The sequence below is a fragment of the Glycine max genome, chromosome 19 (genome assembly GCF_000004515.6).
Source record: "Glycine max cultivar Williams 82 chromosome 19, Glycine_max_v4.0, whole genome shotgun sequence".
NCBI classification, from domain to species: domain Eukaryota; kingdom Viridiplantae; phylum Streptophyta; class Magnoliopsida; order Fabales; family Fabaceae; genus Glycine; species Glycine max.
The window spans coordinates 29,062,837-29,134,925 of record NC_038255.2 but is presented as its reverse complement, the minus strand read 5'-3'; the positions used below and the strand labels follow the sequence as shown (position 1 = coordinate 29,134,925).

General features: G+C 38.5%; 1 protein-coding gene and 1 non-coding gene across 2 annotated transcripts; one reads left to right on the top strand and one right to left on the bottom strand.

Moving 5' to 3' along the window:
- Positions 1–20,154: 20,154 nt before the first annotated feature.
- LOC113000417 (uncharacterized) lies at positions 20,155–32,372 on the top strand. Its single transcript, XM_041012885.1, has 12 exons — positions 20,155–20,439; positions 21,639–22,199; positions 23,354–24,598; positions 24,752–24,808; positions 25,130–26,389; positions 29,893–30,339; positions 30,427–30,464; positions 30,655–30,881; positions 30,969–31,174; positions 31,319–31,438; positions 31,541–31,714; positions 32,238–32,372. The coding sequence occupies exons 1-12, from the start codon at positions 20,155–20,157 to the stop codon at positions 32,370–32,372; spliced, it is 4,755 nt and encodes a 1,584-aa protein (XP_040868819.1).
- A 15,889-nt stretch (positions 32,373–48,261) lies between these two features.
- TRNAT-UGU (transfer RNA threonine (anticodon UGU)) lies at positions 48,262–48,333 on the bottom strand. The gene has a single exon. It is a non-coding gene; the product is annotated as a tRNA-Thr (tRNA).
- Positions 48,334–72,089: the final 23,756 nt, after the last annotated feature.

Genomic DNA, 72,089 nt, shown 5'->3' with positions numbered 1-72,089 from the left:
TACTCTCTGGTAATCGATTACCAGAGGATGTAATCGATTACCAGTGGCCAAAACTGATTTACAACAGTATTAAAATTTGAATTCAAAATTTGCACTGTGTAATCGATTACACATATATGGTAATCGATTACCAGCAATTTCTGAACGTTTTAATTCAAATTTTAAAGCTTGTAATCGATTACACATATACTGTAATCGATTACCAGAGCACATTTTCAGAAAATATTCTCAACAGTCACATCTTTTTATGTGGTTCTTGAATGGCTATCAAAGGCCTATATATATGTGACTTGAGACACGAATTTGCTAAGAGTTTTTTCAGAACAAAAAGGTCTTATCCTCTTAAAAAGCAAAATCATTTTATCCTCTTACAAATTCCTTGGCCAAAACACTTGTGATTCAATAAGGAATTATTTGAGTGCTCAAATTGTTCAATCTATCTCTTTCAAGAGAGATTTCTTCTTTTCTTCTTCTTCTTCATTCTGAAAAGGGATTAAGAGACCGAGGGTCTCTTGTTGTGAAAGAATTCTAAACACAAAGGAAGGATTGTCCTTGTGTGTTTAGAACTTGTAAAAGGAATTTACAAGATAGTGGAACTCTCAAGCGGGTTGCTTAGGGACTGGACGTAGGCACAAGGGTGTGGCCGAACCAGTATAAATCTAAGTTTGCACTTTCTCTTCCCTTAAACTCCTTTATTTATTATTGCATTATATTCATATTCAAATTGTTCTTTTGAATCATCATTTAAGAAATTCATTATTAAGGGAATTTATAACTTGAATAGAAAGTTAAATAGAATTTTTAATTGGGGAAATAAGTTGTAATATCTTAATTCAAGCCCCCCCCCCCCCCTTCTTAAGATATCTGAGGCCACTTGTCCAACACAAGGAAAGCCTAGTCATTGCTATGTTGGTAGATATGTATGATACATTCAACCTGAGATGTGAGAAGAGTAGTGCGAGAATTGTCTATTGTACGCCTACTTTATGTGTGGTTGGTGTCCCATGTCCTTAATCATGGAAGTAGATTTGTATGTCCTCTATAAGGTCATCACATGTGTTTGGGAAAAGACAAAGTAAATTGGGAAAAGCTCCTGGCAGGTGTGATGAGGTCATCTATTAGTTGGTTCCCACGGTGGAAAGAAGGGGTGATAGGAGTATTGTGCTCATGTGAAGGATTTCTAAATGTCCCTTTGATAGGGATGAGGGGTTGCATTAATTATAACCTTGTGTTGGCCATAAGACAGTTAGGGTATCCTATGAAAGGTGTGCCAACAAAGGAAACCATCATGCCTTTTATCGCACAGGGATTCATTGAAGCTCACACAAAGATACTTTAGAAGATCCGTAAGGCCTGAAATAAAGTGGAGAGGAAAAATAAGGAGCTTAAAGGAAGAGGCATCGATGTAATAGGTGGTTATCACAAATGGCTGAAATATAGAGTGCAATGGATTGCTTGGCTCAAAAAGCTAGAGGATCTGAATGGAAAAGAGGCAGAGGTGTCCGAGGAAAGTGAAGAGGTGCGAGTCTTGAAGGCTGAGTTGGAAAAGACAAAAGTGGCGAAGGAGAAGCTGAAGGTGGTAGTCACTAGAGTCAAAAAAGAATGTGATAGGATGAAGGATATCAACATGTCCACGGCTAAAGCGCTAGAGCAGGAAATGAAGAAAGCCAAAAAGGAAGAGTTGAGTAGAAAAAGGTTCCAAGGGGCTTTGTTACGCAGTAGTAATGAGCTCAAGCTTAGAAAGGCTGAGAGTGAAAAATCAATGATGAAGAATGTAATGTTAAAGGATGAGCTAAGGAATTGTCGGGAGTCAAAGGAAAGCTTGAAAGAGTAGCTGAGCAAGACAAAAAAGAATATATTGATAATCATTGATCAGTGTCGCAACCTACCCTTCGGCGGGAGGGCGACACGGGGCTCACGGGTGCGTCTTCCAAGAAAGGAAAATGCGCGGAGTCACCACCAACGTTTATTCGAGGAAAACGTCAAAAGAACCGGAAAGGTGTGGTCTACGAACTTTAAGTGTGAAAGGTTCGGGAATTGTTTTTACGCACAGGGAAGGTATTAGCACCCCACGCGTCCGTCACAATGGACAACAGCCTTCAACCAAGTGTGCAATATCATGTCTTCGATTTTTTTTATTTTCCCTTTTTTACGTTTTTATGTCTTTTTATGCCTTTTGTATTTTTTTTTATCTTTTTGTGGTCGACAAGGGTGTTTCCCTCGCTCCTACGTATCCTCAATTGCGATGAGGAAATCAAACCAACATAGTTCTTTGAGAACTAAACTTTGGTTAAGTTGTTTTTATCTTTTTTCGCAAGATATATTTTAACCGAACAAAAGGTCATTTAAGGCGTTGGACCATTAACGATCTCTTGGGGTGGTCGACAAAAGTGGGGCTTTTGCTCCTACGTATCCTCAATTGCGATGAGGATATCAGACCTACGTAGTTCTTGCAAAAGTGGTAAAGTTATGTGTTGATTTTATGCTTTTGAACGGTCCATGTTAACCGATAAAAGTAAAGAGGACCGTTTAAGGCGTTGGACCTTAAAACGGTTTTGAGTGACTTTTACGGATGAAGCTTGATTTGTGAGTTGATTTTAGCCTTAGTTTCACATTGGTTATTAGTCAATTCATTCAAGGAAACTTCCAAAAGAAAAATGTCCGATTGATTTTTTTGATTATTTTATTCAAAGATATTTTGATTATTTTATTATTATTTTGCTTTTTATGGTTTAACCGAGGTTATAACATGAACGATCGGTTAGATTTTGTTTTAACAGTGATTAAACGAGATTTCAACATAAATGATCGGTTGAAATTCATTTTATCATTTATTAGGTGAGAAAACAGCTTGAATAAATGGTTAAAAACTCATTAAAGCGGAAGAAAAGAAAACTAAAAGTAAGCGAAATTAAAGTGAAAGTACACAAAACAAGTAGGGACCACTAAGGGTGCATAGAATGAATTGAAAGATTTGATTTCGGGAACTTACCGGTTGAAGACTGAAGAACGAATGAAGAACGGTGAAAAACAATGGAGAACGATGAAGAATTTCCACAGAATCGCTTACGGAAGCGTTACAGAAGCGTGACGGAAGCACTTCGACTCGATTTTTTTTCACGAAAACGTGTTTTTTGTCCAAAATAGCCAAAATGCATAGCTTAGGGGTCATGAACATTTTGAAATAGCCCCCCCTCCTTTATTTATAGGGAAAAAGGTAGGTGTTTGTTGCCCAAAGGCTTCTTGAGGAAGATTTCTAAGCGCACCCAAATTACTAAGTTCACCCCCCTATTCATACTTTATGGAAAAGTTATGGAAGCCTTACGAAAGTGTTTTGGATTTGATTTTCATCTTTTTTTCTCTTACCTTTCACCAATGTTAAGTGAAATATGCTTACCCAAGGATTACGGAAATTTTACAGAAGCCACGGAAGCCCTGGAAACCATTTTTCAACAATGTGGAGGAGCTTGCCGCCCAATTGCTTCCTCCTTAAGCAACCCAACTTCCGAAATGCTCTGGAAGGGCCTAGATTTGAATTGCTATTTAGACCCTTAGCTTGATAAGTTCACCCCCCCTATTTCTGTATTTTTTGGTCGTTTTCTTTCCGAAATTTCACTAAACTTTACAGATTCCACCATGATGATTGTTAAGCCTTCTAAAGTGATCAACAATGGTCTTCAGATGAAATTATAGAGTAACAGTTTATTTACACACACCCCACTTTGCTAAATACACTCTCATTTTCATGTTTTTGACCGGTTTCTTCTCGAAACATCTCGGAACTTTACGGATTCCACAACGATGGGTGTTAAACATTTTGAGGTGGTCAAACAAAGGTCGCATGCCGACAAACAATGGTCCCCCGACAAAATTAGAGTATGACAGTTGCCCATCTTTACTTATCTTTTATTGGATATAAAAGGGAAGTAAAGATAAAACACTAATTTCGTTCGAGCTGAATCTTTACTCGACCGGACACTAGCGCAAATCCAAGCAATAAAACCTGTGAAGGCTTGAAGATATTGAAATTCCTTCTTTTTTAAAAAAAAAACGTACAAACAAAGGACGTCGAGTCCAATGAAGCACAGGGGAAAATGATATTAAAGTTTTTGAGGTGAAGACATTGTCGTCTTCAAAATGTGTACGGATTACCATATAGGGCGTCTCTGAATGCTACCTAACTTCTCACAGGTCGGGGTAGCAGAACTGTGTGTGTACAGATAACCACTTGGGGTATCTTCGCCTTCCACCTGACTTCTCGTGTCAAGATTAACAAAATCATTTTGTACGGATAACCACTTGGGTATCTCCACATGTCATCGGACTCGCCGTCTCTAGATGACAAAGGTGCAGAAGAAGATGTTAGTCTCTGGGTGTCAACGGGCTCGCTTACCTCTGGTTGACAAAAGGTGCGGATGACCATAAGGTATCTCTGCCTGCCACCTGACTTCTCGGGTCAGGATTAACAGAAATGGTTTTGTACGGATAACCACTTGGGTATCTCCGCCTGCCACCTAACTTCTCGGGTCAGGATTAACAGAAATCATTTTGTACGGATAACCACTTGGGTATCTCCGCATGTCATCGGACTCGCCGTTTCTGGATGACAAAGGTGCAGAAGACGACGTTAGTCTCTGCGTGTCAACAGGCTCGCTTGCCCCTAGTTGACAAAGGGTGCATATGACGACGTTAGTCTCTGCACGCTATCGGACTCCGAGTCTGACGGATAGAAAAAGAGTGTTTATACAGATAACCACTTGGGTATCTCCGCCTGCCACCTGACTTCTCGGGTTAGGATTAACAGAAATCGTTTTGTACGGATAACCACTTGGGTATCTCCGCCTGCCACCTGACTTCTCGGGTCAGGATTAACAGAAATCGTTTTGTACAGATAACCACTTGGGTATCTCCGCCTGCCACCTGACTTCTCGAGTCACTGGATAGCAAAGGGTGTTTGCGGGTTACCTTCGGGTGTCTCCGCATGCTATCGGACTCTCGGGTCGCTGGATAGCAAAAGGTGTTTGCGGGTTACCGTTGGGTGTCTCCGAATGCCACCGGACTCTCGGGTCGCTGGATAGCAAAGGGTGTTTGCGGCTTACCGTCGGGTGTCTTCGCATGCTACCGAACTCTCAGGTCGCTGGATAGCAAAGGGTGTTTGTGGCTTACCGTCGGGTGTCTCTGCATGCCACCAGACTCTTGGGTCATGGTAACCAAAGGTGGGGTGGTCGACAAAAGTAGGGCTTTTGCTCCTACGTATCCTCAATTTGTGATGAGGAACTCAGACCTATCTAGCTCTTGCGAAAGCGGTGTGAGACTAAAATAGTCTCTACCAAAAGATGCTGACATCTCCAGAAAGGGTGCAGATGACCACATTGGTCTTTGTGTGTCGGTTACCGTCGGGTGTCTCTGCATGCCACCAGACTCTTGGGTCACGGTAACAAAAAGTGGGGTGGTCGACAAAAGCAGGGCTTTTGCTCCTACGTATCCTCAATTTGTGATGAGGAACTCAGACCTACATAGTTCTTGACTTTGTGAGACTAAAATAGTCTCGGTGTTTTTTCACTAAAATGCGAACATGCTTTAGTAAAGAAACAAAACCTCCAACTGATCAGGGCAACATATGATTTTTTTTATGAAAAACAATGTGTCTATTGGGGAAGGAGAGTATGCTGATGAAATTTTCTCATAACCATAAATGAGATTTTGGATGTTAGCGTTTTGTTTCTAAACGACCATTTAGAGGAAACATTGGGTCCAACAAAATAGAAGAAAATCACTCAAAGTGTATCAATCTCACACAAGTAAGTGTTTTATCCTAATTCCGAACCATAGATATGTCATGACTTAATTTTGCAAATCATTTCCTATCAAATCAAAGATTACGTGCGTGATCATGGATCAATAGGACTTTTTCGGGAATGGTGTTTTGGTGAGGAATTTGGCTCTGAGTGTTTGGTCCTTTTCCTTTTCTGTTTTTGTTTAGTGCGGGGCGAGAAAGTCACGCATAAGATTTTGGTTGGAAATCAAACAGAGGGGACCACTTCAAGTCGTGGTTTTCTTTCTTTTCTTGTTTACTTGTGACAATTTTGTATTGTTCAGATATTGTCTGGTCCAAAGACCTTTTTGTATATTTTGTTTTCTTTCGATCTTTGATCGGGAATTTTTCTTTCTTTTTTTTGCTTTCTTCCAATCTTGATTGGGAATTTTCTTCCTTTGCTTTCTTCCGATCTTTGATCGGGAACTTTCTTTTTTTTTTGTTTTCTTCCGAGGGCAAGGATGGACATTCTCACCCTGGGTCAAGGTTTATGGTAAGTTGGGATTTTGGCTCAAGGCTTGTAGAACGGCTGGACATGATATATGTCAGGGTGTGGGTTTGGCCAGCGGTTCAGGGATAAAGGGGATGTCCCACATTATTTCAATGACACAAATGCAACAATGATGATTTGGAAATTTTATGCAAGACTAGTCATGCACGCACCCATGTGGACACTCAAGCATCAAGTTTTTATGGTCACATGACACTAGGGCTCAGGATTCATTTTCCCTATTAAGTCAACCCAATGTTTCCAAAACATGTTCTTTTATCAATTCATGCATTCATCCGAGTCCATTTTGGGCGTTCGGGAAAATTTTCACAGCATTCACCCTTCAGGTGTATACACATTTTTTCAAAAAAAACCCTTTCTTTTGATCGGTGAATCTTTTTTCAAAGAAAAGCTGAAAGTTATTTCCTTTTAAAAACGTGCTGGCTTTTCAGCCGAAAGATATTTTTTTGTTCTTGTTTGTTTTTGTTTTTGTTTTTGGGTATTTTGTTCTTGTTTGGCTTTTCAAAAGCGTGTTGGCTTTTCAACCGAAAGATATATTTTTTGTTCTTGTTTGTTTTTGTTTTTTTTAGGTATTTTGTTCTTGTTTGGCTTTTCAAAAGCGTGCTGGCTTTTCAGCCGAAATCAGTTGAGCGATGTGCATACTTACCTATGTCACGATGGCGTGACCTTGCTTGGGGGACAGGCACCCGGTAGGACTGACAAAGGCCCGTAATCAGAGCTGAAAACCCCAGGACCCTGTTCGACTTCTCCGGGTCCACTGGGTGTCTTGTGGGCATGATCCCTGCAAATAGTGGATGACATCAGAAATTAGTTAAGCCATGAGCATACTTACCTATGTCATGATGGCACAGACCAACTGATACTTTCACAGGGGGAGATCGACATTGTGGTCACTGGGCAGAAGGTTCCTAAGTAGCAACGTCATCCATATCTGTGTAAGAGTGGTCATGTTAGGGCGCATGATCCGCACTCGTCTCTTTGCAGTGGCGTGGGTGAAATCTTGCCCCGGTATGCATAGTAGTTGCGCGATAGCCTCCTCCTCTGGTTGTGCTCGCACAGTTGACCCTCCTCCAGGATCAGGGGGGTGGCCCATGAACTGATAAAAGGAAACTACTGGCCCCTTAACCGGGAGCGCAAGTCTCGGTTAAGCATTAGGGGTAGAGGACCTTAAATTCTCTTAAGGTGCAGATGTGGAGCCCACTGAAAGTGAGGACGCGTAACCCTCTAAAAACGAGGGTGTACAGCCCATTGAAGGCGAGGACGTGTAGCCCTCTGAAGGCGAGGGCGTGTAGTCCTCTGAAGGCGAGGGCGTGTAGCCCTCTAAAAACGAGAACGTGTAGTCCTCTGAAGGCGAGGGCGTGTAGTCCTCTAAAGACGAGGATGTGCAGTCCTCTGAACGCGAGGACGTGTTGTCCTTTGAAGGCAAGGACATGTAGTTCTGTGAAGGTGATGACATGTAGTCCTCTGAAGGCGAGGACGTGTAGTCCTCTGAAGGTAAGGGCGTGCAGCCCTCTGAAGGCGAGGATGTGCAGTTCTCTAAAGGCGAGGACATGCATCCCTCTGAAAGCAAGGACTTGCAGCCCTCTCAAGGCGAGGGCGTGATGCCCTCTGAAGGCGAGGATGTGCAGCCCTCTGAAGGCGAGGACATGTAGTCCACTGAAGGCGAGGACGTGTAGCCCTCTAAAGACAAGGACGTGCAGTCCTTTCAAGGTGAGGACGTGTAGTCCTCTGAAGGCAAGGACATGTAGCCCTCTGAAGGTGAGGACGTGTAGTCCTCTGAAGGCAAGGACGTGTAGTCCTCTGAAGGCGAGGGCGTGTAGTCCTCTAAAGGCGAGGGCGTGTAGCCCTCTAAAGGCGAGGACGTGTAGTCCTCTGAAGGCGAGGACGTGTAGCCCTCTGAAGGCGAGGACGTGTAGTCCTCTGAAGGCGAGGACGTGTAGTCCTCTGAAGGCGAGGGCGTGTAGCCCTCTAAAGACGAGGACGTAGTCCTCTGAAGGAAAGGACTTGCAATCCTCTGAAGGTGAGGACCTGTAGTCCTCTGAAGGCAAGGGCGTGCAACCCTCTAAATTTAAGGACGTGTAGTCCTCTGAAGTTGAGGACGTGTAGTGCTCTGAAGGCGAGGGCATGTAGCCCTCTGAAGGCGAGGACGTGTAGTCCTTTAAAGGTGAGGGCGTGTAGCCCTCTGAAGGGGAGGACGTGTAGTCCTCTGAAAGTGAGACTGTGTAGTCCTCTGAAGGCGAGGGCGTGTAGCCCTCTGAAGGCGAGGGCGTGTAGTCCTCTGAAGGCGAGGGCGTGTTGTTCTCTGAAGGCGAGGGCGTGTAGTCCTCTGAAGGCGAGGGCGTGTAGCCCTCTGAAGGTGAGGACGTGTAGTCCTCTAACAGCGAGGACGTGTAGTCCTCTGACGGCGAGGACGTGTAGCCCTCTGAAGGTAAGGGAGAGCAGCCCTCTGAAGGTGAGGACGTGTTGTCCTCAAGGATCCACCCTTATGAGAAAGCAAGAGATTGAGTCATTGAGAGGGCCTGTCATTCCGAATTCAAAAGATTGGACATTGGATGTAGGAACTCTATGCAGTTAACATGATTTTTAGGGATGCAGATGTATGCAACCTTTTTCTTGAAATGCGGTAAATGTGGACTTCGTATGCAGCAATGCAATGTAATGGAAAGTTGTACAATGTTCATGACATTCTTTCCCTATTTTTTGATTTTGATTTTTTTGGAAAACACAGATTGACTGTCCTTTTGAAAGAGGTGGTAATTCATGCAACCTCATCCTATCTTTTGCAAATCTCTCTAGGAACTCCCTCAAAGTGTATGCTCTGTTTGATTTAAACAATTGACCATTTTGGAGTGACGGCAATGGAGTCGTTTGACGTTTAATCAATCCATTGAAAACCCAGGGTTTGTCCCCCTCTTTTCATTTAAAAACATTGACAGATGAGAACTTTTGATCTTCCCCTAGGTTCGCTTGAGGCTCATGTATGATGCCCCTCATTGCCCCAGTGTAAGGCTTTGAGGTACCAATTATTGTCTTTCGTCATGACCTTGTAGTAGGGAACCTATTGGGTGAGAACTTCTAATCTGCCCCTAGGTTCGCTTGAGGTTTATGCATGGTGCCTTTCATTGCCCCAGTGTAGGGCTCTAAGGTATCCATCATTGTTTTGTTTTCACAACCTTGTAGCAAGGAAGAATGAAAGAAGCGGTTGATTCTCGCAAAAAGAATTTTTCAAGGACGAGAAATAGTTGAAGGATTTTTTCAGATGATGGGTTAAGTCAAATGACTACTATTCTTGATAACTCACTTCTCTCCAAAACTTTCCGGAATGATAAAATGAGGTCACATGAACGTCTATATTTTACTTGAAAACACAGTCAATCAAATGTTTTTTTCCTTTTCTTTTTGAACTTTTCTGTTTTACTCATTGTTTACGGCACCCTCACCAAATGTGTAGCACGAGTAATTTCTTATTGAACGGTCTTGGAAGTCCAAACTCTGGAGCGCAGGTCGCTTGAGCAAACAAACCAATGGCTTGCACCCACATTCTAGTGGAAGCAAAGATGTAATTACGAGAGGATGAGGGACAAAGATGTCAAATTTATCCGTTTTATTTAGCATTGTAACTGTGGTTTACAATAATGGCATAAAATTGAAAATCCTGACGAGTCATTAGAGACATCTAACAACAGCTTTCAAAATTGCCCCATGTGTGGTGTCGCTTGTCAATGTTAGGATTCACAAGCGATTCTCCTCAAATTTCAGCTAGACCGCATCAATTAGACTTTGCACCTTACGCTTTGAGGTCATACAGTGCTCAATGGAATGTCCCGGAACTCCTCCATGATATGCACATGTTGCGTTCGAGTCGTATCCTCAGAAAATGGAGGTTGAGGAAACCTAGCGGGGGTTATGGCTACCATTGCATTATCAAGTAGATAAGGGAGCAAGTTAGCATAGGACACCAGAATTGGGGTGAATTCTATAGGCTTTTTGCTGCAAAATTCCTTTTTGGTTGGTGTTTTAGTTTGTGCTAAAGGTGGTGTTCGTCATAGGAAGTGCGGTAGACAGGTTTTGTGGTTGATTTAGGGATGGCCTTTGTGGATAACTGGGTGGTGGGTAATGAGAAGAGTTGATATTGGTTGAGTAATGACATTGTTTGGCTGGTGGGAAGTTTGGCCATGTAGGAATAACAGCCTCAACATGGGTTTCTTCCTCATTCTCATCCTCTTCATTTTCCCTAGTTTTCTCATTCATCAAAGCAGGATGATCAAATTTTCCTCTTTTCAGACTCGCTTCGACCCATTTACCGGCGAAGACCAAATCCGCAAAGCTTGAAGGTGTGTACCCCACCAGTTTTTCATAGTAAAACACTGGTAATGTGTCTGCTATTATTGTGATCATCTCTTTCTCCGTCATTGGAGGTGCCACTTGAGCTGCCAGGTCTCTCCACCTTTGGGCGTATTCTTTGAAAGATTCGTGCCCCTTTTTGCACATGTTCTGTAGTTGCATCCTATCCGGAGCCATATCAAAATTGTACTGATACTGCCTAACGAAGGCAACCATTAGGTCCTTCCAAGAATGGACCCCCGAGAAGGTTCCAAGTTAGCGTACCAGGTAACAGCTACCCTAGTAGGACTTTTTTGGAAGAAATGTATCAGTAGTTCCTCATCATTTGCGTATGCCCCCATCTTCCAACAATACATCTTTAGATGGTTCTTGGGGCAAGTAGTCCCCTTGTACTTGTTAAAGTCCGACACCTTGAACTTGGAAGGGGTGATGATATTGGGTACTAGGAACAACACTTCTAGGTTAGCAAAGGCATAATCTTTGCCTACTTCAATGGCCCTGAGCCTTTCCTCTAGATGATCTAACTTTCCCATTTCTACCATAGCATGAGGGTTTTTACCTGCTGTGGAATGCAAGGGGTGTGGTTGTGGGTGATACTGAGGGCCCTCCAAAGTGTTTTGTAGGGGTATACCACCAACTGCTTGCCCCTCAATGGCATATCCGAGGCAAGGCTCGAAGTCGGCTAGATTGTGGTAGGGAATTTCATGTGTCTCCCCCATGGTTTGAGAGACATGTGCATGATCAGTTTGGGATTGTCAACTCTCAATGAGTATGGGAGTGGAGTTATTGACATTCTCACTGGGAGTGTACGCCACATTGGGTGGTGTATAGTTAGGAGGCAAGCCATATGGCCGGAAGGCGTGCTTGTTTTGAATTTGCACATAATAGGGGCCGCCCGTACTTCCCAAAATCTTTGCCTACCATAATTAAGAAGAGGGGGTTGAATTAATTATTTCTAAACCTTTACTAATTAAAAATTACTCTTCTAAGGCTTTTACTAAATTGTTAAGAGAATGAGGAGTAGAAGAAAAACTTAACAGAAAGTAAAAGCAGAAATTAAATGCACAACGGAATGTAAAAGAGTAGGGAAGAAGGAAACAAACACACAAGAGTTTTTATACTGGTTCGGGAACAACCCGTGCTTACATCCAGTCCCCAAGCGACCTGCGGTCCTTGAGATTTCTCTCAATCTTGTAAAAATCCTTTTAGAAGCAAAAATCCACAAGGGATGTACCCTCCCTTGTTCTCTTTGAACCTAGTGGATGTATCCTCCACTAGAATTGATCCACAAGAGATGTACCCTCTCTTGTTCTCAATCAAACCCAAGTAGATGTACCCTCTACTTGTACCACAAAGGATGTACCTTCCAATGTGTTAAGACAAAGATCTCAGGTGGTTAAACCTTTGATACTTTGTGAATGGGGATACAAAAGAATTCTCAGGCGGTTAGTCCTTTGAATACTTTTGTATTAGGGAATATGAAGAATCAAAAGAATTCTCAGACTGTATCGTTTTGAATTATTTGACAAGGGAGAAGGGAGACACAAAAGAATTCAGGCGGTTAGTCCTTTGTTCTTTTGGTAAAGGGAGAAGAGAGACACAAAAAGAATTCAGACGGTTAGTCCTTGGCGAATTCTTTTTGGCAAAGGGAGAAGAGAATGAAAAGATGAATAGCACAAGTTTTCAAGGTTTAGAAAACCAGAAAACTTCAAAAAGATTTTGGTACAAAGAAGAAGAAGTTCAAAGAGATTCAAGGCTTGTAAAGGATTGTAAGAGATTGATTGGAAAAGTATTCAAGATTGAATGAATGAATGAAAATGCAAAACAAAGCCTTGCTTTTATAGACTCTTCATGTCTGGTCAAGAAGACCATTTAGAAGAGTTATAACTTTTAGAAAAACTTAAAACCAATTTGAAAAAGTCAAAAACTTTTGAAGAGTTACATCTTTTGATTTATTCAGAAACAATCACTAGTAATCAATTACCAAATAAGTGTAATCGATTACACAAAGCTTTTATGTGAAAGGATGTGACTCTTCACATTTGAATTTGAATTTCAACGTTCAAAGGCACTGGTAATCGATTACCAAAACATTGTAATCGATTACAGCTTTTAAAAATTAATTGGAACGTTGTAAATTCAATTTGAAAAATTTTTCAAAACAACTTTACTACTGGTAATCAATTACAATAATCTGGTAATCGATTACCAGAGAGTAAAAACTCTTTAGTAAACATGTTTTGAGAAAAATCATGTGCTATTCAATTTTTGAGAAAAACTTTTCATACTTATCTTGATTGAGCCTTCTCTTAATTCTTGAATCTTGAGTCTTGAATCTTGATCTTGATCTTGATTCTTGACTCTAAACTTTCTTCTTGAGTCTTGAATTCTTCTTGATTTACTTGAGTTGTTCTTTGATTGATCTTTGATTCACTTAAGTTGTTCTTTGATTGATCTTTGATTCACTTGAGTTGTTCTTTGATTGATCTTTGAGCTTTTTGTCATCACCTTTGTCATCATCTTTTGTTATCATCAAAACACCTTTGATTCACCATGAAGCTTTGCTTCTACAATCTGAGGTTGGATGATTCATTTGGTTGAGGCCAGATGAGGGCATCGGGTTCACCTTAGCAACAACGCTGGTAGCGGCAACTGCAACCGCATTGGCTTCCATTATCTTCTTCATGCTCATCATGGCCTCCATCATTGTGGCCATTTGCTCTTTCATGTCCTCCATGTCAACCTTCATCTGCTTTTGCATCTCCTCTACTTCACCCATTACTCTAGCTCTAGCATAGGTTCGGTAAGGGCACTGTAAAGAGTGTTCTTTCCTTTTGATAACAATGATTAAGTTTTTTTTTTCAGGGAAAGAATGCAATGAGCAATGCAACCGATGAAAAGCATGGATGTATGCGAATGATGCATAGTTGAAGTATTGTGAATTTTCATGCAAGACATGGGGTTGAATCAATTTAGATTTTCATTAAAACAACACGGTCCATCACGTCTTTTCAAAGTGAAATTGGAAAAACATTGACATCAATAGTCCTCAAGTTTTTTTAATTGGCACAACCATGTGTTGGCAGTAGATAAAGAACTGATGTAACCCGATCCATCTTTTGCTCCAATTTGCTAGTTGGTTACTTCCATACTTGACCTTGACTCGATGAACCTTTTTTAGAAAGCATGAGCTTGGTTCAACCCTATAATCCAAGGAATGGCAATTTCGATCGCCAATACTTAGACAACATTTCATAGAGATGAATGAATCGAGCATACTTAAGCTATGCATGGCAAATGTAATTATGATATTGAGATGCCCGAAGAAACATATTTTCTTAGTTAACCATGCATTAGGTACCATGTTCAATCATTTTGTTTTTAAGTGAAACGAGTTTATGATCCCAACATGGTTGGCTCATGGTACCGAACATATGCAACTACGAATGCATCATGCATTCTCATGCTTCCTTTTTTGTTTTTGCTTTGCAGAGGAAAATGCAAGGATCATGCATGAGTAAACATGAAAAAAAATGGTTCGCAAAAAACATGTTAGATGCATATGCATGGTGAAGAAATGAGTTATGCAAAATGCAATGCATGAAATGATAAGTGACAAATGCAGGAACAATACGTCCATTACGATGCCATGAAGAGATGCTTATGCGATGCATGGCATGAATGCATTTACGGACACAAGAGCCCGGAAAATCATCTCTTCTTACTTGCGCATTCGGGGGCACAGTGCCCCATGTGTGCACTTAAGAAGGTGATATGGACCTTCCGGCTTCCTGTGACAAAAGACGAGACCAACATACAACGCATGTGTGATGACATGATGCAGACGCGCAAAAGCACAACACGGGGATGTACACAGAATGGCAATATCCACAAATAATCATACAGCAAAGGCGTACATGACAATTATGTTATATGCATGGCAGTGTTTAAAAGGCACGCAGCGTGTTTGCTTCGTGTCCCTATTTTAGGGACCTAAACGAGAGGAACTAACAGGCTTTTAGTGATAATTCCCAAGGTGGTCATATCTCTCTTGATGGTTTCTAGAGGTATCATCCCCTTCGAAAAAAAACATATTGTGGCAGTAGGGACTACCAGCAACAATATGTTATCAAAGAAAAAAACTCTAGATGAGGGTTCATTGTTATCAAGCAAGTCAGACACCCAGCATGACCACAGATTCAGCTTCACTCCTTATGTTCCCATGGACCCGGGTATAGGGCCCCTTTTCAACTCACCGTGAGTACAAATAGTGTTGGTGTTTGTGTGCATCAAATGAATAAATATCTATCTCATGCATACATTTCAAAAACACACTAAAAGCATCAAAAAGTTATATATAAGAACGTAAGAGAAATAAAAGGAAACCGACAAAAGAGGAAGTCATGATATTGCACGAGATTAGAAGGCCTAACTCTCTAAAAACAGTCCCCAGTGGAGTCGCCAACTGTCGCAACCTACCTTTCGGCGGGAGGGCGATGTGAGGCTTACGGGTGCGTCTTCCAAGAAAGGAAAGTGCACGGAGTCGCCACCAACGTTTATTCGAGGAAAACGTCAGAAAAACCGGAAAGGTGTGGTCTATGAACTTTAAGTGTGAAAGGTTCGGGAGTTGTTTTTACGCGCGGGGAAGGTATTAGCACCCCACGCGTCCGTCACAAGGGACGGCAGCCTTCAACCAAGTGTGCAATATCATGTCTTCGATTTGTTTTATTTTCCCTTTTTTACGTTTTTATGTCTTTTTATGCCTTTTGTATTTTTTATCTTTTTGTGGTCGACAAGGGTGTTTCCCTCGCTCCTACGTATCCTTAATTGCGATGAGGAAATCAGACCTACATAGCTCTTTGAGAACTAAATGTTGGTTAAGTTGTTTTTATCTTTTTTCGCAAGATATATTTTAACCGAACAAAAGGTCATTTAAGGCGTTGGACCATTAAACGATCTTTTGATTTTGAAAGGAGAGAAACGTTAAGGCGTTGGACCATTAAGGATCTCTTGATTTTTTAAAGTAGAGAAACGTTAAGGTGTTGGACCATTAACGATCTCTTGGGGTGGTCGACAAAAGCAGGGCTTTTGCTCCTACATATCCTCAATTGCGATGAGAAAATCAGACCTACGTAGTTCTCGCAAAAATGGTAAAGTTATGTGTTGATTTTATGTTTTTGAATGGTTCATGTTAACCGATAAAAGCAAAGAGGACCGTTTAAGGCGTTGGACCTTAAAACGGTTTTGAGTGACTTTTGCGGACGAAGCTTGATTTGTGAGTTGATTTAAGCCTTAGTTTCACTTTGGTTATTAGTCAATTCATTCAAGGAAACTTCCAAAGAAAAACATCTGATTGATTTTTTTGATTATTTTATTCAAAGATATTTTGATTATTTTATTATTATTTTGCTTTTTTTGGTTTAACTGAGGTTATAGCGTGAACGATCGGTTAGATTTTGTTTTAACAGTGATTAAACGAGATTACATCACAAATGATCGGTTGAAATTTATTTTATCATTTATTAGGTGATAAAATGGCTTAAATAAATGGTTAAAAACTCGTTAAAGCGGAAGAAAAGAAAATTGAAAGTAAGCGATATTAAAGTGAAAGTACACAAAACAAGTAGGGACCACTAAGGGTGCATAGAATGAATTGAAAGATTCGATTTCGGGAACTTACTAGTTGAAGATTGAAGAAAGACGAAGAACGAATGAAGAACGGTGAAGAACGATGGAGAACGATGAAGAATTTCCACAAAATCGCTTATAGAAGCGTTACGGAAGCACTTCGACTCGATTTTTCTTCACAAAAACGTGTTTTTTGCCCAAAATAGCCGAAATGCATAGCTTAGGGGTCATGAACATTTTGAAACAGTCCCCCCTCCCCTCCCCTATTATAGGGAAAAAGGGAGGTGCTTGCCGCCTAGAGGCTTCTTGAGGAAGATTTCTACGGGCACCCCAGTTACTAAGTTCACCCCCCATTTTCGTACTTTACGGAAAAGTTACAGAAGCCTTACGGAAGTGTTTTTGATTTGATTTTCATCTTTTTTTCTCTTCCCTTTCACCAATGTTAAGTGAAATATGTTTACCCAAGGTCTTTAGAAATTTTACGAAAGTCACGGAAGCCCCGGAAACCATTTTTCAACAATGTGGAGAAGCTTGCCGCCCAGTTGCTTCCTCCTTAAGCAACCCAACTTCCAAAATGGGCCTAGATATGAATTTCTATTTACACCCTATCTTGATAAGTTCACCCCCCCCCATTTTTGTGTTTTTTGGCCGTTTTCTTTCCGAAATCTCACGAAACTTTACGGATTCCACCGCGATGAGTGTTAAGCCTTCCGAAGCAATGAACAATGGTCCTTGGATGAAATTAGAGTGTAACAGTTTATTTACACACACCCCACTTTGCTAAATACACTCCCATTTTCGTGTTTTTGACCGATTTCTTCTCGAAAAATCTCTGAACTTTATGGATTCCACAATGATGGGTGTTAAACATTTTGAGGTGGTCAAAAGAAGGTCACATGCCAACAAACAATGGTCCCTGGATGAAATTAGGGTATGACAATTAGTATAAAGAGAAGGTGAACCAAGCTGCTATTCATGGGTAGGCGTTGAGAGATGAATAAACGAAGGTGTCGTCCTTGCGAGATGAAAAGGAGGCAAGGGAAGAGGTGATAGAGTTATTGCATAAAGAAGGCTTGAAGTGGATGGACAAAAAAAGTAATCATTGTGCTAAGAAAGAAAGTCTACGCTCTACGACACCTTTACCAGACGCGTGCCAAGACAAGGATAATGAGTGACATAGAATGAGTACAGGAGCAGATGAAGGCCGATATAAAGGCCATAAAGGAGCAGATGACAACAATGATGAAAGCAATGATGAGTATGAGGAAGTTGATGGAGGTAAGCGCTGGTACAGCTATTGCCGCCAATAGAACTATTGAGAGGGACCCGATTCACCCGCCCGGTTTCAATCGAGAGAGTCGTCTAGTCTTAGATGTAATAGGTCAAAGGGGCGAGGCAACAACAAATGCATACGGGCCTCATTATGTTTAGGTTCAGAGCAAGCATTCCTTTCCACCATATGGTTTGCCTCCTAGTTATACATTGCCCATTGTTGTATACGCTCCTGGTGAGAATATCAGTAGTTCTGCACCCGTACTCATTGAGAATCAACAACCTCAATCTGATCATACCCATGCCCATGTCTCTCAACGCATGGCAGAAACACATGAAGCTCCCCAAGACCACACTATGGCCGGTTTCAGGGTTTATCCAGGATATACCATTGAAAGGCATGCATTTTCTGGTGTCCTCGTGTCGAATGCTCCGTGGGGCCTCAGTATTGACCACCACCTTAACCCTTACATTTTGCGATGGGAGGAGGGTCTCCTGCTACAATTGAGAAGGAAAAATTTGATCATATAAAGAAAAGGCTAAGGGTCATTGAAGGAGGAGGAAATTATGCCTTTGCTGACATGGCAGAATTGTGCTTAGTACCCGACATGCTTATTCCTCTAAAGTTCAAGGTGCCAGATTTTGATAAGTACAAAGGAACCACTTGCCCAAAGAATCACCTGAAAATATATTGTAGGAAAATGGGGGCGTATGTGAAAGATGAAAACTATTGATGCATTTCTTCTAGGAGAGTCTCACTTGGGCAGCTATTACCTAGTATACTAACTTGGAACCTTCTCGGATCTATTCTTGGAAGGACCTAATGAATGCCTTCATTAGGCAGTATCAGTATAACTCTGATATGGCTCCAGATAGAATGCAACTACAAAATATATGCAAGAGAGACAATGAATCTTTCAAAGAAAATGCTCAAAGGTGGAGGGATCTGGCAGCTCAAGTAATGCCCCCGATGACGGAGAGAGAAATGATAACAATGATAATGGACATATTGTCGGTGTTCTACTATGAGAAGATAGTAGGTTACATGCCTTCAAGTTTTACAGATTTAGTGTTTGCTGGCGAGAGGATAGCAGTGGGTCTAGGACGAGGGAAATTTGATTATGCTGCTATTACGGGTTCTAGTAATAGAAAAATTGGGATGGGTGGAGGGAAGAAGAAGGAGGGATAAACCCATGTTGTGACTGTTGTTCCTACATGGCCAAATTTCCCACTAGCCCCTTATAATCCCATGTACCAATATCCTCCCCAGATATATCACTACTCATCCAACAATAGTCCAGCCCATTACCCACCACCCTACCAACCAAGGCCACCCAATTAGCCACAAAGGCCACCCCTAAATTGGCCACAAAATCCACCTATTGCACGACCAAGACCAAACACCACCCCTAATACCAACCAAAACATAAACCAAGGGAGGAATTTCCCTGAAAAAAAGCCTATAAATTCACCCTAATCCCAATATCATATGCCGACTTACTCCCATATCTGCTCAACAATGCAATGGTGGCAATTGGCCCAGCAAAGATTCCTCAACCTCCGTTTCTTAGAGGGTACAACCCAAATGTGATGTGTGCTTATCATGGTGGAGCTCTGGGGCATTCCATTGAGCATTGTATGGCCATTAAACATAAGGTGCAAAGTTTGGTTGATGTAGGTTGACTGAAATTTCAGGAAGACAATCCCAATGTGCAAACTAACTCGCTCGTAAACCATGAGAGTTCTTCTGTAAATGCTATAGAAAATGAGGAAATATGGGAATTGAAGAGAGGGGTGGAGGACATCTCAACTTCTAAGAGATTTATCTTGAAGGCATTGTGCAAAGCTGGTATGGTTGACTACGAGGGCGATGAGGAGGATCGATGCCCGTTGCATCCCAAGACACTTCATGATGTGGAAGAATGTTTAGTGTTTAAGGAACTTTTACAGGATTTGATGAATCACAGCCAAATTAAAATTAGTCATAGAAGGAAGGAGGAAGGTAAGGTGTTTATGTAGTCGAGTGACACCAATATGAATGTACCTAAAACCCTAGTGATTCATTTCACTAGAAATGCAACCACATACATGCATCAAGGCTTCTAACCTATTATCTTGAAGGCCCCATCATCATTCCCGTATGATAATAGCAAAGCAATACCGTGGAGATACGATGTACAAGTATCAAAGGGAGGTCAAGAGGTATCCCTCGTGCATGATGGGCATAACGCGTCAACCCCTAAAGTCACAAACATTTTTGGCATCAGTGGCATGACGTGTAGTGGGTGTGTTTTTACAACTCCCGATTTGCGAGCTGAATCAAAAGATAAGGGTAAGGTAAAGGTGAATGAAACAGAAATAAAAAAAAAATAGGTCTTATGGTGAATGACAAAGTTCATAGTGAAAAGCCTGAAGGGAAAAAAGAGAATTCTGGTTAGAAAGAAATATTTGCTGAAGAGGCAACATAATTTTTTAAGATTATACAACAGAGTGAGTTCAAAGTGATTGAACAGCTAAATAAAATGCCAGCTAGAATTCCTTGTTGGGGTTGCTCATGCATTCTGAGCCTCATAGAAAGTTACTAATGAAAATTCTAAGTGAGGCGCATGTGGCACATGATATCTCAGTGGAGAAGTTTGGAGGAATAATCAATAATATTACTGCAAGTAATTATTTGACTTTCACTGTTGAAGAGTTACCAATTGAAGGGAGGGGGCATAATAAGGCCCTGCATGTGTCGGTCAAATATGGGGATTATATGGTGGCCAAGGTGCTTGTGGACATTGGTTCTTCTCTTAAAGTCATGCCTAAAACGACATTAGACAAGTTTCCATTCGACGCCTCATACATGAGGCCAAGCTCTATGGTGGTTAGTGTAGATGCAATTGGCTTTGATGTTTTGATGATGATCATGATGATGTGTTGCAATTGATGCAAATGGGCTTTTCAAGATTAAAATTCAAGACAATACTTCAAGATTACAAGGCACAACATCAAGATGATCACTAGAATATTAGGAAGGGAATTCCTAATTGAATTAGCAAAGGTTTGGCCAAGTGATTTAAAATAAAAAGTGTTTTTCAAAGGTTTTACTCTCTGGTAATCGATTACCAGAGGATGTAATCGATTACCAGTGGCCAAATACATTTTATAACAGCTATAAAAATTTGAATTCGAAATTTTAAAAGCTGTAATCGATTACACAATTTTGGTAATCGATTACCAGCAGTTAGTAAACGTTTTAATTCAAATTTTAAAAGCTGTAATCGATTACACAATTACTGTAATCGATTACCAGACAGGAATTTCAGAAAAATAATTTCAAGAGTCACAACTTTTCAAAGGCTTTACTCATGACCACCAATGGTCTATATATATGTGACTTAAACACGAAATTGCTCAGAGATTTTCAGTACAACAAAGTGTTTATCCTCTCAAAGAGCAAATTCATTTTATCCTCTTAAGAATTCCTTGGCCAATTCAATTGCAATTCATTAAGGAATTAATTGAGTGCTCAATCTGTAAAATCCATCTCTTTCTAGAGAGATTTGTTCCTCTTCTTCTTCTCATTCTCTAAGGGATTAAGAGACTGTGAGTCTCTTGTTGTAAAGAATCTGTAAACACAAAGGAAGGGTTGTCCTTGTGTGTTTAGAACTTGTAAAAGGAATTTACAAGTTAGTGGAACTCTCAAGCGGGTTGCTTGGGGACTGGACGTAGGCACAAGGGTGTGGCCGAACCAGTATAAAACTGAGTTTGCATTTTCTCTTCCCTTAATCTCCTTTATTTATTATTGCTTTATATTTATATTCAAGTTGCTTCATTTGAATTAATATTTAAGAAGATTGTCATTAAGGGAATTCATAACTTAAGTAAAAAGTAAGATAGATTTTTAATTAGGAGAAAAGTTTGGAATATCTTAATTCAACCCCCCCCTTCTTAAGATATCTGAGGCCACTTGTCTAACAAGTGGTATCAGAGCTTCATTCTTGTACAAAGTTTAGAAGCTTCAAGAAAAAGATGGCCTCAGCAAATTCCTTATTTCCAGAAGGGAATTCTATCAATAGACCTCCAATCTTTAATGGAGAGGGTTACCACTACTGGAAAACCCGAATGCAAATTTTTATCGAGGCAATAGATCTAAATATCTGGGAAGCCATAGAAATAGGGCCTTATATACCCACCACAGTAGAAAGAGTTTCAATAGATGGTAGTTCATCAAGTGAAAGCATAACCATAGAAAAACCTAGAGATAGATGGTCTGAAGAGGATAGAAAACGAGTACAATACAACCTAAAAGCCAAAAACATAATAACATCTGCCCTAGGAATGGATGAATATTTCAGAGTTTCAAATTGCAAGAGTGCTAAGGAAATGTGGGACACTCTTCGATTAACACATGAAGGAACTACAGATGTTAAAAGATCTAGGATAAATGCACTAACTCATGAGTATGAATTATTTAGAATGAATACAAATGAAAATATTCAGAGTATGCAAAAGAGATTTACACATATAGTAAATCATCTAGCAGCCTTAGGCAAAGAATTTCAAAATGAAGATCTTATAAACAAGGTGCTAAGATGTTTAAGTAGAGAATGGCAACCCAAAGTAACGGCTATTTCTGAATCAAGAGATTTGTCTAACATGTCTCTTGCCACTTTATTTGGTAAGTTGCAGGAACACGAGATGGAACTATTGAGATTGCACCAAAATGAAGAAAATGACAAGAAAAAGAAAGAAATTGCTCTTAAAGCATCATCCTCAATTCAAGAAGAAAGTGATCAGGATAATGATGCAGATGATGATGATGATCTAAGTTTCTTTGTAAAAAGGTTCAACAAATTTCTTAAAGTAAGAGGAAATCAGAGGCGACCAAATTTTAAATCAAAGAGAAGGACAGAAAATTCATCCTCTACTCTAAAATGCTTTGAATGCAATCAACCTGGACATCTGAGGGTTGATTGTCCCATCTTCAAGAAAAAGATGGAAAAATCTGAAAAGAAAAATCATAGTGAGAAGAAACTAAAGAAAGCATACATCACATGGGATGAAAATGATTTGGAATCCTCTGATGATTCTGAAAATGAAGAGATAAATCTTTGCCTTATGGCAAAAAGTTACGAAAGTGATGAAGAGGTAACATCTTCAAACAACTTATCTATTTCTTTTGATGAATTGCAGGATGCATTTGCTGATTTGCATAAAGAATCAATTAAACTTGCAAAATTAGTTTCATCATCAAAGAAAACAATTTCAAATTTAGAAAATGAAATTTCAAAATTAAACAAAGAATTAGATCTTCTTAGAAATGAAGTTTCAATCTCTAAAACAAATGAAAAAGTTAATATCTCCACTATAAATGACAAGAAAATAACAGATTCTTGTAGTTGTTGTGATAAATATGTAAAAGAAATTAAAGAGTTAAAAAATTCACTTGCAAAATTTTCATATAGTAGAAATAATTTAGATGTTATATTAAGTAAACAAAGATATGTGTCTAATAAAAATGGACTAGGGTATAAATCTGAAAAACTACAAAAGGTTCATAAAAACTTTTCCACTTCCACACAAAAATGTAATTCTAATTCTATCACTTGTTTTTACTGTGGAAGAAGAGGACATGGCATATCAACTTGCTACTTCAAGAAAAATTACAGTAATATTAAAATGATATGGGTCCCAAAAGGATCCTCAGTTAATACTAACATGCAAGGACCCAATAAAATTTGGGTACCTAAGTCAAAAACTTGATTATGCAGGTATCTTTGAGAAAGAAGTGGTACATAGATAGCGGATGCTCAAAACATATGACTGGAGATGCATCAAATTTTACACACATATCTCCAAAGAAAAGCGGGCATGTAACATATGGTGACAACAACAAAGGTAGAATTCTTGGAGTGGGTAAAATAGGTACAAATTCTTCAAACTCCATTGAAAATGTTCTACTTGTTGAAGGCCTTAAGCATAGCCTGCTTAGCGTTAGTCAACTATGTGACAAAGGCTATCTAGTATCATTTGATTCTCAGAAATGTCTTATAGAACATAAGCATGACATTAATATAAAGCATGTAGGACATAGAGTCAATAATGTTTACATGATAGACTTAAGCATAAAACAAGAAAACAATCATTGCTTTCTTAGTAAAGATGATGATCCATGGTTATGGCATAAAAGAATTGCTCACATAAACATGGATCACTTAAATAAATTAATTTCAAAAGATTTAGTAGTTGGTTTGCCTAAATTGAAATTTGAAAAAGATAAATTATGCGATGCATGTCAAAAGGGCAAACAAACAAGAGTCTCATTCAAATCTAAAAATGTTGTTTCAACCACTCGACCATTACAGTTATTGCATATGGATCTATTTGGTCCATCTAGAACCATGAGTTTTGGAGGAAATTACTATGCTTTAGTTATAGTTGATGATTTCTCTAGATATACTTGGACATTATTTATTACACATAAAAGTGATTCATTCCATGCATTTAGGAAACTTGCTAAAGTCATACAAAACAAGAAAAATCTCAAGATTGCATCCATTAGAAGTGATCATGGGGGTGAATTTGAAAATAAAGATTTTGAATTATTTTGTGATGAACATGGTATTGAACATAATTTTTCTGCACCAAGAACTCCTCAACAAAATGGAGTTGTTGAGAGGAAAAATAGGTCATTGGAAGAAATTGCAAGAACTTTATTAAATGATACTTCTCTTCCAAAGTATTTTTGGGCTGAAGCTGTCAATACTGCATGTTACATCATGAATAGAGCCTTGATAAGACCTATTTTAAAGAAAACCCCATATGAGTTATTTAACGGTAGAAAACCTAATATTTCTCATCTACATGTTTTTGGGTGCAAGTGCTTTGTACTTAATAATGGTAAAGATAATCTAGGAAAATTCGATGCAAAATCTGATGAAGGCATTTTTCTTGGATATTCTTTACAAAGCAAAGCATATAGAATATATAATAAGAGAACTATGAATATAGAGGAATCCATTCATGTTACCTTTGATGAATCTAATGCTATATTATCAACAAAGAATATGCTAGATGACATTGCAGATTCTTTAGAACATATGAACATTCATGAACAAGATTCCAAAGGAAATGACAAAGGAAACAATGAAGATCCTCCAGAAGAAGGCAAATCCAATGATGTACTCCCAAGAGAATGGAAAACTTCAAGAGATCATCCCCTCGACAACATAATTGGTGATATCTCAAAAGGGGTAACAACCAGACATTCTCTTAAAGATTTATGCAATAATATGGCTTTTGTATCTATGATTGAACCTAAAAATATAAAAGAAGCCATAGTAGATGATAATTGGATCATTGCCATGCAAGAAGAACTAAACCAATTTGAAAGAAACAATGTATGGAAATTAGTAGAAAAACCTGAAAATTATCCTGTCATTGGAACAAAATGGGTTTTTAGAAATAAACTAGATGAACATGGTATAATTATTAGAAATAAAGCCAGGTTAGTAGCAAAAGGGTATAATCAAGAAGAGGGAATAGACTATGAAGAAACATATGCTCCTGTTGCAAGATTAGAAGCCATTAGAATGCTTTTGGCATATGCATCCATAATGAACTTTAAACTTTATCAAATGGATGTTAAGAGTGCCTTTCTAAATGGCTTAATTCAAGAAGAGGTATATGTTGAACAACCCCCTGGTTTTGAAATTTCTGATAAACCAAACCATGTTTATAAATTACAAAAGGCTCTTTATGGTTTGAAACAAGCCCCTAGGGCATGGTATGAACGATTAAGTAATTTTCTTCTTGAAAAAGAATTCTTCAGAGGTAAAGTGGATACCACATTATTCATAAAGAGAAAGCATAATGATATTTTGTTGGTTCAAATATATGTTGATGATATAATTTTTGGATCCACTAATGATTCATTGTGCAAGGAGTTTTCCCTTGATATGCAAAGTGAATTTGAAATGTCAATGATGGGAGAACTAAAATACTTTCTGGGATTACAAATCAAGCAAACTCAAGAAGGTATATTCATCAATCAATCCAAATACTGCAAGGAATTGATCAAAAGATTTGGGATGGATAGTGCAAAACACATGTCTACACCGATGAGCACTAATTGTTACTTAGATAAAGATGAATCTGGTCAGTCTATAGACATAAAACAATATCGAGGTATGATCGGATCTCTTCTTTATTTATCTGCTAGTAGACCTGATATTATGTTTAGTGTATGCATGTGTGCTAGGTTTCAATCCAACCCCAAACAATCACATCTAAGTGCAGTAAAGAGAATCATGAGATATCTATTAGGAACAATCAATATAGGATTATGGTATCCTAAGAATTCAACATGTAACTTAATAGGATATTCTGATTCTGATTTTGCCGGATCTAAAACTGATAGAAAAAGTACAAGTGGAACTTGTCAATTTATTGGATCGGCTCTTGTCTCATGGCATAGTAAGAAACAAAACAGTGTTGCTTTATCTACTGCTGAAGCGGAGTATATCTCTGCCGGTAGTTGTTGTGCACAAATTTTATGGATGAAGCAACAATTATCTGACTATGGCATCATTCTTGATCGCATACCTATTAAGTGTGATAATACTAGTGCCATAAATCTATCCAAAAACCCAGTTCAACATTCAAGAACTAAACATATAGAGATTAGACACCACTTTCTTAGAGATCATGTCTTAAAGGGAGATTGTGTATTAGAATTTGTTGATACTAAGAATCAACTTGCTGATATTTTCACTAAACCTCTCCCCAAGGAAGTGTTTTTCTCTATTAGAAGAGAATTAGGTCTCTTAGATGTAAGAGATTTAGAAAAATAGGAATTGATTGGTTGATTGATTGGTTGATTGATTGGTTGATTTACTTTTTACCTTTTGATTGTAGATTATTTTGTTTGATCTTGTTTGAATTCTTGTCTTTATGATAGAATTTATGATTTCTTGTGTATATAGTAATTGAATGATTGAATTTAGTGTATTAGTAGTGAAAATTAGTCATATAGGATGTATTTGAGCATAAATATAGATATTCTCTTAGAAACTAGCCTAGGATAGGCTCTGGTAATCGATTACCATCCAGTGTAATCGATTACACATGAACAGGCAGCCTGTAATCGATTACAACATCCTGTAATCGATTACCAGAAGGCTTATTGGACCTGTAATCGATTACCAATACCTGTAATCGATTACAATGCGTCATCTTCTATAAATACTCACGAATTCAGAGCTGCTGCGCAGCCAAAGCTTCCTCCACGTTTTCCTCCATACCTAGAACTTCAAACCTTCGATTCTCACTCAATTCTTCACCAAATCACGTCCCGTAAAGCCCAATCTTCCTCTTTTTCACTCCTCTTTCACTTCCACCGATCGAAATCCAGAAAAACTTCATCAAATGGCAGAGCCATCAAAGAAGAGAAAGGGATCATCCTCCACCGCTACCGCTGCTGCCCATCGCCGTCACGGCCCATCCGGAGCACCCACAGCACCTATTCCTCCTTCTCTGTCATCTCCAAGATCATCAACACTGTTTTCATCCGATGATCAACGTCTACGGTATCTTTCTCAGTTTTCTTCTAGAATAATCTTAGACCCTAAGTACCTAGACGTAGAGTTCTTTAATGATGAAACGTTTGATTGCTATCAAGTGTTTCAAAATTCTGGTCTTGTTGATTTCATGTCATTTAAATTGCCATATTATCCTGAACTTGTAAAGGTCTTCTACTGCAATTTAAAAATTCAGGATGGTATTATTATGTCTGAGGTGCATGGTACTTCTATGGTCATTGATCAGTCACTTTTCTTTTCTTTGACTCATTTACCCAGTCAAGGTGCACCTTTTGAGGGCACCATTGTTGATGACTGGAAATTCGATTATTCGAGTCATGATGCTCGTCGCATGGTCTGCAATGATCAAGCTGACATGACCGGTAGATTGTTGGCCGGGTCATTAACTTTTGATAATCGCATCATGCATTATATCATTGTTAGAATTTTGCTTCCTCGGTCTTCAAATTTAGCACAAGCCTCTGAGGAGGATTTGATTCTTATGTGGGCTTTTCTAACCGGTCGTCAGATCGACTGGGCCCATTTGGTTCGGTACCGAATGCATAAGGCATTACGGGCCAATGCACCTCTTCCTTATCCACATTTGATTACTCTGTTTTTGCGTCATTTTCAAATTCCGCTTGATGATGAACCCTTTGTTCAAGTCAAGCGTTCCTTTGCAATTGGTGCTGGAGCAGTGACCTCCTTTGGGTATCGTAAAGATCGGAATGGACAATGGCTGAAGAAGGATGCACTCCCTCCTCAAGATGAACGTACTCCTTCACCTCCTCCTCAACGTGAGGATTCCGCACTCATGAATGAAGTCCTCTCCGAATTACGGGGTCTTCGTTCGTATGTTGGTGACCGCTTCGACTCGTTAGATTCACGCTTTGCCGGTATGGACATTCGTCTTACACAGCTTGAAGAGGATGTCGGATACATTCGTCAGAGTTTCGATCTTCCACCACCACCTCCGTCTTCTTAGATTTTAGGTTATGATTATTTATCTTTTATAAGCCGTGTATTTTGGCTTTTAGTTTCTTAGAATTTACATTATTATGCTAAGTACTTTGCTTATTTATCTTGTGGATTTTAAACTTCAGTCTTGGATGTTTTGTGGTTGTTGACATTTTCAGTTATTTGGATTCTGGTTTGATTATTTCTTGTTTGTGAGTTTGGCTTATTGTATTTAATACTCTGATGCTTATATCTTGCTACTCAATTGTTATAACTGTGTTGATTTCCGAGTTCTTTGGCTTTTTGATGTTGCCAAAGGGGGAGAAAAAGGTTGTAGCAAAAGCTTAAGAAAAAGCTTAACAAACTTAGAAATCAAGTGATCATGTATTCCGAAATATAGGGGGAGAAAACGGATGCACATTTTATCTATATACAATTGTTTGTTGCTTGCTTGAATCTTGATTTCAGGTATTGTATTGTCATCATCAAAAAGGGGGAGATTGTAGATGCAATTGGCTTTGATGTTTTGATGATGATCATGATGATGTGTTGCAATTGATGCAAATGGGCTTTTCAAGATTAAAATTCAAGACAATACTTCAAGATTACAAGGCACAACATCAAGATGATCACTAGAATATTAGGAAGGGAATTCCTAATTGAATTAGCAAAGGTTTGGCCAAGTGATTTAAAATAAAAAGTGTTTTTCAAAGGTTTTACTCTCTGGTAATCGATTACCAGAGGATGTAATCGATTACCAGTGGCCAAATACATTTTATAACAGCTATAAAAATTTGAATTCGAAATTTTAAAAGCTGTAATCGATTACACAATTTTGGTAATCGATTACCAGCAGTTAGTAAACGTTTTAATTCAAATTTTAAAAGCTGTAATCGATTACACAATTACTGTAATCGATTACCAGACAGGAATTTCAGAAAAATAATTTCAAGAGTCACAACTTTTCAAAGGCTTTACTCATGACCACCAATGGTCTATATATATGTGACTTAAACACGAAATTGCTCAGAGATTTTCAGTACAACAAAGTGTTTATCCTCTCAAAGAGCAAATTCATTTTATCCTCTTAAGAATTCCTTGGCCAATTCAATTGCAATTCATTAAGGAATTAATTGAGTGCTCAATCTGTAAAATCCATCTCTTTCTAGAGAGATTTGTTCCTCTTCTTCTTCTCATTCTCTAAGGGATTAAGAGACTGTGAGTCTCTTGTTGTAAAGAATCTGTAAACACAAAGGAAGGGTTGTCCTTGTGTGTTTAGAACTTGTAAAAGGAATTTACAAGTTAGTGGAACTCTCAAGCGGGTTGCTTGGGGACTGGACGTAGGCACAAGGGTGTGGCCGAACCAGTATAAAACTGAGTTTGCATTTTCTCTTCCCTTAATCTCCTTTATTTATTATTGCTTTATATTTATATTCAAGTTGCTTCATTTGAATTAATATTTAAGAAGATTGTCATTAAGGGAATTCATAACTTAAGTAAAAAGTAAGATAGATTTTTAATTAGGAGAAAAGTTTGGAATATCTTAATTCAACCCCCCCCTTCTTAAGATATCTGAGGCCACTTGTCTAACAGTTAGAGCCTTCGATGGCAGTCAGCGTGATGTGAGAGGGGAAATTGATCTCCCAATTCAGATTGGCCCATGCACATTTCAAATCACCTTCCAAGTCATGGATATAACACCTGCTTACAGTTGATTGTTAGGTCAAACCTGGATCCATTCTACTGGGGTAGTCCCATCATCTTTTCATTAGAAATTGAATTTTATGGTGGGGGGTCAGCTTGTTATAGTATCAAGTGAGGAGGATATACTAGTAAGTTGTCTGTCTTCTACTCCTTATGTTGAAGCAGCGGAGAAGTCACTAGAAATGTTCTTTCAAGCATTGGAAATTGTAAATAATGCTTATGTGGAGTCTCCTCCGATACAACCAAGTTTGTCTGATACCTCTTTGATGGTGGCTCGAGTTATGCTAAAGGATGGGTATGAGCCTGGAATGGGTTTGGGCCGAAATGGTGATGGCGCGGTAGGCTTGTTGGAGATTGCTGAAAACCGTGGGAGGTTTAGTTTGGGTTACAAGCCTACATGTGTTGACAAAAAGAGGATTGCTTTGGAAAGGAAAGAGAAATGCTTAGCTCATTTACAAGGGCAAGAACCACAGGTGGGGAGGGTCCCTATTTGTCACATCAATGAGAGCTTTGTGAGTGCAAGGTGGATGCATGAAGATCAGGTTGCTATGCTAGATGAAGAGACCGATCAAGATCAGTCGAATTGGGTGTAGCCATGTCCCCCAAACTTTGAATTGAAAAATTGGCAGATCATAGAGCAACCCGAGATTTATGTTTCTGATTTGATGTAATTAACATTTCCAGATCCTATTGCTATGCCTAAGGCTTTAGGATTCACATATTGTCAGGCATACTTTTCTTTTCAATTCCAGTGATCGTTAATAAAATGCATTTCAAAGACATATTCCCTTCTGCATCTCTATTGCTTTCATCTCTTAACATATTTATTTTTGTTGCGATTAAATGATTTGTTGCAGATCCGATAATGAGTCTTGTGAAGACAATGATGTTGAGATACCTAACATCAATTTTGAGATGCCAATCAACCAAGTTGATGAAGATGAAGAGAAGGATTGGGAATTGTCTCCTGATCTGTTGAGGATGGTGGAGCAAGAAGAGTGGGAAATAAAGCCGCATCAAGGAGCAACAGAGCTTGTTCACCTCGGCATTGATGAAGAGATAAAAGAAGTCAAGATTGGCACTTGTATGTCAGCTAACAACTGAGAAGAGTTAATTGCCTGGTTGCGAGAATATCAGGATATCTTCGCTTGGTCCTATCAGGATATGCCAGGTTTAGATCCTGAAATCAAGCAACACAAATTACTGTTGAAACCTGAATGCTCTCCCATGAAACAAAAACTAAGGAGGATGAAGCCTGAGATGTCTTTAAAGATAAAGGAGGAGGTGAAAAAGAAATTTGATGCAGGTTTCTTAGTTGTTGCTCGATATCCAAAATGGGTCGCCAACATAGTGTCAGTACCAAAAAAAGATGGAAAGGTGAGAATGTGCATAGACTATTGAAATCTGAATCGAGCTAGTCCAAAAGATAACTTTTCTTTATCTCACATTGACATTCTGGTGGACAATACAACACAATTTGCTCTATTCTCTTTCATGGATGGTTTTTCGGGGTATAACCAGATAAAAATGGCACCCGAAGATATGGAGAAAACAACATTTATTACTCTATGGGGGACTTTTTGCTATAAGGTTATGTCGTTTGGGCTGAAGAATGTTGGGGCAACATATCAGCAGGCCATGGTAACGTTGTTCCATGACATGATACACAAAGAGATTTAAGTCTATGTAGATGATATGATCGCAAAGTCTAGAATAGTGGATGAACACATAATCAATTTGTAGAAGTTGTTCGAGCGATTATATAAGTACAAGTTGAGATTGAATCCTGGAAAATGCACATTTGAGGTGAAGTCTGGAAAGCTGCTTGGTTTTGTTGTTAGCCAAAAAGGGATAGAGGTAGATCCAGATAAAGTGAAAGTGATACTAGAGATGTCAGAGCCACATACAGAGAAGCAAGTTCGTGGATTCTTGGGAAGATTGAACTACATTAGTAGGTTCATATCTCATTTAACTACCACTTGTGGACCTCTATTTAGATTGTTACGCAAGAATCAGTCCATCAAGTGGGGTGATGACTGCCAGATGGCTTTTTGAGAAAATTAAGCAGTGTTTGATGAATCCTCCTGTACTCATGCCACCGGTACCTGGAAAGCCTCTCATTTTGTACATGACGGTGTTAGATGAGTCAATGGAGTGTGTGCTAGGGCAACATGATGAATCAGGAAGAAAAGAGCGTGCCATCTACTACTTGAGTAAGAAATTTACTTTATGTGAAATGAATTACTCGTTGTTGGAGAGGACTTGTTGTGCATTAGCATTGGTAGCACACCACTTAAGGAAGTATATGTTGAACTACACTACTTGGTTGGTATCCAAAATGGATCCAATCAAATACATCTTTGAGAAACCCGCTCTCACTAGGAGGATAACTCGGTGGCAGGTGTTATTATCATAGTTTGATATTGTTTATGCCACTCAGAAGGCAGTTAAACTGAGTGCTCTGGCCGATTACTTGGCTCAACAACCCATAGAGGATTATCAACCCATGCATCCTGAATTCCCTTATGAGGATATCATGACCCTATTTGATGAAGAGGGTGAGGTTGAGGATTGAGATAAGTGGACTATGTGGTTTGATGATGCATCTAATGTACTGGGGCATGGAATTGGAGCAGTGCTCGTCTCGCCAGATAAATAGTATTTGCCTTTCACAACTAGATTATGTTTTGATTGCACAAATAATGTGGCAGAGTATAAAGCATGTGCCTTGGGGATCCGAGCAGCGATTGAATTTAGGGTTAAGTTTCTCAAGGTGTATGGGGATTCAACATTGATAATCCATCAATTAAAAGGTGAATAGGAAACCAGAGACCATAAGTTGATACCTTATCTAGCCTACATCAGAGAGTTGATGGAACATTTTGATGATATATCATTTCATCACATCCCCAAAGAGGAAAACCAAATGGTTGACGTACTTGCTACTTTGTCATCTATGTTCCAGTTGAGCCCTCATGGGGACTTGCAATGCATAGAAATTAGATGTCACAGTGAGCCTGCTCACTATTGTTTGATAGAGGAGGAGAATGATGGCAAACCTTGGTATTTCGATATCAAGAGATATATCAAGGACAGGGAGTACCCACATAGGGCCTCTGAGAATGACAAGAGGACACTACAGAGGTTGGCAGCTAACTTGTTTTTGAATGGGGACGTGCTATACAAAAGAAACCATGATATGGTTTTACTCCAGTGCGTGGATGCAAGTGAAGCTGAGCAGATACTAAGGGAGGTGCATGAAGGCTCCTTTGGCACCCATGCCAATGGGCATGCCATGGCCCGAAATATTCTAAGAGCTGGATATTTTTGGCTTGTGATGTAGAATGACTATTGTATTCATGTACAAAAATGCCAGAAGTGTCAAGCTTTTGCAGATAATGTCAAGGCTCCACCAATTCTGTTGAATGTGTTGTCCGCACCATGGCCATTTTGAATGTGGGGGCATAGATATGATTGGGGAAATTAAGTCCAAAGCTTCGAATGGGCATCATTTCATCCTAGTCGCTATTGATTACTTCACTAAGTGGGTGGAATCCACTTCATATGCTAATGTGACTAGAAATATGGGGGTTAGGTTCACAAAAAAGGAGATAATTTGCATATATGTGTTGTTGAGCAAAATCATCAATGACAATGCCACCAACCTGAATAATAAGATGATGCAGGAGTTGTGTGGGGATTTCAAGATCCAACACCATAATTCGACTCCTTATCGACCCAAGATGAATGATGCAGTTGAGGCCGCCAACAAGAATATCAAGAAGATCATTCAAAAGATGACAGTGACATACAAAGATTAGCACGAGATGTTGCCATTCGCATTGCATGGTTATCGAACTTCTGTGCATACTTCTACTGGGGCAACCCCGTTTTCGTTGGTGTATGGGATGGAAGTTGTCCTCTCGTTTGAAGTAGAGATTCGTTCTTTGAGGGTTCTTTTAGATGCAAAGCTGGAGGAAGCGAAATGGATCCAGACACGTTTCGACCAATTGAATCTTATTAAGGGAAAGAGTTTGGTTGCTATGAGTCGTGGGTGGTTGTATCAGAGAAGAATGAAGAATGCTTTTGACAAAAGGGTGCACCCGTGTAAATTCAATAAGGGAGGCCTTGTTTTGAAGAAGGTATCACCTATTTAGAGAGATCTCTGAGGGAAATGGGCCCCGAACTATGAAGGACCTTTTGTGGTGAAGAAAGCTTTCTCGGGTGGAACGCTAATACTCACAAACATGGATGGTGGAGAGCTTCCTTCACCTGTGAATTTTGACATCGTCAAGCGGTACCATGCATGATGCTTGGGGCAATTTGAAGACTTGTTGCTGGATATTTCCAATGACTCATCAAGATTTTCATGTCTATGCTATTATTGTAAAAAAAAAAAAAAAAACAATCGCAACGTTAATAATATAGATGAATTTGATGTCATCACCTCTCATTCTCTGATGATCATATTTTTGCATATTTATTTAAATCTCACTGGAATATGAATGTACGCCATTGGTTTGTTTGCTCAATTGATTTGTGCTCCTGAGTTGATCTTCAAGTTTGCCCAATCAGAAATTACGTGTTCTGTACCACCCTGGAATATTATTAGCAATTATAATTGATGTTTGATTTTATTTGTTGTGTTATTTTATCCATGTTTTATTTTCTAGGAGGTTAGTTTATTTATTAGAGGGGTGTGGGTAGTTAAAACTCTAGCTTCTCAAAGAAGCCTCTCAAAGAAGCTTCTCAAGGAAGCCTCACGAGAAAGCTTCTCAAGGAAGTTGTCTGAGCTGTCTCGGTAAAAGCGCCCTCCTACATTCATTTACCATTGGATCTTCTCGAAATTTGATCTGGACGTTCATAGGACAAATGTCCATGATCTGACCGTTCGATCTGCGATATGTCTTCTGGTGTGTGAGAAATGCTTCTTTTCCCGAGAGCAGAAACACTTGAGTGTTGCAAGCCTTATTTTTTCGTGTAGCCTTGGAAAACAGCCATTTCTTTCTCCTTCTTTCTTCCAAAACCCTTCCCCAATGTCCCAAGCTTCTTCTTCACCACCCATAACCACCAGTAGCCGCCACGGACCGCCATTGTTCTCCGTTGAAACCCCACACTAAGAGGAGCCCTTCAATCGGAGCGGAATCTTCCAAGCTTGTCTCGTGGTTTCGGTAGAGAACAAAGCCCAATCTGACCTTCGCGGTTTTCTTTGAGGTAACTGTGATTCTACGCTTGTTCCTTGTTAGTTTTAGCTTGTCTTTGCATCTTTTCTGACTTTGGAACCACCATTGTATGTTTTACGTGTCCTTTGAAAAAACCCTAGAGAAAGAGACTTTGTAAACGTTATCTTTTTTTGAAATGGGTGTTATTTTTGTGACCTTCACTGAACCCCGATCACATTGGCATGATCAGAATTTTAAAATGATGTTCCTTTTGTAGAATCTGAAACGCCCTTAGCCTTTTCATGTAGTGACAAGAGTATTTGACTCAGAGTATTATTGTTAACCTTATTTCTGAAATCCATAGTAATTTCCCTTGTTTTTGGCGTAATAGAGACTTGCGTTGGATCGACAAGCGTAAATGAAAGAGAGGCCTCTAAGTGACGCAAAGAGGAACCGGCGGGAAGCTCATGATAGGTGAGGGGAGTTTATTATAAAATTTACTGTTTTGACACCATAGTTAGGGTCAGGGAACCTAGCTATGAGAATATATGTCTGTCCCTATTGCATGTTGATTTTCCTTTATAGAAAACAACATTTTTAACTAATGGGATGCGATATATTTATTGTTGATGAATGGAATTATTGTCTTTATTTGACTTGTGTTGTTTGAAGACCTGGGGAGTGTGAATCTCAGGCATGAAAGAAATATGTATATGCGGAATGTGACTTACTGTTGATGTTGCTATTGATGACTTTAATTGATATGTGGTGATGTTGATATTTATGATGATATTGATTTGAGATGACGTTGCTAATGAAGATCATGTCAACATGAATTGATGTTATTATTGATGATAACGTCATTGAGATGGGATGATGTTTATGTTGAGAATGATATTGAAATGGAATGTTGATGATGTTGGAAATGCATTGACATGTGCATGTTGTGTATATTCAAGGGGGGTGTAGTAACCTTGTTGGATGTCCCTTGTGTGGGAAACTAGAGTGGTTAAAGAATTTAAGCATTTCTGAAGGGATGCTTAGGCGCTTTAATTCATCCATGGTCATGTACTTGACGACGCCCATGTTTCATACGTTGGATGTTGTGTATGTTCGTGGGGGGGTGCAGTGACCTTGTCGGATGTCCCTTGTGTGGGAAACTAGAGTGGTTAAAGAATTTAAGCATTTCTGAGGAGATGCTTAGGCGCTTTAATTCATCCATGGTCATGCACTTGACGACGCCCACATTCATATGTCGTATGTTGTGTATGTTCATAGGGGGTGCACTGACCTTATCGGATGTCCCTTGTGAGGGAAAATAGAGTGGTTAAAGGATTTAAGCATTTCTGAGGGGATGCTTAGGCGCTTTAATTCATCCATGGTCAGGTACTTGACGATGCCCATGGTTCATGCCACATATGACACGGGAAATAGTATAAACTGTGGCAGTATGTACTTTGTACTAGGGGGTGTGTCACCTGGTAGGAAACTCCTTTGTGGCCCAGGCTGATCACCAAGGAGGTGGGGAGTTACGGTGTACGACTGGGTGGCCTCAACAAATACTGCATGGTTTCCTAAGTGAGGTGTCGAGTGGACATGCTTAGGGTATTTCCTTGGTATTGGATACGGTACGTACCGCATTGCATCTGAGAGTTGAGGTCAGGTGCATGCATCATTCTGAGCATAGTTGTTGGATCCATGGATGGATGATGAATAATTGTTGAATGTGTGTGTTGATTAATGAATATTGTGTAAGCTCATGATGTTTGCCTATGTTTTCCTACTAATTGTGGTTATTTGAATTTTAGTATTGGTTCTTTTTATAATGAACTCACCCTTGCAATTTTGTATTGTGTGGTTGATACTTGTGATGATCGTGAACTATGTTCGTGGGAGCAGAATGACAACAGTAGGGTGCAAGAAGTGAGATTCTGTTGTGGAGCGTTGAACCGACGTGATGATGTTGGGATTAGATTTGGGAGAGAGTTGTGTTTTGTTAAGCAGCTCCTCCATAGTTGGTTCATGATTCCTTTTGTTGAATTAAAGATGTAAATCTCAGATTTTAATTATATGTATGAGCAGACTTAATTTCCATTATGTGTATGAAGTGTACTGAGTTACTATTCCTATATATATATATTCTCTTAAGTAAATGTGTATGGTTTGGTGAATGTATGTCAAGACAAAAATTATCTTTATTTTCATAAGCTAAAATTAAGGGAGTTTTTATTTAAAAATTGAATTTATCGCAGTTTAGGATGATGATATCGTAGCGACGAGATGGGTCGTTACATGTTCTACACGTTTGGTGGGGGTGCCATAAGTGACGAGTAAAGTTGAATAAACATTTGATTGACTGTGTTTCAAATCAATAAATAATAAGTACAGATATTCAAGCAACCTCATCTTATCTTTCTTAAAAGTTGTTTTTTTTATTAAAAAAAATTGTGAGGGGCAAGAGTCATTTGGCTTAATCTGTCAATTTAAAATCTTTTAAATATTTCTTGTCCTTGGAAATTCTCCTTCGAGAACTTGCACAGTTTCTTTCACTTCTTCTTACTACCAAGACATGACAAATGACAACAACAAATACCTCCAAACCCTACACTGTGGTAATGACGACACCATGCATGAGCTTCAAGCGAACCTAGGGGGCAAATAAGAAGTTCTTACTCGGTAGGTTGAAATCCCGAAAGGGCGGCCTAGGAAAAAGTTAGGGTAATAATAAAAAAAAGAAAAAAAGCAATTATGAGCGTGTTTATGAGAGGTTGTCCCAAAATCCAAACTGTAAAAGTCTCTAGTCAAGATTTGAAATGACACATGGCCGGGTTTCATCATTCCAAACACTAATTTATCCCTTGTTACCCCCTCCGAGCCAAAGTATATTTGTTTTCTTAAAAAGAAAAAAAAAAGAAAAAAAAATCCTGAGTATGAACCACTGCTAAACTGGCGAGGAGAGCAATGCAAACAACACATGCATGAGGTTTACTAAGCTCTAGGTTGGGCAATAATGGTGTAGAAAAAAATAAAACAAAAAGCAAATCTGCCAAAGGCGAGCAAAGCAAAAGGAGACAAAAGATCTCCAAATTTTACAAGGAAGGCAGAAAAGTGCAATAAGGATTAATGTATAAGACAAATGGAGTAGAGCCCAACCCAAAAAGTTGAAATGAATAAAAGTACAAGGAAGGCTCTCAAGGTTCTTACTCAATATAACCCTTAAACACTCTTTGAGCCTCTCTGATCCTTTTTTTCATAGCCCTCTTACCCCCTTGACCACTTTACAAGCCCAATAAAGTCCATGTAGATCAACGAATGATTAATTTTGCTTTTGAGTTTGGATTCTGGAAAGGAACCCGCACACGCTTATGATTGTTAAAAAAAAAACCTGAGGTTTGCACTTGCACATTTGAGAAGAAAACTCTTTTGACCAGGAGCTCATGGGAGATGCCCAAAGACAATTGTGATAATAGGGTACATTTGATGTTAGTCACTCATGCAAACTCCTTAGGATTCCTTTCGAATCCAAGGATAGCCTTTGTTATATAAATTCTTTCAGGATCAACCCATGTCATCAAGTTCCAGCGGGATCGACAGACCCTTGGCATCACTCTATGATCTTAAATCAGGAAAGTTTCACTTGGTCATATACCAAAGTGTAACAATCCATTGGCATCATTCAATGGTGTACGCGGTCGATCTCAAAGCCTATTATTTCCTTGTTGTCCAGAATAATCGAAGTTTTTAAACAAAAAGAAAAGGACAAACCCTTTGATTGATTAAATGTGAAATGGTTGCATTGCCGTCACCTGAAAATTGTCAAGTGATTAAATCAAAACATACACTTTGAGGGAGTCCTCGAAGAGATTTGCAAAAGATATGATGAGGTTGCATGAATTATCACATCTTTCAAAAAGAGACAATCAATCTGTGTTTTTCAAAACAAAACAAAACAAAAAAAAGAAAAAGGAAAAAATATAATAAGAGAGAAAGAATGTCATGAGCATTGCATAATTTTCATGATTCAAAACCTTTTGCATTGCATTGCTGTGTACAAAGCCTACATTTACTGTATTTCAAGGCAAAAATTTCCTGCCTATGCATTCCAAAACTCATATGCTTCATATCAGGCTATAAGGACATAGATTTCTCTTTATGTGCTTGTTTCCAAAATCCAATGTCCTATCTTTTGAGTTTAGGATGAAAGACTCTCTTAAAGAGTCAACATCTTGCTTTCTTATAAGGTTGAGGCCTTAGGTACTAGTACCTATTGGCTTATTTCATAGGACTTAACCTCCTTTGTTTTTGTTTCATAGGACTCAACGTCCTTTGCTTTATGTTATCATAGGACTCAACGTCCTCATTTTTTTGTTTCATAGGACTCAATGTCGTTTGCTTTCTAGTTTCATAGGACTCAACGTCCTTGCTTTTATGTTTCATAGGACTGAATGTCCTTTGCTTTTTAGTTTCATAGGACTCAACGTCCTTGCTTTTATGTTTCATAGGACTCAATGTCCTTTGATTTTTAGTTTCATAGGACTCAACGTCCTTGCCTTTATGTTTCACAGGACTCAACGTCCTCTATTTAGTTTCATAGGACTCAACATCCTCGCTTTTATGTTTCATAGGACTCAACGTCCTCTGTCTTTATGTTTCCATATGACTTAATGTCCTTTACCTTTATGTTTTCATAGGACTCAATGTCCTTTGTCTTTATGTTTCATAGGACTCAACATCCTCTGTCTTTATGTTTTCATAGGACTCAATGTCTTTTGCCTTTATGTTTTCATAGGACTCAACGTCCTTTGTCTTTATGTTTCATAGGACTCAACATCATTTGTTTTATGTTTCATAGAATTCAAAGTCATATGCTTTTTGTTCCATGAGACCCATTTCCCTGCTTTGTTGTTGAACTCAAACTTTTGTTTTGTTGCTATTCCAATCCTTTTTTCCAAACAACCTTCATTCCCATGTTCTGATCTTTCGAAGAATCGTCTGAACAGAATTAGTGTCTTTGTCTTTACTTATCTATTACTTTCAATAAAAGATAAGTAGAAAGAGGTAGTTGTCAGACCCTAATTTTGTTCGGATCCAAAAGAAAAAAAAGATAATGTATAAAAAATAATAATAAGAAAAAAAAAAGAATAAAAGAACAACAAAAAATGAATGATAAAAATAAGAAAAGAAATAAGAAAAAACAGAGAAAAAAAGTAAAAAAATAAAAAAAATAAGACAACGTAAAAAAATGAATGAATGATGAAAAAAACATTAAAAATAAAAAAGAAAAAAGAGAAAAAAAAAAAGAGAAAAAAAGAAGAAAAATGAAAAAAATGAAAAAAATGAAAAAAAAAACATGACAATTAAAAAAAACTTTTTTTGTGCCCTGGGCTCTCAAGGAGAGCCCATTAGGTCAAGAAAAAGATACTCAACATAAAAAGAGAAAGAAGGAAAGTCTGAAGGGGATAGCAGCATGAATCACGAGAAAGAAAAAAAGGACCTATCCGACGGCGCCATTTGGCAAGCATTGTCAAAGAAGAAAAGGGGTCATCAAGTAACCCTTCATTCTTCTCCACTTTACACGTTTTGACTCTCTTTCTTGCTTTCTTTCCTCTTCTTCTTCTTCTCCTTTCATATCACAGCGCTACGCCACTTTCCCTGGTGACCCTACCATGGTCTCCGATGAGGCTTATGCGACTTGTCTTGTTTATTTTCTCTGTACTCCTTTATTTGGTCTGACTGTTCAGTAGCTTATTGTTTTTTCTCTTTTTATTGCCAACTTCGGTGAGGTTGAAATGCCTCTGTCTATGCCACCGCCACCCTCTACCACTATACCATGGTAGCTTCGCGCCCATGGGCCCTTTGTGAGTGACGTTAAGGGCCCTATTACTTGTGTTTTGGTTTCTTTTTCTTATTTTATTTGTTTGCATTACTGTGACATTTATGTCGCACATGCTGTCGTGCCACCGTCGGCCTCGCGACGCTGGACCTTGCACTAGTGGTGCCACGGGTAGTGTGCCACCGTCCGTGGTGAATTTCATGCTGGCCGCGCCGTTTTTTGCACGAGGCAACTAGGGTTTTCCAACCCAGTTGCTTAATTGTGGGTTGGGTCGGCTCGCCCCAACCCGGTTTCAACCCAACCCTAAAAAAAACAACAAAAAAGAATATAAGCAACATTTTTGCAAAACTGGAAATAAAATAAAGATGTTATTTACACCCCATTCTTCATAGCCCACTTATGCAAAACCGGAAATAAAATAGAGATGTTATTTATAGCTCATATTGCATAGATGCACCTCTCCTTTTCGTTTTGGGCCTAGCCCACTTTTGCAAAACCTGAAAAAATATAAACGTTGTTTACACCACCTTCTTCAATTCACCCCTTTTCCATTTTGGACCTAGTCCATTTTTGCGAATAATCTGAAATAAAATTGAAACATTATTCACACCCCGTATTTAATACATGCACCTTTTTACGTTTTGGGCCTAGTCTATTTTTGTGAGGTCTGGAATAAAATTAATTCTACTATTTACACCTCATTTTTTTAACACATGTATATGTTTCATTTTAGGTAAGGTTGTTTTTTTTAAGTATGAAATAAAATAAAATTGATGATTACACCCCCTTCTTTATATGTGAACCCCTGCCACTTAGGATGGTGACTAGGCCCACCATGTCAGCACTCTGTCAGTGTTGACTAAGTCCAAGTCAACCCTTTGACTTAAAAATAAAAAAAGCAAAAAAAGTTATAGATATTAGTAAATAGCTCTTTATTTTATTGTATTTCTTTATTGCCTCTATTGTTTATTCTTCAATGTCATTTTATTTTTGTCTTGTTAGTTAGCTTAATTAATATATTGTAAATATCTTGTTATTCCTCTTATTACTAAATGTACTACTCCTCGCTTCCATTTTATCCCTTTTTATTCTCATTCTATTTATCTGATTTTGTAGTACTATGTCATTTTTTTTTAGAAATTCACATTAGCATTCTTCTTTAGTACTTGTTTACGTTTTGTGTACTCCATGTTGGGTCTATGACTTGTTTGGTGGTGTTTTAATAACGTGCGAGTAAATTTTGTGAATGACATGCTGGGTCTTCGAGTTGCTTGAGTTCACAAAGTTTACCACAAAACTAAAATCTTTTTTAAAAAATGGTAACATTCTCAAATAAATAATCCATCAATGTTGCACGCACTCCATGATGGGTCTCCGACTTGCTTGATAGTGTTTCAATAAAATATGAGTTAATTTTGTGAATGTCATACTGGGTCTCCGACTTGCTTGACTTCACAAAGTTTATCACAAAATCAAAACCTTTCAAAATAAAATAAAATTAACTCAACACACAACCTATTTCTCTAAAAAGAACTACGTAAGTCTGATTTTCTCATTGCACTTAGGGATACATAGGAGCGAGGGCAAATCCCTTGTTGACCCATAAAAAAACAAAAAAAAATATTTTTTTAAATAACAAAAATTTGAGTTTCTTTTCTAAATAAAAAAAATATAATATAACAAAATACAATTTATGTTTTCTAGGGAAGATAAATAATTAAAAGTTACTTTATTTTTTAGTGCACTCGATTAAAGGCTGTCATTTTCATGATGGACGCGTGGGTGCTAACACCTTCCTCTCGCGTAAACGACTCTCGAATCTTTTTTTCTCAAACTATAGACCATTCCTTATCCTTTTTGGTTTTTTTCGATATTTTCCTTAAATAAACGTTAGTGGCGACTCTCCAAGTTTTCCATTTTTTTGGAAAACAATTTATTTATTTATTTATTTTGAATAATTTTATTTTCGCCGTCCCATCGTGGCCCACGTTGCGACACCTATGTATGCTAAATTTGAGAATTTTGCCTAATCTATTGTTCATTGTATTTTAAATGCTAAAATCCTGTGGAAAATACTGTGGTTGATCCTCCCAACGACATTGGAAGACATTGATTGCATTCTTTTCTTGGAGTGAGTAGCTAATCTACTTAGCGACATTTTCAAATTCTTTTAGGAGAAGCAAGTAAACTCCAATATATATATATATATATATATATATATATATATATATATATATATATATATATATATATTGTGATCTTTGAAATTCTAGGAGTTCTTGAAAATGAAGTAAAAAATGTTTATTTTCACTTGATTGGATTTTATTTTGAGATTTTCGATAAGGTATTTAAGAGTGGATATGGGATTATATTTGTAATTAATTTATTGTGAGTTTATGATTGATTTTCGTTTGCTACAACGAAGAGATAATGTAGCCTATGAGTCGAATACTCATAGTATATATATGTTTTCCGGTTGCAACAACGAAGAAATAATGTAACCTATGAGTCAAACTCTCATATTATGTGTATGTGTGTGTGTGTGTATTTTTCTATTTGCTGCAATGAAGAGAGAATACAACTTATGGGTTGAATGTCCATTGTTCCTAAAGATCTATTCACTGCAACGAATAGATAATGTAGCCTATGAGCTAAATGTCGTAGTTCTATAATTACCATTCACCACAACGAAGAAATAATATGGTCTATGAGCACATAATGGAATGAAAGTTAGCTTATAAAGTTATTATTCTTGAGTACAAGTTTATAAGTAGTTCTAAAAGTTTTCAAGGGAGCATACAATAGTTTCTAAAAGTAAGTTGTACTTATTTTGCTTTTATTTAATGTCATTAAAATTCTTTTTGGATGTAAAGACTCGTGTTATGTTATGTTATCCTTCTTGTTCGCTTTGTATTTTATGCTCTCACTAAGTCTTCGTGACTTACCCCCTTATATCATTTTATTTTTCTCAAATACACGAATAATGGAGTAGCTGACTTGCTGACTTACTCAGGAATTTGTTTATCTTTTTGGTAGACCTCCATTGCATTTGATGGAGAGTGTTTTTGTGACTCTAGTATAATATAGCTATAGGGATAAGGGTACTATTAGATATAGAGAAAATTCCTTTATTTTGAAATTTAGATGATCCTATCTTATATATATGCTTATGGTGTAATTGTGATGTTTTAAGACACTTTGATGATTTGTATGTATGACTAACATCACTATTAGTTGATATTTGGGATAGTATGTCAAGGGCCTATGTTGTGATCTATGACCTTGATATCTAACTGTTGGATTTGGATATATTTATATATATATATATATATATATATATATATATAGATTTGTTTGGATATATGATATGTTTTTACAGGTTATTCAATATGGGGTTTGTCTTGATTTTAGGGGAAACTCTGCTGAATTTTCGATAACCCCTTTTGATTGATCTTTTAATTGTGATTTTGAGTGAAGATTCTTAGGCTAGCTAGACTAAGTAAATTATAGTTTGTGCACCAGTCATGGTCCAAGAATGGGTTATGTCAGACAAACTCTTCCCTATCACAGGTTTAGATAGTGTTCTGGTCCTTTCTCCCATGGGTTTGGTTTCATGTCCCCCCATGGTTTTTGTATGGTTTTCAATCTACCTTTTATATATGTATTTGGTTGTGCAACTTTATGCTAGTGGTTGTTTCAGCGCCAACCTGGTTGGGATGGCAACAACCATTTAGCTAGTTGTCCATATTCTTTTACTTAAGGGTAAATACCCAATTTGGTCCTTGAATATGTAATACACTGATAGTTGGGTCTCTAAATTATCGAAAAATAATATTTTGCCCATCAATTTATAAAAAGTACGAAAAATGTTTCTCGCCATTTGTTTCCTCCATTAACATAAATGGCCAAACCTACATGACACTGTTGGACATATTTGATAGCGAAAATTTTGATAAGTGTGCTATTGACTTGGATGGACTAAATTGTCATATGAAATTTCATATGACTAATTTGTCAGATACTTAATTTCATTGTTTAGTATGTATTACATAATATTGTGGATTAAATTGTCAGTTAGTTTTATAATTCAACGATTTGTATGTTGAAGAACTAACTTGTCATTTTTTATACAAATTATTGAATACATATTTTGATTCATGCAGGGTCTAGTACCTGCCATCCAGGAGGTGATGCTTGGTGTTCCACATAGATTATGTGTGATTGAAAGATAGGGAATTAAGAGGGTTAGTTTGGAAGTGTGCACGGTCAACAACAATTACATGCTTCAATTTTAATATGGAAGCTATAAAAAAGAAGAATGACAAGGCTTGGGCTTATTTGGATAAATTGGAAAAGGAATCATGGAAAAAAACATACTTAGAGAATTCTAAATGTGATAATATTGCCAACAACAATTGTGAAGCTTTTAATGCCAAGATATTGAAGTTTGGGAGCAAGCCTATTCTTAGCTTATGTCAAGATCAAGTATAATATTAAGAGAAAAATGTTTGTTGCTAATCTTAAGATGGTTTCTAGGATGGGACCTTTGGTACCTACACAACAATCAAGGTTGGAAAAAGAAAAGGTTTAAAGCAACAAATGGACTCCACATTGGGTTGGTGATCCAAAAGGCAACAACTTTGAAATTTATTTTCATGACAATAAATTGAATGTGGACTTGCTTAGTCAAACATGTACTTCTAGAGTGTGGCTGCTGACTAGTACACTTGTAAAACGAGGCACTCGAAATGTGTTCTTTTATGAAATTTTCCATTGTACAAACTTAACAAGATTGCACAATGCAAAATGAATAAAATTTTAGTGCCTCATTTTTATATATAAAAAAACTAACAAATCAATCCCTGAATAAGCTTACTTATTGTCATTTAAATCCCTGAGTTTAACTACTAAATGCCAAATTAGTCCACTACAAACAGCTACACCCTGAATCTAGTATTACATTTCTTTCCATTTCAATGGTTTCTAACAACCCAAACACCACCCTTAAACTAACCAAAGAGAAACCACCATAACAAAAGAAAAGGAAAAGAGAGTATTTTATAGTCTTCAACTCCTTGTGCAAGTCATCAATCCTCCCTCAACTCTTCCATCCACCTTTCTTCGATGGGACTCAATCGACAATGACATTGAATATAACAACCATGACTTCCATAATTGTTGGACGATTGCCATCACCATCCATTTGTGCAGTAGAAGAAGAATGTAAAAATGAGTGAAAAGAAAAAGTCAATGGGGGTTGAGAATGGGAAATTTGGGATGCACAATGAGCCTTTGGGGAGAAGAAGTATTTGTTAGGGGAGAAGGAGCTCGATAAAAAAAGGAATATATAAAGCTTAGTTGGGGGAGAAAAAGAAGTTGTTGGATTTCAATGGTCAAATGACAATTTAGTCCATCCGAGTCAGCAACATAGTCAACAAAATAAATCGCTTTCAAATACGTCCAACAGTGCCACATAGGTTTGGCATTTACATTAATAGAGGAAAATAGACGGTGGGACGGATTTGTCGCATATTTTACAAATTGAGGGACAATTTTATTTTTTGATAATTTAGGGACCCCGTGTCGGTGCTTTACAAATTCAAGGACCAAATTGGACATTTACCATTTACTTAAAAAGAAAAAGTTTCTAAAAAATCTAAGATCTCATCTCAACAATCTATAAGATTGAATAATCTTATGCAATTCAATAGATATTTTCAATAATCGTACATCATAAATTCTCCACCCCACTACATATTGATATTAAAACAAAACTAAAATATGTTTTTCGTCCCTATAAAATACCTAAAGTTCATTTTTAGTCCCTGCAAAAAAAAAATGTCTATTTTTGGTCCTCACAAAATTAAAATGTGTGACTTTTTGTCTTGAAGTTAGGTTTGGACAAATCCAAACCTACAAGGCATTTTTTTATTTGAATTTTAAAATGTAAGTAATGGGGAGGATAAAGTGACATGTTGTCTCCTAGCTCCTCTATGTCTCCTCCCCAGTTGAGGACCACGATGATGAGTACCTTGGCCTCCGCCCCCCATTGCCGCTAATGAGCCCATCCTAGGCCTCATCTTGGAGCAGGTCGCCATCTTCCACACGGTCATCGTCACCCACTCACCAACCTCCATCACGTGTTGTCACCATCTCATTCATGCACCATCTCTGTCGCATGCCTGTTGAACCCTCTTTTCCATATCCAGATCCAAACCACATCGACATCTTCATTGTGACGGCTGGTGTCTTCATTCTGATGACAGGGTGTGGTCACCAAGAATCTGCTCCACCATTGCTACACAATGTGGAAGAGAAACAGAGAACAAATACTACACGTGTCAAGTTTTCTATGGACATGCATTTGCCACATAGGTTCAAATTCGTTCAAATCTAACTCTTAGCCAAAAAGTCACACATTATAATTTTGTATGGACGTCAAACAAACAAAATTTTAAAGAGACTAAAAATAAACTTTAGATATTTTAGAGGGATAAAAAGACATATTTTAACCTTAACAAACATTCTCAAACCCCTTTAATAGAATTAATCATACATGCATTCAATTAAAACAATAAAACAAACCAAATAAGAAAAGGCCAAAAATCATGTCATATAATTAAAAATTGTTAATTGTTAACTTTTAAGATAATTATTTAAAAGTGATATCTAGGTTACTTTCTAATTGTAACTGATTCTCGTGTAAATTACACACATTTTTTTTCAGCTTCCCCTCATTTAAAATTAGTAACGATTCAATCATGCACTTATGATTGGTTGACAATTAGGGTGTAAAATAAAATTAAAAATTACTTTATCTTTCAAACATATATTGTCGTGCAAAGTGAATTTGCTAATTTTCATAAAACTTTCTTACGCGTCATACCTTATGATTGGTTGACACTTTATATAAAAAATGTATGAAAGTTAAACTGAAATAAAAATGATATGATTTCATTCCAAAAAAAAAAAACGGATACCAAATTCTTTTGTCTCCTCACCGCTTTCTGAGCTTCTTTTACTCGTGCTTGTTCATCTTCAAATTCCCCTTCTTCTTCACACCATCAAACCACCCCAACCGGAAGCTGGGAAAAATCACGTTGCAACGGGGCAAACCCAAATACTCCGTTACGGAACATGGCTGAAATAAGGGTCGTTGAACCTCGATGCAGAGAGGGAAACGACATCGTGCAAGGGGTTCCACTTGCGAGGCGTGGAAGGAAGCGATGATTCTTGTGAATGGTGATTTTCTCAGCAGTTTTTGAAGTGCTGAAGTCATTGAGGCGTGTTTGTTTATTTGGTATTTGATTGTTCTTGTTCAACTAGGTTTAGTGCTATATTTCCATGCTTCAAAACGGAAAAATTAATTAAGTGAAAAAACTAATTAGAAATATTTTTAAAAAAAATCTGGCCCCATGCTGAATCGAACTATGAAAAAACTAATTAGAAGAAAAATAGATTAGAAAATATGCCCCCATGCAGGATCGAACTACAGACCTTCAGTTTACAAGACTGACGCTCTACCACTGAGCTATAGGGGCGAATTACGTTCGGAAATTCGGAACTAACAAATTTTGCATTTATTGGTTGTTTTTACTCAAGATCTTTAATTAAAACATGACTTGAATCTTCTTACTTAATGGATAATACTAGTATTTTTTATTTTAATTTCAAATTTCTTAACTGAAATAATATATAAAATGATAAGGTAATAATATATAATGATTTGATTTAAATTAAAATAATTCGTAAGTTTATATAGTTTCGCTAAATTTTAGTTAATCTAAATAATTTAAAAATTAAAGTCCACATAATTTTAAGAAAATTTTATCAAATAGTTTAAGGAAGAACTCTAGTAGAGACAATTCTTATGCTTTAATGGTAAAACCCAACATTGTAAGCATAACTGAAAAATAAAAGAAAAATAAAATCGGTTCTCATGCACTTGTAGAAAATAAAAGAAAAATAAAATCTTAACATTATAAGCATAACTGAAATGCATTAGTATTTAAGTGAGACATAATTAAGCTTGAGGTTTAGGCCTCTAGATATTGGGTCCCCTCATGCAATTAGATTGTCCTCAGATTAGCCATTATATGTTGCAAAGTTTCTTGGGTCTTTTTAGCTTTTGCTCTTGTCACAAGCCCTCCTATGCCTTGTGTTAGGTATTGGGCTTCCTTCTGGGCTTCGGCCTGGTCTTTGATATCCTCATCATTCCTTCCTTCTTGAAAAACATTTGCCCTCAAATCAACTAAATCATCACCTACATCAAAAAGAGATAGATCAGCCATATTAAAAGTATGACTTATACCATACTCACCCGACAAATCAATTTTGTAGGCATTATCATTGATCATCTCCTATTGGCATAAGCTTTGACTTCCTTTGTGAAGGGAACCACTCTTTTCTAAAATGCACCTATACCGAGTTACTTGGTTCAAATGATACATTTTCCTTTCCTTTGTTTGCATACTTTGTATACCCTTATATTTTCTTCTCAATTTGGGCCTTGACTTTCCCATGCAACTTCTTGATATATTCTACTTTAACTTGCCCAGACTTATCTTTAAATTGAGAAATGTTAGGTAAAGGCAACAAATCCAAAGGAGTCAAAGGATTAAAACCGTAAACAATTTCAAAGGGTGACATCTGAGTAGTACTATGTACAACCCTATTATAAGCAAATTCAACATGTGGTAAACACTTTTCCCAAGTCTTAAGATTTTTGTTAATAATGACTCTAAGAAGAGTAGAAAGAGTTCTATTAATCACCTCAGTTTTCCCATTGGTTTGGGGATGACATAGCTAAAAACAAAAATTTAGTTCCAATCTTACCCTACAAAGTTGGAAAAAAGTGACTAAGAAATTTGGAATCTTGGTCACTTTCAATACTCCTAGGTAAACCATGCAATCTTACCACCTCCTTGAAGAACAAATCAGCAACATGAAAAGCGTCATCTACCTTCTTACATGTTATAAAGTGAGCCGTCTTAGAAAACTTGTCAACCACCACAACAATTAAGTTATTTCCTCCCTTGGACCAAGACAAACCTAGAAAAAAATCCATTAAAATGTCAATCCAAGGATGTTCAGGAATTCGAAATGGAGTATACAAACCATGTGGCATGACCTTGGATTTAGCTTTCTTGCAAACAAGACATTTATCACAAAACTTATGCACATCATACTTCATGTAAGGCCAATAGAAGTACTCATGCAAGATGTCATATGTCTTTTGTACCCCAAAGTGCCCCATTAAGCCCCCTTTAGGTCTCTCTAACAAGCAAGTCCCTAGCTGAACCCTTAGGCACACAAATCTCTTGTCCCTTAACAAATACCCATCATATGCAGTATGAGAACATGATTGATATTTATCAGAAGAGTCAACATCATGCTCATACAATTCCTTAATGCACTCAAAACCAAGAAACTTAGTTTCAAGGGTAAACAATAATGCATACCTGCGGGAGAGTGTATTAGCGACCACGTTATTCTTACCTTTCTTATGCCCGATCACATAAGGGAGTTGTTCAAGAAATTCCACCCACTAGGCATGCCTCTTATTCAAATTTCTTTGTCCTTTTAAGTATTTCAAAGACTCATGATCACTGTGAATAATAAATTCCTTGGTCAAGAGATAATGTTGTTGTTGACTCCTTGGCAAACATACCAATTCGTACAGGTAGTAATAAAATCCAGCCAACAAGAACTTTGCTTGTACTTAGAGTTGTATATATTTAATGTTTAAGCAATTTATGACTCAAATCGAATCTTGTTCATAGATTAAGTATAAATATAAATTAATGTAAATTAACTGCAAAACAAGGAACATGAAAGGTCAAGAAAACAAACGCTCAAAATTATGGGATGGTGTTGGTGATGAGTTATGGAACGTGTTGGGGGCTTCGCTAACCAGAACTACTCTTGATGCAATCGTAATTGATTTTTCTCTTCTTAACATGAATATGATTATTAATCACATTTTCTAACCTACTCTAACCATGATCTCTCAAGTGAGAGAGCTTAAATCACCTAATATCGCTCCTAATCACTTAAGAGTTATATTAAATAATTTGCATTACTAACAAAGATGCATAAACAGGCTAGACAATACCACTCTATCCCTAGACATGGATCACCTAGATGTTTTTCCCATGTTCTTAGCATATAAACATTTACCAATGTCTAAATTCTAAACAATACATGAAAAATGGAGGATCAAACCACAGACATGTGAATGAGCACAAGAAAGAACAACAATATCAGCATCATATTAATAGTGATCATATACATGAAATTCACATTCATCAAACAGATGTGCATAAGTATTGTATCTTCTACATAAAAAATGTATGACATGCAATTTTTTAAATTCACCAAAGGATAGAACCACTTGTTTGCAAAGAATACATCGACCAAAGCCCTGTTTTGATTCCATATCACAGGAGGAAAAAGATTGCATATTGTATTTCAAGTGAGGCAACAAATATTATAGTACTACATGACTGCTTTAGACTTTGGACCATGATATTTGATTTAAATAATTTAACTTTTTCTTCGTAAATTGTAATGCAAGACAAGACATTTGAACATTCATATCTGCAAGCCATATGTAAGTGCATTTACAATTTTCACATTCTTGTAGTTATATTATCTACTATCAAGATCATAATTATTGAACCGAGAGCGAATAAGACAATTAGGTTATATTGTCAGGTCATTGATCAAGATATTTCTTTTTCAAGTTAATTCTTGTATTGTGGCATCCTCTGGTCATGGATTCTAATAATAGAAACAATCTCTCTGCATATGAGAGTAAGGTTGCATACAATTTGTTCATTCTAGACCTTGCAATTGTGGGAGCCTCATGCAATAGTCCATCCTTTTAATATATTTAATTTTTATAATTTAAAATAAATAAAAAACTATTTCTTTAGAAACTGTTTGAATTTTTCATTATAGCATGATGCATACAAAAACAACACTAATTTGGAAAATAAGGATAAGAAAGATGCTTTAAAGTCTGACATAACAAATATTTTTTTTATGCAGAAAATTCCTAAATGGTGGGTATGGTGCTATTGGATTTGTCCTAATGCTTGGTCCTTGAATGGCCTCCTAACTTCACAATATGGAGACATAGAGAAGGAGGTACTCGTATTTGGGGAGCGAAAATCAGTTGGTTCCTTTTAAAGAGATTAATATGGCTTCCGGCATGACAGATTAAGCATTGTGGTTGTGGTGCTCATTGTGTACCCAATTATTTATGCTTCTCTGTTTGCCTATTTCATAAAGAAAATGAATTACCAAAAGAGATAAGATAGACACAGACAAAGACACAATTTGGTTCTTCTGCGGTATGGTTCATTTGGTGAGGGAAATTAAATTGTGTGGTCCCTTTTATTTATAGTGGATGTACTCGGTTGAGTGATACATGAAGATCTTAAAAAGGTATACAAAGAATCTACACCATCCTGAAGCATCCATTGTTTAAAGGTACATTGCATAAAAAACTATTGAGTTTTGTTCAGAGTACATTGAAAAGATAAAACTTGTTGGGCTTGCTAAGTCTCGGCATGACGATAGAGTAGGAGGCAATGGTTCATGAGGGCTTCATGTTATGACTCTGAGTTTAGAGAAATTGAAACAAGCTCATTTGTATATATTGAATAACAGTAATGAAGTTGTGTCATACATAGTTCATCATGAAGCCTTAGTCAAGGAAGGTAACCCAAAAATGACAAAGCATAGGGTGTTGAAAGAGCATAACAAGACTTTCCTAAATTGGTTTAAAGATAAAATCTTTGGCAACGATAGTGCTTCTGAAACGTTAAGGAAGTTAGCAAATGGGCCTAAAAGAAATGTTAGAACTTGCCAGGTATACAATATAAACAAGTACTTATTCTACACCAAATCACAAGATGACAAGAATACAATGAAAAACAGTGGGGTTAGTCTTAAGGCTGAATCCCGATACTTTGCTACTGTAAATGATAACAATCCTTATATGGCATTCATGCCTTACTTTAGAGTCATTGAAGAAATCTGGGAGCTTAATTATGTTAAATTCACTATGTGTTTTTTTAAGTGTTAGTGGGTTGATGTCAATGTCGGTATGCGAATCGATGATTTCAGATTTACTTTGGTAGATTTGAAAAAGCTAGCTTATCAAAATGAGCCTTTCATCATGGCAGAACAAACTAAACAAGTGTTTTATGTTCAAGATCCTTGTGATGAAAGGTAGTCAATGGTTTTACACGGAAAAACCATTGGTGTTAATCTTGAAGGTGATAATTCAACCCTTGATACCTTTCACACTCCTTTCTCCACACATATGCCTAACATTAATAGAGAAGAAGAAGATGATGACATCCATGCAAATCGTAATGATCATGAAGTAGAATTAATTAACATCGTACAATGTAATCTTTTTTTATATGTACTTGTTTCCATATTTACAATTACATAACTTACTATACTTTGAGTTAACTTTAATTAATGTTGTTTTTTAACAGACAGATGGTTACACCATCGAGCTCCACTCCTCTTGAGTCAACACCTTCACTGTCTACGTCAAAGAGAACTAGAAAAGCCACACGGCTCAAATCATTGTCTGCCAAACCTGTGGGGGTGGAGAGACTACTGTTTCATATGGATCATACCACTAAGAAATCTAATGGTCCCCATAAAAAGAAATTAAAGACTTATTACTGCTCGAGACAGGGTGGATGTTACATATGTTAACTAGAAAAAGGTTCCTACAGTTCAGAAGGATTTGATTTTGGAGGACATTCAAGTATTTCAATTGAAAATTGTATGTTAAGGTAATTGGATATAATAATCCGACACATTTTTGTTATTCACTAACTTTACAATGCATTTTGTATATGAGGCTAAATTTTATATTTCTGAAGCGTCCAATAAAAGGACGAAGAAGAAAATCCTGTAGACTGTTGGAGAGCATTGGAGGCAATTTAAGGTTGATTTGACCTCTAAATGGGCTCTAACAGAAGGCAAGGAGAACAACGATGACAAAGTCTATGAGAAGTACAAATTTAGCAAAGAGAAGTGGAACCAATTTTGTCAAAGCTGTAGAGACTCTTCATGGGAGGTTAGTTATGGTCCTTTAACTTTTTGAAATTGACATTTACAATTGATTTAAGTATTTTTTTATATATTTTCTATTTCTAACAAGATGTTAGAAAGAAGGCACAATTGATGCAGAAAAAAACACGGCCTCTCACATGTTGTCTCGTGAGGGTTATGATTTTCTTGAACAAAAGTTAATGGAGGAAAAAAAAGAAATGATTGGAGCAAGCAATCCAATCCGGGAACACTGAAACAATTGTTGATCCTCCATCTCCCATTAGACGACACGTGAAGTGGAAGATGACTCATACAAAAAAATCTGGTCATATGACATCTGAGGCGGCACACCAAATTGCTAATGGGATTGTAAGTTAATTTTTAGTTTCAATTGTCTCTATATATAATAGCAATAATAGTCCATAAATAGTTTCATGATTTTGTTGATTGCAGGATTTCCGAGAAGAGAAATCTGCACAGGGTAACTTTGTAGCCCATGGACGTCAGGATGTACTGACTGTTGCCATTGGGTGACCAAAGCACAATGTTTGTGTCTGTGCTGCTATAACTGGTGTGGTGGCTAGGAAATACTTTGTACCAGCTTCAGCAGGCTCCCGCACATCTATGTTCGATCACTAAAAAAGTGACAAGACAACTAATGTCGTCCTTCAGCCAAATGTAGTCCTAGGGAATCATACCTCTTGTTGAGCCTGAGGTAGCTTCTTTCGGTGCTCATGTCAGCATATAGGGAAGTTGTGTTGATCCCTTGGGGTAGGACCCAGAGACGGATGCATCAAACAGGCATGGGTTGTATGTTGATGACAATCCTCCCCGCCTTGTTTCCCATGGAAGAGTTTATGAGTGGTTGACAACTGTGCACCATGTCCCTTTGGGCAATGATCTAGTGAAGGTGGGTGTTGATCGGAAGTTTGAGATGTTGATGCTTGCATCCCTGTACCCACTGACGAGGTTCAATTATTGGGACAGATCCTTATCACCTTCCTTGTTTGACCGACACATCTTGTATAGCCTTTTTCAGAAAAGGTATTTCCTTTTTGTTGTGTTTATTATTCTTTAAAAAGGATTTGTTACAAATAAAGTGTTGATTGTCTTTGACTTATGTTTATTAACTGTGTAGGATAAACATGTACCAAAGGGACCGATGAAGCCTGTTGATAGGCTAGAACCTGATAACGATCCCATATACCAGATGACATTAATGATCCCGCAACGTTTCCTTAAGCCTATGTAAGTGTCGTGGGATGCAACTGTGTTTTGGGTGTACAATGATAATGTCCCTTGTACATAAAGCATGAAGATCTTGGGTAAATAGCACATGATGATCAATGTTTGAATATCATTGCTATACAATTGTGGATTATGTAAGTAAATTTAAATTACAGTCCATTACCTAATTGATTATTTTAAATTGATGCATAATTTACTTTATTTTAACAATAATAGGCATATGAATAAGTTAAGTTTGGGATTGGCGAATGCCTCTATGTATCTATGTATGGATTCCTTGAGCCATAGTCCATAGAGAGATCTGGGCAATTGGATTATGAATCTGAGGATTATATTAAAAAATGGATGCAGAATTCACAAAGAGATATCTACCTAGGAGCCTACCTAAATGGATAAGTAAAATTGAACCAATCAATTTAAAAAATGTATGCATTACAATAACTAAATCTTCTTCAATGCAGTGGACATTGGCAACTGGTGGTTATATGTCCTAAAGACAATGATCCCAACAATAAGCCCGAAAACTACGTGAAAGGAATGGTTAACAGACCAATCCTAATTTATAACACATTTGCTTTATCATTAGTATTTGACATCAATATTTTAATTGTACAATATACATGCATGTTTCTCTTAACTAGTGCTTTGAAGGGATTCAACAATAATCATGGAAGTAAATAAAAGGCAACTGCTAAATGGATTCCAATAAAAGTAAGTCATTTAAACAATGTTTGATCTCTTCAAAATGACATTTTATTACTTTGTACACTAATTTTGTGCAACTTTGAACATCTTATTGAATTTAGCATAATAGACAAAGAGGAAGCACTGAGTATGACTATTATGTCATGCATTGGATGTCAACCATAGTCCTAGGAGGTTTCATTGATAATTGGGAAATGGTAATTGTTTACTTCAAAACTAATTTAATTTCTTATAGTTGTTATTATTTATACTGATTAAGCTATGTTTTTATCATATCATGCATTATTTTTTTGATCCATGGTCATTGGAACCAGAGACAATAAAGGCAATTCGCATTTAGTGGGCAAGATGTTTACTAAGAGTTAAAAATGAAGCACTAAGTAATGTTTAAGGAATTTTGCAAATGTTGGACTTATGTAAATCTTAGGTTATAGATGATATTTATGTATTGACATTATTGTATTTATTAGTATTTATTTAATAATAATTTCAATATAATGTATATTGTCTGGATTGGTTCTGTTTTTAATTTGCAGGTTCGAGTTCATTTAATAAATAAATAAAATGTTAAAAAATGCAAAAACAACATTACTTCTCCCCAAAACCGATGTTGTATGGTACTATACAATGTCAGTTTGGGCAGAACCGATGTCGTTTATGCTTTTTTTGGCTATTGGCTACTACTATATCACATCGGTTTTGGGTAGAACCGATGTTGTATAGTGGATATCAACATTGGTTTTGATAGAATTGATGTCTTATATTTTTTTGTTATCTGCTACTACTATATCACATTGTTTTTGGGTAGAACCAATGTTGTATAGTGGATTTCAACATCGGTTTTTATAACCAATGTTAAAAATGACCTACTTTTAACAACAATTGTTTCAACATCAGTTGAAAATCAATGTTGAATGTCCAAAATAACCGATATTAAAAGTGTTTTTTTTCTAGTAATGAGTCATGCCCTTGTTATTACACATTTTGGTTAATTCATGATAAAATGGAATTGACAACTCTTGGTTCATTTTTCTAGAAAAGTTGAGGCAAGTCCAATGTTGCAAAGCACCACCATTAACCATTTTCTACAAAATATAACAAGGGATCAAATCTTTATTTTTTTGCAAACAAATAATTATATAATAGAACTAAGTGGCTTACAATACTGTAATCGAAAATAAATTTAATTTTAATAATTCCTTGTATTTACTACATTATAGCACACTACCCATATCTGACATATGTATGACAGATCCATTCACCTGAACATTGACAATACAACTTGAACAAAGATAAAATAACTTAAACATAAATTTTAAGCTTGAACATGAATGTCACATAAAAATCATTATTAGATTACTTAGCATCATAAAAAGAACACACAAGTACCATATTTTCTAAGATAAATAATACTCTTGAATAGACTCGATCATTCAAAGAGGCCACTGCAGTATTTTTAAACATTTGTATTAGTTTCTATACAAACAAAAAAAATGCATTTAGAGATTCACCTTATCAATCATATTCCATTGACCCGCTTTGGGTTCAACACATGATTCTCTACATGTGCCATGATATTTTAGCTGCAATAACAAAAGAAAATTAGATATTGATAAATTAAAAATTAGAATCAAAACAACAGCAAAACTTGCTTATGTTAACTCTCCAAGTGTTCTTTTGTGACTCCAGTGATCTAATGGCATCTAAGATTACTTCCATAAGTAACTTCTACCTTGATTCCTCTCAATGCTCTCTTAAGCTGCAAATTAGAAAGCAAAAAGAAAGACATGATTCCCATAATGGTTGCATACATTTTCTAAATGACAATAGAGAAAATTTTATCAAGAAACCTTTCCAAAAGAACAATCCAAACAAACTACAGTACATAGTTTTGCTACTTTGATAAAAAAAAAACCCAAATTTAAATAATTCAAGTCATAGGAAAAAGAAAGCCGCTAACGTAAACACACAAGGTATACACCATATTTTCACGGGCACACAAGGCAAGTAAACACGCAACTCCAAATACAGAATAACAGTCTTGAATCTCAATAACAACTCATGCATGAGCAAAGAAGAAGTAAAGTATAAACCCTAGAACAAAACAAAATGAGTAACAAAGTACGAAAATTATGGTAAGACTAAGAGGAGACTTTGACCTAGTCATCATCGGTGTCATTGGCGGTAGCGGGATCTTCATAAGAGTCTGGCGAATTTTCACCAGTGACTTCGTCGTCATCATCGAAACTAGTGGGGCGCACCACCACCTCGATCTCCTCCTCGCCTTCCTCTTCATTGATCTTCTCATTGACTTGATCCTTTTCCTCGGACACACAGGAAGCATTGGAGAGTGCTTCATAGGAAGATGAGTGTGGCTTAGAAGGTCTTGCCATGGATTATGAAATCGAGGTATTTGAGGGTTTGGTCGAGAGACAAATTGAAAGAGGATTCTAAGTTTAAAGTGATTGGGGGACTGATCGAGAGAATATGAGAAATAGCTTAGACCATTCAAAGATGTTTGTACTCATGGGTCTACTATGACGGTTTTCAGAAACTCGACAATATAGTCACTCTCCAACTATGGTTTTTCTAATAAATGTCCTTAAACTAAAAATTCCAAGACGGTTATTCAAAAACTGTATTCATTGTTAATAAACATAATTACAAGACTGCCACTACATTGTCTACCATGATGGTTTTTGGCAACCGTTGATGTTGACATGTCATAAAAGCCATGTTTTCTAGTAAATAACAGTCTTTGAATGTGATGTCTGACAAAGCTTTCAAAGACGGTTAATAGCACGAAATTTTGTGCCTCAAAAGAGGTCTGAACATTGAAGTGTATTTCTCAAATGATCAAAGTTGAAAAAATGCACACACATGGCCTTTATTTATAGCCTAAGTGTCACACAAAATTGGAGGGAAATTTGAATTTCTATTCAAATTTTACTTGAATTTGAAATTGAATTTGTGGAGCCAAATTTTGGAGCCAAAATTTCACTAATTATGATTAGTGAATTTTAGCTATGGTTCAACCCACTAATCCAAGATCAAGTCCAAGATTCTCCACTAAGTGTGCTTAGGTGTCATAAGGGATGTAAAGCATGAAGGACATGCACAAAGTGTGACTATATGATGTGGCAATGGGGTGTAGCAAGTAAATGCTCACCTCCCCCTCTAAAATTTAATTGGATTGGGCTTCTCCAAACTCAATTAAATTTTTTTACCCACATACAAATCAAATATTCATTCAATGCATTTGAAATTACAAAACTACCCCTAATACAGAAACTAGTCTAGGTGTCCTACCTACAATATGGAGCCCTAAATACAAGACCCACAAATAATGAAACCTTAATCTAATATGTACAAAGATAAGTGGGCTCATACTTAGCCCATGGGCCTGAAATCTACCTTAAGGCTCATGAGAACCCTAGGGCCTTCTCTTGCATCTCTAGCCCAATCTACTTGGAGTCTTCTATCCAATGCCCTTGCGGGGTAGGATTGCATCAGGAACCCCATAGAATTGGCAGAGACCCGTGATCAAGGCCGGAAATCCCAGTGCTCTATTGGACTTTTATGGATCCACTGGGTGTCTTGGAGGAGTGATACCTGCAAACTGATAAATGGCATCCGAGATAAGTTGGGCCACATGAATACTGACCTGGGTCAAGATAGTGTAGACCAACTGGCATTTTGGCAAAGGGAGATTAGAATTATGATCGCTGGGAAGGATGTTGCTGAGGAGAAGCGTCATCCAGATTCGTGTTAGGGTGGTCATGCTAGTGTGCATGATCCGCACTTGTCTTCCCATCATGCTTCGTGCAAAGTCCTGTCCCAGGGAGCATAGCAGCTGGCCTATGGCCTCCTCATCAAATCTTGAGACCTAACTTCTCTTGCTGAACTTACAACGCTGCCCTTCCTCTAGGACCAATGGATGCCCCAGGAACTGGTTGATGGCATCCTCATCATAGGGGATCCATTGGCCCTGTACCCAGGAGCGCTTATCCCTGACTCCTTCTTTGGTGGGCTATGCATTCGCATAGAATTCCATGACTATCTCTGGGTTATATTTAGCCATGGGCTTTGTCAGTTGAGACAACTGCCTCTTAGAAACCTCATATTGGAATTCTGTGTATTCCCCTTCTCTTAGCTGGACCCGTCTCTCTTTAAGGAAAGACCAACCCTTGATTGCTTCGAAGCGGTGCTGATGCTCCTCACTTTAGAAACGAAATCCGTCAAATTCAATTTCTGCTTGTGGGGTTGCACTGGATCCCTCCCCTACGGCGTCCTTCCTTGCCCTTTTAGTGAGAAGCTTCTTTGAAGCCATTGCCTGCAATGACACATCCATAAAAAGTTAGTTTGCATGAAATACGCAACTATTATTTCAGTCATCCTAAGCAAGCAAGAAGAAAGAATAGCTAGTCATTGAAAATTTTCTTTTTTTCTCCCTTTTTCTCTTTAAAATTTATATTATTATCTATATATATTTTCCTACACACACGCACATATCTATATATGTAAACGTATATATTTGTACACTTATTTCTAGCAAATCAAGAAGCTAATTTGTGCATAAAATTACTTTAGAACAACCTTAGCATGAGTCCAAAACAATATTTAAGCACAAATTTAATCCGCTTACTTGCTTCAAAATAAATAAGAAATGTTCGTAACTTTAAAACTCAACAAGTTACTTTCCTATCAACAATTCAAATGATTTTTTCTCAATTCAATCCACAATCCTATGTAAATTATCAATTTGACTTGATACCATCCCTACCTAAGTGACTAAACATGTTCGCACTTCAAAACTTAAAAGAGAACACAGCCTTAACCCTTGTGGCATTTCATCAAACACTTGGTGTGCACATGTTGAAGCATGAAAAAAATGAGGGATAAAGAGCACATAGGACATGCAAATTGGTAGAAGAAGCAAGGATTGGCCTAGAGCCCTCCATTGCAGCCCCCCTTAACCAAAGCATTCAGCCCATGGATACACATGACTTTCCTCACAAATATTGCCAAGAAAACAACAAATAAAGCACCAAATACCACAAGGAAGAAGTAAAAATAGATAGAGATGGCACTTTGGTGAGTGGGATGAATGGAAAGCAAGAAAAATTGAGATAAATGCGTAGAAAAAGCTTGGATTTTCTCCAACAATGGAGGTCTCGGGGGTTCCTAGGGAGCTCTTGAAGAGTTTTGAAGAAAATAGGGGAAGATGGGGTGAAATTTGGCTTCACCCCTCCCTTTTTTATGTTTTCCGCCAGACTACGCTTGCCCAGGCGAGCTAATTTTTTATTTCTTTTTTGCAAAAAATTCTTTGCAAAGTTGTGTCATTCATTGCTTATATATTTTTTCTCTCTTAAAACCCTATAATTGCATATAAACTTAGGCGAATATAGGATATAATTCAAGAAAATAAACAAGTATGAAACATGAAATTAAAGAGCAAAGTTAGAGATATTGGTTGCCTCCTAGGAGCGCTTCATTAACGTCTTTAGCCAAACGCTGGGTGGTGATCGATCGGATCATGGGCCTAGCACCTGTTAGTACCTACCCTAATGCTTTGACAAAGAAAATGTTATCATGTAAATGTGAAAATATACCACAAGATAATTGTATCACCTTTCACTTGCCCCTAGGCTTACCCAAGTCGGTGTGGTGTTGACCAACACCCAAAATGACTCTTCGTTCATTTTCCGATTTGCAGGGTCCCTTGATGATAAGATGCAGATGCGTGCATGTTTATGATCGAACGTAAAAATGTAATAATTAAACGGGTGTTGTCGTGTTCAATTTTACTTAATGCTTACAACACCCATGCTGAACATGCCAAAATGGCTCTGGAATAAGTGAGCAAGAACGAGAATGTATGTTCTTAAAGACAATAAAATGTAAGGGACACAACACTAGAGGTAGAGATGCAAATCATTAATCCATATTTATTAATGTTGCGATTATGGTTTACAAAAATTTGAAAACTTAGAGATCCATATGAGTCCTTGAGGAAGCCCAAACATTGAGTCTTCGAATTGCCCCACGCAGAATGCATAATACCACTTGACGATTTTGGAATTCATAGGCGAAGGCAGCTCTTCGTCAACAATGTTCATCAGCAACAGTGCCCCTCCCGAGAAAGCCTTCTTCAAAACAAACAAACCTTCATTGTTCGGGGCCCATTTCCCTCTATGGTCCTTTGGAACCTACAACACCTTCTTTAGAACAAGGTCTCCCTCGCTAAACTTGCGTGGGATACCCTCTTGTCGAAAGCATTTTTCACTCTGCTTTGATATAGTCGCCCATGGCTTATGGTGACCAATCTTTTACCTTCAATAAGATTCAACTGATCAAAGCGTGCTTGGGCCCATTTTGATTCTTCCAACCCCAACCCAGCTAGGATTCGCAAAGAAGGAACCTCCACCTCAAACGGGAGCACAACTTCCATCCCGTACACCAAAGAGAAAGGGGTTGCCCCAGTAGATGTGTGCACAAAAGTGCAATAACCATGCAACACAAAGGGGAGCATCTCGTGCCAATCTTTGTATGACACGGTCATCTTCTGAATGATTTTCTTGATGTTTTTATTGGCAACCTCAACTGCCCCATTCATCTTTGGACGATAAGGCGTGGAATTATGGTGTTGGATTTTAAAATCCTCACACATTTCCTTCATCATTTTGTTGTTTAAATTGGTGGCATTATCGGTGATGATCTTCCTGGGCAACCCATACCTGCAGATTATCTCCTTCTTAATGAATTTGATCACCACATTCATAGTCACGCTAGCATATGAAGCTGCTTCCACCCACTTGGTGAAGTAATTAATGGCGACTAAGATGAAGCAATGCCCGTTGGAAGCCTTGGGTTCGATGGCCCCGATCACGTCTATGCCCCACATAGAGAATGGCCAAGGTGCTGCTAAGACGTTCAATGGCACAGGTGGAGCATTGACATTATCAGTGAAGGTCTGGCACTTATGGCATTGCCTCACATGAACACAACAATCGCTCTCCATAGTGAGCCAATAATACCCCACTCTCATAATCTTTCGGGCCATGGCATGTCCATTGGCATGCGTACCAAAGGATCCCTCATGCACCTCTATTAGCATTTGTTCGGCCTCTCTTGCATCCACACACTGAAGCAGTACCATGTCATGGTTCCTCTTCTACAAGATGTTTCCACTCAGGAGGAAACCAGCCGCCAACCTTCGTAATGTCCTCTTGTCGTTGTCAGAGGCCTCAGGCGGGTATTCCTTGTCTTCGATGTTTCGTTTGATATTGAAGTACTAAGGCTTACCATCCTCCTCTTCTTCTATCAAACAATAGTGTGCAGGCTTACCACGACATCTGAATTCGATGTACAACAAATCTCAGTGCGGGCTTAGCTGGAACATGGACACTAGAGTGGCAAGGGCATCGACCATCTGATTTTCCTCTCTAGGAATGTGATGAAATGATATATCATCAAAGGATTCCATCATTTTCCTGATGTAAGCCTGGTAAGGCACCAATTTGTGGTCTCTGGTCTCCCATTCACCCTTCAACTGATGAATTACCAATGCCGAGTCCCCGTATACCTTGAGCAACTTGACCTTGAAGTCGATCGCCACTCGGATCCCAAGGGCACATGCCTCATACTCAACTATGTTGTTTATGCAATTGAAGCCCAACCTAGCCGTGAAAGGTATATATTGTTCGTCTGGGGAAACCAATACTGCCCCCAATTCCATGGCCTAGTGCATTAGACGTGCCATCAAACCACACAATCCACTTGTCTCTATTGTCATCTTCTACTTCCTCCTCAAACAAGGTCATGATGTCCTCATCGGGGAATTCTGGATGCATAGGCTGATAGTCATTAACGGGCTATTGAGCTAGGTAATCTACCAAGGCACTCCCTTTTATTGCCTTCTGAGTGACACAGACAGTGTCAAATTCTGACAACAGAACCTGCCACTGGGCTATCCATCTAGTGAGGGCGGGCTTTTCGAAGATGTACTTGACGGGATCCATTTTGGACACCAACCAAGTAGTGTAATTTAGCATATACTGCCTCAGACAATGAGCTGCCCATACCAAGGCACAACACATCCTTTCTAGCAAAGAGTAGTTCATCTCATATGCCATGAACTTCTTGCTCAAATAACAAACAGCCCGCTCCCTTTTTCCAGACTCATCGTGCTATCCCATCACGCACCCCATTGACTCATCTAAAATAGTCATGTATAGGATAAGAAGTCTTCTGGGCACTAGCGGTATGATCACAGGGGGATTCATCAGACACCGCTTAATCCTTTCATATGCCACTTGACAATCATCGTCCCATTGGATGGACTAATTTTTACATAACAATTTGAAAAGAGGCTCGCAATTGGAGGTCAGTTGTGATATGAGCCTCACTATGTAGTACAACCTTCATAGGAAACCTCAGACCTGTTTCTCGATGCGTGGCTCAGGCATTCCAAGGATTGCCTTTACCTTGTCTGGATCTACCTCTATTCATTTCTGACTAATGACAAAGTTGAGCAACTTTTCGGATCTAACCCCAAAAGTACATTTCGCAGGATTCAGCCTCAGCCTGTATTTACGCAATCGCTTGAACAACTTCCGCAAACTGACAAGGTGTTCCTCCTCGGTCCTTGATTTAGCGATCATGTCATCCACGTAGACTTCAATCTCTTTATGCATCATGTCATGGAATAATGCCAGCATGGCCCGCTGATATGTTGCCCCAGCATTCTTGAGCCCAAAGGACAACACCTTATAGCAGAAAGTTCCCCACAGAGTGATGAAGGTTGTCTTTTCCATATCTTTCGATGCCATTTTTATCTGATTATAGCCCAAAAACCCATCCATGGAAGAAAATAGGGCAAAATTGGTTGTGTTATCTATGAGAACATCGATGTGTGGTAAAGGAAAGTTATCCTTTGGATTGGCTTGGTTTAAATCCCGATAGTCCACGCACATTTGCACCTTCCTATCCTTTTTAGGGACTGGCTTGGTACCATTCCGGGGTACCGAGAAATGGCCAAGAAACCAGCGTCGAATTTCTTCTTCATTTCTTCCTATATTTTCAGGGACATCTCGGGCTTCATTTTCCTCAGTTTTTGCTTTACCGGGGAATACTCAGGATTCAAAGGTAGTTTGTGGTGCATGATATTCGAGCTCAAACTAGGCATATCCTAGTAGGACCAAGCAAAGATGTCTTGGTAGTCTCGCGACAGAGTCACCAATTCATCTCAGACATTTGCGGACATGCAAGTGCCAACCTTGACCTCTTTCCTCTCTCCGTCAACCCCTAGGTTCACAACTTCTATCTCCTCTTGGTGTGGCTTCACTTCCCTTTCCTCTTGCTCCACCATTCTTTTTAAATCTGAAGGAAGCCCCCAATTCTCATCTTCTCTTTCCTCGACTTGATTTATTAGTTGCTCAAAATCAACATCTGGGTCCTCTGTATCACTACTTTCACGGGACTCATTGTTAGATCTACATCAAATCATTTAATCGCAACAAAAATAAATATGCAGAAGAATGAAAATAGACGAAAATGCGAGAGGGAACACATCAAATGAAAAAGGGTTGTGTATTTATAATTTGTGGGAACATTAAAGAAAGAGGTATGCCCGAAAAAAAAAAGCAAACCCTACAACCTAGGCCTAGCAATAGGGTTGGAAATATTGGATTACATTGAATTTGTCATGGAAATCTCGGGTCATTCGACGATTTGCCAATTCCCCAATTCAAAGCTCGGAGGACATGGCTGCACCCAACCCAGTCGGTCTTGAAGGGTTTCTTCGTCTATCACCGTAACCTGGTCTTCGTGCATCCACCCTGTGTTGACAAAGCTTTCGCTGATATGACAAATGGGGACCCTTTCCCCTTGTAGTCCTCACCCTTGTAGATGAGCCAAGCTTCTCTCCTTCCTTTCTAGGTCAACTATCCTCGTGTCAGCATGTGAAGGTTTGTAACCCAACCTGAATCTTCCACGATTCTCAGTGAACTCCACCAAGCTTTCCGTGCCATCTCCATTTCGGCCTAGACCCATTCCGGGCTCATATTCGTCCCTTAACATAACCCGAGCCACCATCAAAGCAGCATCAAATAAGCGTGGCTGCACTAGAGGAAATTCCACACAAGCAATGCTCATAACTTCCAATGCTTGGAATGATGTTTCCGATGACTCCTTTGTAGCCTCAACATATGGTGTAGAAGACGGACAACTCACTAGTATGTCTTCCTCCCGTGATACTATAACTAGCTATCCTTCCACTACAAACTTTAATTTCTGGTGCAGCATTGACGGGACCACCCCAACCAAGTGGATCCAAGGTCGGCCTAACAAGCAACTGTAGGTAGGGCTCATGTCCATTATTTGGAAGGTTATTTGACACACATGTGGGGCCCAATTTGAATTGGGAGGTCGATCTCTCCCCTTACATCCTGACAGCTACCATCGAAAGCCCGCACCACCATGGAACTCGGCCTCATGTGTGGTGTGTTAAAAGCCAGCTTATCCAATGTGGTTTTAGGCATGACGTTGAGGGAAGAGTCATTGTCGATGAGCACCTTGGCCACTATGTGGTCCAAGCATTTGACAGACACGTGCAAGGCTTTGTTGTGTCCCCTGCCTTTGATTGGTATCTCCTCGTCGAAAAAAGTAAGGTAGTTGTTGGCAGTGATATTGTTGACTATGCCCCCGAAGCCCTCTACTGATATGTCCTGAGCTACATGGGCTTCATTCAAAATCTTGACCAACAGTGCCCGATGATGCTTGGAGTTCATGAGCAGCCCCAATAGAGAGATCCTAACTGGAGTTTTGTTCAATTGTTCAATCACCTTGAATTCACTTTGTTGAATGATCCTTAGGAACTCGGTTGCCTCCTCAGTTGATATCTCTTTCTTGCTGAAGTCGTCCCCTTCCTCTGTGATCTTTCCAACCAGGACCTCGTCATTCGGGGTCAGGCCCGCCTTATCTCTTTTGCCTACATCCGCCTTTTCCTTCCCTTTGTCCTTTGACCATATCGGCAGCTTGAGTGCATCGAAGATTCATCCACTACAAGTCATGCCACTCGTACCGGAAATATTTGTAACTTTAGGGGATGGCAAGTCCTCTTTAACCCGCACGACGGACGCGTCCTTTCTTTTGTCGGACCCTTGTGCGACATATTTCCATGGCACCGCCTTATCACTTTTATAAGGGAAGGGCGCAGGCGACTTGATTATGAAGGGCTGCAAACCTCGAGGTCTCTAAGTGGTGATGTCCCTAGTGAAGTGGATCACCAAAGGCTTGGGCTTACACGGGTTTCTATAGTCTGACTGCAAGCATACATCTCCTTCTCCTCTCTTCGCACTGTAGACCTTAATCTTCCCCCTGTTCATCATTCCTTGTAGCAGCTCCTCCGCCATTGTACTGGGGTAGGGGATATTGGTAAGTGGGGTTGTGAGGGGTTTGTTGGGACTTTGGCCATGTGGGAGATGCGGTCATGACATGGGCATCTCCCTCCTTTTTCTTAGCCCCACCCGTTCCGGCCCTTCTATTACTAGTACTTGTCAAAGCGGCATAATCGAATTTTCCCCTTCTTAAGCCCACTTCAATTCTCTCGCCCGCAAATACCATATCTACAAAGCTCAAAGGCATATAACCCACCATTTTCTCATAGTAGAACACCGGTAACGTGTCCACTATCATGGTTATCATCTCCCTCTCCATCATTGGAGGTGCTACTTGGGCTACCATATCCCTCCACCTCTGGGCGTACTCCTTGAAAGACTCATGCTCCTTCTTGCACATGTTTTGCAATTACGTTCTATCGAGAGCCATGTAAGAGTTGTATTGATACTGCTTGATGAAGGCAGCCATTAGGTCCTTTCAAGAACGAATCCGGGAAGATTCTAGGTTGGTATACCAGGTAATTGCTGCCACGACCAAACTCTCTTGAAAGAAATGCATCAAGAGTTTCTCATCTTTTATGTATGCCCCTATCTTCCGACAATACATCTTCAGATGTTTCTTAGGACAAGTAGTCCCTTTGTACTTGTCAAAGTCTGGCACCTTGAATTTGGGAAGGATGACGACGTCAGTCACTAAGCACAGTTCCACCATGTCGGCAAAAGGGTAATCTCCAATTCCCTCAATGGCCCTCAGCCTTTCCTCTAGAAGATCAAATTTCTCTCTTTCTTTCGTGGCAGGAGGAAGTCTTCCCATCGAGAAATGTAAGGGTTGCAGTGGATGATGCTGAGGACCCCCGAGGTGTTAGGCTGGGGCATGCCACCAAATGCGGTCTGTAACATCCTGGAAATTCTACCCGGAATTTTCGAAAACGATGTATTTTGAATGATTATATAGATATATATATAAGTATTATTCAGTGTATATGTATAGATATGTTCTTGGTAGAAATAGGAATAGTGGGGGCAAGATATGCGGGTTGGACTAATTAAGGGAGAGAAATCCATAACTGGGAGGTTATGGGTTAATTCCTAATTAATTAGTCAAAAATCATCGTTTTGCGTGCGACTTAGAATTTAACGAAACCAACCTCTGAACCACGCTCGGGGTTTTATTCTGAGCGTTTTGATATACATATTGCTTGCTTTCGAAAACTGGCCCCGACGGACACAGAGAAACGCGAGAAACTGGAACCAGAGAAATGGCACACAACCCGAGGCAGGATTTTAGCGTTTCTAAGGTCAGATTTTCCTCACTTTTGTGACTGAGTATGGGTCACAGTCAAAAAGAGAAAGTGGGCCCTTCTTGCTCCACTCAAATGGAGACATGTGGCATTGCTTATATAAAATAATAGAAAAAGAGAAAACCCTTTTATTAAAACCCAAAAAGCAACCCTCTCTCTCTTCACTCAGCCCAATTTCAGAACAGCTCTCTCTCTCTCCCTCTCCCTCACGTTGCCTTTCTTCTTCTTCATTCTCCATTGAAGCTCCACACAAAGCTTCAACCTTTGGTGCTCATTTCTGCCCCAAATCGTGAAAGGAGAGCATTTTCGGGGTCGTGAAGTGCGTGGCTACGAGTGGGACTTCGAAAATCCAGGTTTGGGTGGACTTCTTTCTCTCTTAAATTTCGTGGGTATGGGGTTTTGGGAGATATGATGGGTGGTTTTGTTAGTTTTCTGCTGTGTAATGATTATTTGTGAAGGAACTTGTTGAAAGCTTGTTGAAATTGCCATGCTTGGATGAGTTAGACATACCCATTCTGTTTTAGGGTTTTGTGATGATGTTTATATGCTGAGATTGCCTATGGAAACTGTTAGAGATGAAGGGTAGAGTTAACCTAGGGTTAGAAAGTGAGAATGTGATGTTATGAGTGGAAAAAGAGTGAGACTTTGAGAGTTGGAAGGCTAAGTCTGAATTCTGTGGTAAATGGAGGTTAGAGTGAGTTAATACTAGCTTGAAATTTCATTTAGAACATGTGAGAAAGGTTAGGCTGAGCTAGAGAGAAAAACAAATGACCAAAGTGAACCAAGAGCCATTTCTAGGGCAAAATTGGGTGTTGAAGAGTCAAATTTTGATTTGGTGGAATTTTAGGTGTAAATCCAGTTTGGGCAAGTTTAGATTGATGTTATGGACTTGTGTGAGGTGAGAGTTTGCTTCAAATTTACCTCATTCTAAATTTCACTTTTCAAACCTAGAAAACCCATTGATTTGAGGGGTTTTGGACACCTAGATTTTGTGTTGCTGTGGTTTGAAGCTTGGCTCTGGTTTAGACATGTTTGTTACATGATTTGGGACTTGTAGGATTTGATTTGAGCAAGATTGGATGAGGGGAAGTGTGATTTTCGAAATCTGCACTTGTGCAGAATTTTGCTGTCAAAATAGGTGCAGCAGAATTTTAGCTTGGTGCAGAAAATGCTTGTGTGTGGTTGGCTGTGGAAAGAGTAGTACAGAATGAGTTCTGGATGTTTGCTAGTCGATCCCAACGGTCACAATGTAGGCTTATGCACTATAGACTTCCAGTAAAAGTTTGGAGTCGATCCAACGGTTAACGAATTGGATCGAAGGAATTGTTACTGGGGTCTTTAAGTGAGAAAAGCTGTGATTTTGGTTGATGTGTTGAGCAGAGTTTCTGCCTTTGCTCTGTTTTGCTTGGCTGTGATAGCTTGTGCTGTTTGAATGTTGTTTTGCTTGGATGTTGTGGAAGCTTGAGAGGATTGATGGGGACCCGGTGTTGAGAGAAACGAGGATATGGGCTACGTGGGAGTACGTGAGCTCAGATGGAGGTGGGCAACAGGGGATGGTGGGTTTATGCGCGCTTTGTGGATGTGAAAAACTTGTTGTGCACCATCGCCCGACCGCCACCTAGTACCACATGTGATGGGTACCCCATAATCCTACAAGCTTGAGATGAGGAAGTGTTGAAGGGTGAAACTTCCTGCTTTTATTGTTGACCACAGAGTGGTACCTGGAGATATGTCGCGGTGGTCAGGAGACCTTGGGGACGTCAGGTGGGGTGCTATTGCCCAAAACCAAGCTTGACCAATCCCGACCCAACCCGGGCATAGTCGGTCAGTGAGAACCTGTGATGTACCTAAGCAGGCGAGCTCCTGGCAGTCAACAGATAAAAGGAAAACAAGACCACAAAGCAAGGAGGCTTGTGGTGGCTGGCCAGCTGTGAAAATTGATTGATATGTGAGATATGGTCTCTGGTAATCGATTACCAAGGGTGGGTAATCGATTACAAGGCTTAAAAATGAAGACAGGGAGCTAAGATGGTCTCTGGTAATCGATTACCAGGGGATGTAATCGATTACCAGGCTTAAAAACGAGGTCAGGAAGCTAAGGAAGCCTCTGGTAATCGATTACCAAGGGGTGTAATCGATTACCAGGCTTAAAAAGGGAACTGGGAGTTGATGGAAGCCTCTGGTAATCGATTACCAGCCTGTGTAATCGATTGCACAGAGGAATGGGTCACTGGTAATCGATTACCAGGCATGTGTAATCGATTACACAGTGTATTATTGCATGTTTCATGTCCTGAGGCTGTGTAATTCAAGTTTAGCCTCTGGTAATCGATTACCAAGGCTGTGTAATCGATTACCAGAGATGGAAAGCCTTAAAATACCCCTTTTATTGCATGTAGTGTTTATGAGACGTATCGTGTGCAGCACAGTTAGATCCTTGTGAAAGAGTCTACCCCTTTCTCTTCTTTCTTGTAGATCGTGATGGCGGCGCAGCTAATCCGTGATCGAGTAGAGATGGAGTGCCTAGAGGGAGCTTGGGAGACCCTCGAAGGCAACACGAGGTGCCGATTTCGGGGCACCATTCGATTCACGGCTACTTCTTTGGTGCATCCAGATGAACCTGCACGGACGCTTCAGCGCACTGTGGAGTGGATACTACCCACGCCTACACCATATCGTCTAGTGGAGCCCGTTCAAGTGATCGAGGTAACGTCATCCGAGGAAGACCCTGAGGAGGACCTGGAGGAGCTACCTCCTGAGCCTGCTGTGGATGCCCTTGACTTTCTAGAGGGTGATGAGGATCCACTTCTTGAGGTGGATTCTCCCGAGGAAGTCATGTCGGCATCTGAGGCAGACTCTACGGAGGATAGCGGCCCGAGGGAGATGGCGATCAGCGGAGGCTCTTCATCCTAGTGGACAGCTTTTTGGATTAGTTTTGTATACTTTTGAGGGTGGGTGTATCTAGGACTGACTGTTAGGTTTACTCTTTTGTTTTTGTATGGGTAGACCTGATGTATAGAAATTTGATTATTGTATACATGTGGCTGAAGCCACCACTATGGACACCTTTGCTCTGGATGACACTATATATTTTGTAAAACTCCCATATTTTGGACAGCTTTAAATGATGAATGCATTTATGATCGATCTTGTTCTTTGAAAAGAAAGCGTTAGTAACTTTATTTGTAAAAGAGTTTATCGACCGTATTTTATTCTTTTATTTTCACGTGACGACCTAAAGTAATGGCTGGTACGTTCTTTCTTTTGAAAAAGCAAAATAATTTAGAGAATTATGAGCGGTAAGAAAGAAATGACTCCGAATAGAGTTGTGAACTGGCCATTCAGGACTTTATAGTGAGGATTTTCCTTCTAAACCTAGTTATGGTGAAAAGAGAAAGAAATGAAAAAGAAAAAGAAGAAAAAAAAAAAAAAAATTACCATGGTTTTTGTTATTTAAATTATTACTATCAAACCAGTCATTAATTTAGGGACGCCACAATTGGTGGTATCAGAGCAAAAGTTGGATTCTAGTGAACCTGTTATGGTCTTGCTGTGTGA

Bases quoted from the DNA above. Each gene is read 5' to 3' on its own strand.
- LOC113000417 (XM_041012885.1), top strand. From the start codon at position 20,155: ATGAAAATTCTAAGTGAGGCGCATGTGGCACATGATATCTCAGTGGAG. The intron at 30,340-30,426 runs GTTGCTATGCTA...AAAAATTGGCAG, and splicing joins GGTGGATGCATGAAGATCAG to ATCATAGAGCAACCCGAGAT. The intron at 30,465-30,654 runs GTAATTAACATT...GATTTGTTGCAG, and splicing joins ATTTATGTTTCTGATTTGAT to ATCCGATAATGAGTCTTGTG.